Raw genomic sequence first — 70,344 nt, forward strand, 5'->3', positions numbered from 1 at the left:
TTCTGGGAACTGAACCTAGGTCTTCTGCAAAAGTGGTAAGGGCTTTTAATGACCGAATCATCTATTCAGGTCCCTATCCCCCCCCCCTTTTTAACTTTTATTTCATTTAATTAATTCTTGTATTATTTTGAGATTATAATATAATGACATAATTTCCCCTTTCCCTTTCCTTCCTCCAAATTCTCCCATATACCCTTTCCTGCTCTCCTTCAAACTCATGACTTCTTTCTGCCGATTGTTATTGCATGCATATATGTATTTGTACATACATGTATGGACCCCTTGCCCAATTACAGCAGCAGCTTCCCCATGTGGAACCCAACAAGTACCCAGGCCAGGCAGGGAAGGAAGGCAGCTTGGTGACCGTTTGAATGATGGTCCAGAGTTTGTACTTTGAAAACATAATCCCAATACAAGTATTGAGGTCATGAGGAGCTCCGCACTCAAGGATGGATTCATGCCATTATGACAGGAGTCCATTCCTGTAAGAGTTCCCGATAAAGAATAAGTTCCACCAAGTTCCTCTTCCTCCTGCCTGCTGATGCCTCCTGCCATGTTATAATGCAGCAAGAAGGCGCTCACCGGATGCAGTCTTTTGAACTTGCAGAACTATGAGCTTAATACATTTCTGTTGACTCTAATACATCTAGCTTGCAGTATTTTGTTATAGTAGCACAAAACAAACCAAGACATGATGGCTCATAATTTTACAGAGATTTTCAGCAATATTGTAAGAGCTTCCTTCTTCTCAGATTCCCAATATGAAAGGAAAACAGCCTAACCAGACGAAATTATACATTCTCCTGGGCTGAGGGGACGACTCAGTGGGTGACGTGCTGGCTGCCAAGCACGAGGGCCTGAATTCGGATCCCCAGCATCCGCACACAGCCTGGGCATGGCTGCTCATGTTTGAACCCGTGGGTGGGAGTTTGTTGTATGGCGGGTCCTAGCCCAGCCATTCTGTGAACCAATGAGCACCAGGTTCGGTGAAAGAAAAAATGAAGTGCGGATGGTAGAGGAAGACACTGACCGCTTGCCCCCACACGTACACATGTGCACACATAGGCACACACATGTGCACACACACAACCCAACTACAAACGAACAGGGCTGTCAAAATGACTCAAGAGGTAAAGGCGATTGCCTCCTCTCACCTGAAGAACTCTGGGACACACGAGGAAGAAGGAGAAAGCTGACGTCCTCTGTCTTCTACACGTGCAGTATGGTTCTCTCTCCCTCCCCCTTTTCTGTATATGCATACATGTAATGAAACTTAATTTAGAATAAATAAATATTGTCGTGTGCCCTGTGAAGAAGATTTAAAAGATTAAGTCTGGGCTCCATCTTCAGTACCAGAAAAAAAAAGTGGCTTAAATATGTCTCATAAGTAAAACAGAATGAAATAAGAAATAAATCACAGACAACTCAAATACTGGAAGCCAGAAAAAAATGTCTTTTTAAAAAAAGATTATTCATTCATTCATTCATTCATTCATTCATTCATTCATTCGTCTCTGTCTGTCTGTCTATCTATCTATCTCTGTCTGTCTGCCTGTCTATCTATTTTATTTATTCATTTATTTATTTATTACAGCGTTCTGCCTGCATATATACCTGCAGGCCAGAAGAGGGCACCATATCTCATTACAGATGGTTGTGAAACACCATGTGGGTGCTGGAAATTGAACTCAGGACCCCTGGATGAGCAGCCAGTGCTCTTAACCTCTGAGTCATCTTTCCAGCCCCCAGAAAAAAAATTTTCTAAACAATCAAAAGAAGAAATTAGAAGGAAAATGGAAAGTACTTACAATTTTGAAAACACTTACTTTGAAGGAAAGCTAAAATATAAGAAACTTGTGAATTGTAATTCAATGAGCAGTTATAAAGAATTCATAGTATTAAATATTTACATTAGAAACAGGAGAAAGGGGCTGGAGAGATGGCTCAGAGGTTAAGAGTACTGGCTGTTCTTCCAAAGGTTCTGAGTTCAATTCCCAGCATCCACATGGTGGCTCACAACCATCTGTATTGAGATCTGGTGCCCCCTTCTGGCCTTCAGGGATACATGCAGATAGAACACTGTATACATAAAAAATAAATAAATCTTAAAAAAAAAAAAAACAGGAGAAAGGTATAAAGTAAGTTACCTAAGTTTTCACTTTAATAAACTAGAAAGGGATGAGTAAATTAAGCTCAAAGTGGTCAGAAGAAAGGGTATGATGAAGATAAAACAGAAACTGATAAATAGAATACACAAAAACAAGAAAAAATTCAATTAGTTTTTAAGTAGTTAAAATTGTCAGGAAAAAAATTAACTATATAAAGTAATCATAAAAAAGGAAAAGAAAACACATCTCCAAGGACTAGCTTTTATGGTACAAGAAGGTATCCTCTAAAGGAGGGAAGCAATCAGTTGCCCTACCCAGCTATGATGCCTATGGACCACAATGACAACCAGCAGGACATTTATCCCTAAGGGTGCATTAGTGGCATGTGTACCTTGGCAGTAACCAACACTTGTCCACTTGGACTACTTTCCTGCTCTCAGCATTCCTTGGTTGACTCCAGTTCTTTTCTAGGGTTGAGGTCCCATGAGACTCTCCCCTTCCATGTTAGCACGTCTTTTGGTGTTGTCCTTGTTCAGGTCCTTTTTTAGGCAGCCATATTTGTGAGGCTCCACTGGAATAGGTTCTCTGTCATTTCCAGGAGACAAAAATCTCATAGCAGACTTCCTGTTCCCCTGGCTCTTAGAATCCTTATGCCCCTCTTCTGTGATGATCCTTAGGCCTCCGGTACAGGAGTTGTGTTGTAGATAAATCATTTGGGGCTGGGCACCACATAGTCACTTATTCTTTGCATTTTGATGGGGTTTGGGTGTCTGTAATGGTCTACAACTTTTGCAAAGAGAATTTTTTAAAATGAGTGGTGAGATCTATGCTTATCTGTGTGTATAAGGATAAGTATTTAGAATGCAGTTAGAGATTGTGCTGGTTTAGTAAAGGGGTGGTTGTAAATTCTTCTCCAAGATTTCTGACCTCACTAGTTCTGGGTAGTGGGCCAGGTTTCTGGTACCAGGCATGATGTTGCTTTTGCTGCTCAATAAATGCTGAGGGTGGTCTTCTGTCTGGGAGAATACAAAAGAAAAAAATCAGAGAGAGAAATAGATCAGACTGGGCTGGCTTTTATTTAAATGGCTCCAAGAGTTCAACTCTTTCTTTATTGAGGCACCTTCACAATATGTAAGTTATTTTAGAGAAAAGTCAGTGGGCTTTAAAGGAAAATGTGTATTCTGCAGGCACTGGATTGAATATTTTGGCAATGTCTATTAAATCCGTTGATACAGGTTAACTCCATGAATTTGATGCAAATAGAAAAAAGAAGTTGGTCAGGCAGTTTTGGGGGCAGGGACTTTGAAAACCAGCGGTTCTGTACATCTTGTCTTTGATAGCCAGTTATGACTAGGACATTTTCTCCCTGAAATTCTGTCCTGGCTGGAGGCCAGAAATGCCCAAAATGTTTAAAAGCACTGTTTGGTGTCTGATGTCTTGTTTTTAGTCTTTCTTCTCCATTTATATGGCAATGTAATGAGCACAGCTAGCTGCCTAAAAGCTAAGTGTGATGAAATACTTCATTGGCCATGGGAGATGTTTCTGAAACTCAAGCCACAGGGATGAAGAGCAGTGTGGATACCTTGTGCGTGGGGCAACTGTACTGATTGACCACCTTTACCTCAGCTCTGTAACACCTCTTAACTCTCGGAGGCACACAAGGACACTCCATTCTCTGCCTGTTGCAGTTTCTTTTCTGTTTATTCTTTTTTTTTTGGTTTTTCGAGACAGGGTTTCTCTGTGTAGCTTTGCGCCTTTCCTGGATCTCGCTCTGTAGACCAAGCTGGCCTCGAACTCACAGAGATCCACCTGGCTCTGCCTCCCGAGTGCTGGGATTAAAGGCATGCACCACCACCGCCCAGCTCTTTTCTGTTTATTCTTGTTTGGATGATCTACATATTAATTAGACTTTAATTAATTAATTTAATTAATTAGTTGTTAATATTGAAGCCACCCAGTATTTCAGTATCTGGAATTATCAGACCCTTTATGTATTTATTGTCCGTCTTGTGAAATTGAATGCATCAACACTCGGTGCACATATTTACAACTATTGTATCTTTCTAATGGATTATTCCTTTTATTAGTATGTAGTGACCTTCTTTAAGACTTCTGCTGATTTTGGCTTGAATCTACTCCATTGGATACAACTATGAGTACTTCTAATTAGTTTCGACTTTTGTTTGCTTGATTTATAAGCTTTCACCCTCAGTCTCTCTCTCTCTCTCTCTCTCTCTCTCTCTCTCTCTCTCTCTCTCTCTCTCTCTCTCTCCTCTCTCTCCCTCTGTCTGTCTGTCTCTCTCCCTGTGTGTGTGAGTAGTTTTTTTTTCAGACAGAAAATATTTATATTTTATTTTTAAAACCTAGTCAGCAAGCCTGGGATGGATGTGTTGGCTCAATCCTGTAGTCACCGTGCTCAGGAGGCTGATGCAAGAGGAGCATAGCAAGTTTGAGGCCAGCCTGGGCTATGTAATAAGTTGAGGCTAGCCTAGAGCACAGAGTGAAATTCTGTCTCAAAAAACCAAACCAAAGAAACAACAAAAAACAGTATTCAGAAAATCTCTGTTGATTCCTTAATCTTGGTGTTTACTGTCCTGGCTGGTTTGATACATGCTTATTCCTTATTTTTCCCCTCTCTTGAGACTAGTGTTTGGTGGTTTATTGGGTTAGACATGATGGATTCTTTCCTAATTCCATTTTGTTCATCTATTTCCTTTGTTCTGTGCTCTCTCAAGACCGCCTTTCTTTCTCTGTGTGTAGTGAGTGTCTTTGGCTGTAGCACTGGTTGGTGGTCATGTATCGCCTTAATTTGTGCTTGTCTTGAAATTTCTTTTTTCCTTTATTGATGGGAAAAGATAACTTTGATGGCCATAGTAAATTTTGGTTGATGGCTGTTTTCAGGGCTTTAAACCATGTTATGCTTTTGTGCCTTTTGAGATTTCTGCTCAGAAGTATAATGTTATTCTGGTGGATTTGCTTTGTGAGTTGGCATTTTTCTCTTGCAGCTTTTAATTTGTTTCTCTGCTTTGGGCATCCTTAATATAATGTGTCATGATCAAAACTATTTGGGATTATAAATGTATATATAATTTTATATACATTTATATATTATATACTTATAAATGTATCCACCACCCCCATCCCCCAGATTTGGGGAATTTTCTGCTATAATTTTATCTTTTGGGTTTTCTATGAGTTTAATTTTTTTTTTAATCTCAGATCCTTCTGCCACATGGGTTTGGGGGTTTGGTGTGTTGATTATGTCCCCTAGCTCTTGGATGATGTGGTGTTGCTTGCTGATGTTTTAATCGAAATGTAGCTCTTTCTCAGCCTTGTCTTCCATCCCTGACATTACTTCTCCTGATAGTTTTACCTATTGACTTCCACGGTGACTTAATTTAACTCATAGAGTTTTTCATTTCCAGCATTTCTGTCTGATTTTTCCAAGATCTCCACTCCATGTTGACTTTCTCACCTGTGTGCTGAATTGGTCTCTTTTCTTTGTTAACCTACTTGCCTCTTCCCTTTATGGTAGCAGCACTGATCATTTTAAAGCAAACTTTTGGGCTTAGTTTTCTTGAGACACGGCAGTGCTCTTTCTTTCCAGGTACCTGAGATTACTAACTAAGCTCGTGGTTGTTATTTTCAGTTGCAATTTATGTTTAATATCAAATGAATGCAGGTGCCATATTTTCTCTGATTTCATAGCTGGGATTATCTTACTATTTCAATATTGAGTATACTAAATTGGCATACTTGTTAATATTTTACTCTTCATACAATTCTTGCTTTATTAAGAACTTTTAGTTAGTACTATGTGATAGGTTTTGTGGGTGTTCATCATTCCATTATTATTGAAGCTTTTTTGGGGCATCTGACCATTCTATAATAAAAAGGGAAAAAGTTAAATCTACTTTTGTAATTCCAAAGAAGATCTAGGAAAACAATAGAAGTGATGTGAAGAGTTGGTCACGAGAAAGCACAAGGCCGCTGGAGTCACAGGTAGACAGCCACACGCTGCTGTTTCTCTCATGAGCAGCAGAGAAGCTCAGATAGGTGGCAGGCCATATTTAGCTTAGATAGAACAAGCAATGTCCTTCTGTAGGAGACCGGGAAGCTCTTGATCACCTTAGATCTCTTCTGTCTAGTGTGATGGGAACCCGCTGAGAATGGTGGGTATCCCTTTGACAGAGAGAAGAAATAAGATGTTTCCACAGACGACCCAGGATCTGCTGGACCTCACCAAGTGCGTATCATTAGCTGAGTGGTGCTAGGTAGGGATGCAGATTAATTCTGCCAGTCACCGGTCCACTGGCCTCCACAGGCTTCCTCTAATAGTCTTTGCCTTCCTTCTCAACAAGAGCAGTTCCCTCAGAACTAAGAGCACAAGGCAGAAAGGGACCCCTTAATTCACAGAGCCCAGGTCTTTTACTTTTGGGGGGAATGAAGAATTCACACCAAGTTGGCACTTACAAAAGCAGGGGATTTTCTAAAAGAAACCATCTTTATGCCATTGGTCAGACAAATTTCTGTGATAGTGCAAAGTATCTCACATCCAGAGTCAAATTAAGAATATCTGAGCTAGTGGACAATTTCCAGAGTGTCAAGCATGTAATACCTAGCAACACAGGCTCTGGATTCCGATCTTTTCGTTTGTTTGTTTGTTTTGATTTTGGTTTTTCGAGACAGGGTTTCTCTGTGTAGTTTTGGTGCCTTTCCTGGAACTCACTTTGGAGACTAGGCTGGCCTCAAACTCACAGAGATCTTCCTGCCTCTGCCTCCCCGAGTGCTGGGATTAAAAGCGTGCACCACCACCGCCTGGCTGGATTCCGATCTTTAACAGCAACATTCTTTGTGGCTTTGGGATTCAGTGCCTAATGTCTCCATGACCTGTTTTCTTCATTGGTGGATTGGAGATTTTAAGGATATCTCTCATAGAGTTTTCTTAGATGATGAAATAACATATGTAAAATACACGGAGTGGCACATAGTAAGTGTTCAGTAAATTTTGACCTATTATTTAACACTTGCATTGTGTCTTCTTTGATAAGCCCAGTGCCTCTTTTCTTCCAGTAAGCAGCTCAGCTTCCTTATACAAATCACGTGTGATCTCGGGGCTGAGAAGCAGCTCTTTATTCTTGAATTTCTTTAGGTCACCCCCACAAGGGAATTTCTAAGTACTGAGGAGTTCCTGCTTCCACGGACTCATCAAAATATTAAATTGTTACATGAGAGAACTCTGATCTTGATTTTAGGTTCTGTTGGTAGGAGCAGTTGGTTCACACTGTGGAGGAGGCCTTCAAACCTCTCTTGGGCCTTTGCCTTTTCCCTTGTGACTTTGGGTATATTAGTACTTTTCTGTTGCTGTGATAAAACACGGTGAGACCAAGGCAACTTATAGAAGAAAGAGTTTATTTGGGCGTATGGCTCCAGAGGAATAAGAGTAGGCGTGGCAGCAAGAGCAGGATACTGAGAGCTCCCATCCTTTACTGTAAGCACAAAGCAGAGAGAGTGAACCAAGAGAACTTGGAGGCCTTAAGCTCTCAAGGCGACATACTTCCTCCAGCAAGGCCACACCTCCTAATCCTCTCCAAATAGCACTGGCAACCGGGAACCAAATGTTCAAATACATGAGCCTATGAGGGTATGGAGGCTCACTGAGTTCAATAACAGGTAGTCCAGGGAACACTGAAAGATCATAACAGTAATATCTTGGGGGCTAGCGGATGACTCAATGATTAAGAGCACTTGCTGCTCTTATAGATGACCTGGGTTCAGTTCCCAGAACCCACTTGATGGCTCACAACCATCTATAACTCCAGTTCTAGGTGGTCTGATGTACTTGTCTAGTCTCCATGGTCACTGTATGCACATGGTGCACATACATGCATGCAGACAGACAGACATACTGACACAGACACAGGGACAGATTCATAAGACAACCTTCAGGCAGGCACAGATTCAGACTCATTCAGACAGACAGAGGATGGAGACACAGGGACAAAGTAGAGAATTCAAATCTGGACTCACTCTTGGCCAAACAACTCCAAGGGAAGTGTTTTGATTTCCTTCCTTAATGTGACACTGATACATTGGTGATTCAGAGTCAATCATTAATGTGTTTAATCCATGCAGTGGACCAACAGCTACATATGGTGGTAGAGAGGGCTTTACAGAAAGACTAAGGAAGCCAAAGTATCAGAAGACGTATACTTAGGTTCTGGCTAGCACCTGAATAAAAGAAACCAAAAAAAAAAAAAAAAAAAAAAGAAAAAAAGAAAAAAAAGAAAAAGGAAAAGTTGTACCTTTCAGAGAGATGGACAGACCTAGCTGAACCCTGTGGCTTCTCAGGTAGGGAATCTGGAAAGACTACTCTGGTAGGGCAGGGAATCTGGGAAGGAAAAATATAGCACCTCATTAAAGGAATAATTATTCCGCCCATCTCTTCGGCATGGTTCAAGGGGAACATACCTTCTTAGGATGGTCCTGCCTTTCTGAGAGGTAGTCTCTTTGCTAAGTGATTGACCCTGTCTGTCCTGAATGTTAGCTTTCTACCCAGACCAGAGTTTCTAGTCTCTTGACCAGAAACTTTCCGTTAATGGGCCTTTATTGCTACTTTAACAAAAACTCTCCCCTCTCTAGAGGGAAGCTGTATGTGCTCTCTTGTGGCTCATAAATACATTGTGATAACAAGGCCCCAGCCATTTCCAAATCCCTTGGCTGCTAAATGCTTTTGAATTGGAAGTTACTAATCCCTTGGTTATTGGAGACTGTAAGTTTAGCATGGGAAGTTTGCCCCTTTCTCCCAATTGTAGAACAGTAACTTTAGATGAAGTTTAAATGAACCTCATTGAATGAGAGAAAGAAAACTGTCAGATGAGACAGGGCTGAGGGGTTAGAGACAAGGCAGAACCATGTGGCTATGATAGACCAAGTGCAGACCACGCTCCAGGAGCTGAAGGGTGATTCCTCCTTCCTTTTTTTTTGGGGGGGGGGCGGTATCATTGCCTGCCCTGAACTAGCTCACCCTTCATGCTACTAAAATTTCTCTGTTCTCCTTCATCTCTGGTCACACTAACACATGTCCATCTCAGGGCTTAGGCCCCCTCTCTTTAGATGGAGTTTCTTGTTTCTCTTACCCAGAAAGACCCTCCCTCCTTGTAAATCCTTCTCCTCTTGCTGCCGCTTTCTTTTCTCCATAGCAGCACCTGATTTGCATGTTGCTATTTGTTTGTCTTCCTTACCAGAGGGAACATTCCAAGGCAGGGACGTTGACCTATTCGTTTTTTCAAAAAACGTGGGAACGCTTTCTCCCCCCACCAACTTTGCATGGCAGTGCCCACTTTCTTTTGCCATTGCTAATACTGTTTCCAATAACTGCACATTTCTATTGACCTGCTTATGAAAAACAGTGCCTCAGTGGTTTGAACTGTTTGCTGACTACCCCTGAGGGGGAACGCTTTGCCATGTGCTCGCTCACTGGTCGTTTGTGTAGCTTCTTGGATGAGCTACTCATTCATATGCCCTTTTCACGAAGACAAATACTTATTTTCCTGCCTTCCTCCCTTCCCAGTGCTTTCTTCTTTCTCGTTTGTTCCTTCTTTCCTCCCATCTCCCTCTCCTCCTTCTCCTCCCCATTCTCTATTCCTTCTTTTTGTCTCTCTCACCCCTCTCTTCCCTCCCCTCTCTGCCTCCTCTCTTTTCTAAGACCTTGCCATGTTATCCAGCATGGCCTTTATCCATGTCAGGGTTGTACCCAGGCCCCATGAACGCTAGCTGAACTAACTGCCACTGAGTTACAACCTTGGCATTTTCTTCTTATTTTTTTTCTAATGGAAACTTTTTTTTTTCACATGAAACAAACAAAACTGCTATGTAAATGTTTGTTCTTTTGACCCCAACATTTAAATTAAGGTACAGTGGAGTTCTTGGGTCCCCTGGTGAATGCAGGGAGCAAGACCTAACATTGCATTAGTATCTGGAGCAGTTTAATTCCCTTATATCATAAACTGAACCTCCAGCCTATTCAAACCTTTGCTTTGGTTTAACTTTTACATATGAGCTGTCTTTGCTTTTTGCCAGTTTCATTTATTTATTTATTTATTTATTTGGTTTTTCGAGACAGGGTTTCTCTGTGTAGCTTTGTGTCTTTCCTGGAACTCACTTGTTAGCCCAGGCTGACCTCGAACTCACAGAGATCCGCCTGGCTCTGCCTCCCGAGTGCTGGGATTAAAGGCGTGCACCACCACTGTCTGGCTTCATTTATTTTTTAATGTGAGAGATTTGATGTTCATTTCCTCCCATAACTGGATCACATCAGACAATAATCTATGCAGTTTTTTTCCTCATGAGTGAAGACTCTTACATTTCCTGGGCAGATCTTTTGAGAGAAAACCATTTGGGATTGCATGTTTAAGGATACTCTGGGTGGCACACTCCTTTAATCCCAGCACTTGAGAGGCAGGAGATCTCTGTGAAGCCAGCTCATTCACACAGTGAGTTCTAGGACAGCCAGGGCTATGTAGAAAGACCCTGTCTCAAAAACTAAAACAAAGACAAAAATAAAACAAAACAAAAAGACAAAATAAACCAACCAACCAAAAAACACAACCCACCCCCCAAGACAAAAAACAAAAACAAACAAAAGAATGCCCTAGGCAAGATGGCTCATAGGTAAGCGCACTTACCATGCAAACTGACAACTTGAGTTGGATCACTGGAGCACAAGTGAATGCAGAAGGAGAGAACCAACTCCATGGGTGTCCCCTGATCTCCACATGCACAACATAGCATGCACACGTGTGCACACACACATACATACACACACATCATGTACATGCACACATCATGTGCATACACACACACACACACAATAACAAATACAATTAAAAATAATAATGCTCCGACCACTTTGAGCCTCTTGGGTGATTTTTCTTGGAAAATGTTGAAATCTGACCTTCTGAAATCTACAAAATCTATGCCTGATATTTTTTAACACAGTAGTAAGAGGAACAGTCCACAAGTCAAGAATTGACTGGGTGACCTGCTTCTAGCAAGAGACAGTTTGGTGTCCTGGTGCTTTGAGACCTAGGACCTTTGAACGGACAGTCATCTGAATTATGAAAGACGCCCCCATGTTCTCCCGTCAGCTTAGTTCTGTGCTCCAACCTAGTTTTGCTTTCTTTTTAAAAATGTCTTCATGACGCGTATTATTTAGCGGTAACCATGGGTTTCATTATACATTCCCATACATGTCCACAATGCGTTTTCAGCTTGTCCCTCTTCCTGCTGTCCCCTCTTGTCCTTTTCCTCCTTCCATTGGCCCCCTTCCTCATTCTACCTGGTCCCCTTCTACTTCCAAGTTTGGTTTTCTCTTCTGTGTGTGGCCCACTGAGTTTCATTAGGGCTGCTGACAGGAGCACCTGTGTCTTACCAGTGGCCACACCTGAAAAGTATTGCAAAAAAAATTTACTGCAGAGCCATGGGGCGGCTGCCAGCCACAGTCCATTTAAGAAACCACTGAGATTCCATGTCTTTTGTAGTTTTATTTGGAAGAGTTTTCTCTTTCTCTGCAAAGTTTAAGAAGCACATGAGGGACTGGAGAGAAGGCTCAGCGGTTAAGAGCACTGATTGCTCTTCCAAAGGTCCAGAGTTCAATTCCCAGCAACCACATGGTGGCTCACAACCATCTGTAATGAGATCTGGCGCCCTCTTCTGGCCTGCAGGGATACATGCAGGTAGAACACTGTATACATAATAAATAAATTAATCTTTAAGAAAAAAAAGAAGCACATGATACCTAATTAATTTTTGTTTCAAAATCACCAGAGGCTGATAAATCGCCTCATGAGTTGTGAGCCCTGACAAAAAACCCTGTTCCTAAGTTGGGCATGGCGGCCCACACCTGGAGTCCTAGCTACTTGGGAGGTTGCAGAATAAGGCCAGCTTCAGCTCAGAAGCCTAAGGTCACCCTGGGCCACACAGTGGGACCCCTGGACACTTGGATGTTGTCAGCTGTCAGCTGCATATGCTTCTTTTTTCTCTCTCTCTCCAAAGTCAGGCTCTTCAAACTGAGAAAATAAAAACATCAATGCAAGCAACAACCCTGTTCTTCAGTCTTCTCCAGCTGCTGCTGCCTTGTACACTTTGTTCTCATGTGTGCTAGCTAGAGTGTGGGACCGCAGAATTACAATGAGTTAGGTCTTGGGACACTCTAAGGTGAAGGGATACCAATCACTAGCAAGACGAAGTCTGTAGACTTTAATCCTTTAGCAAAGCCACCAAGCAGGGGTATAGCGTTTTCCTGGGTTGGAGAAAAAAAAACTCTGTGTACCCAGAACCATGAATGAAATGTTAGTGTTGTCTAGGAATGGGTTATTCTCACCAAGGTGCCAGGCAAGCAGGCACTGGCTTTTCTCTTCAATCTCAATCAAGAATGACCTTTGGTAGGATAGTGACAGAGACTGTAGTTTTGGAGCCTGTTCTGGACCTTACTCTGTAGACCAGGCTGGCCTCGAACTCACAGAGATCCGCCTGCCTCTGCCTCCCGAGTGCTGGGATTAAAGGCGTGCGCCACCGCCACCACCCGGCCTGTGACAGAGACTTTTATGGCATAATAGTACTGAACTTACACTATGAGAAACAGATGGACATGGTGGAGCACATCTGTATCCCAGCGCTTGGGAGGACAAAACAGGAGGATTTAGACTCTAGTCTAGACTGGACCACACAGCAAGTTCTAGGCCAGCCTGGGCCATACTGTGAGACCCTGACTCAAAAAGCAAAAACGAGACAAACAAAACCTGCCGATAATGAGAAGAGGTGGTTCGCACTGAGACAGTTCTCCGGGCCGGAGTTGCAGCTCACCTTCAAACTCTCAGGCGTCCTGCAAGGGAGGACAGAGAGGGACGAGGAAAGACGAGGGGCCTTTCGACCATATCTGTGATGGTGGGATTTAGAACCACCTAGGAGACAAGCATCTGGGCCAGTCTGGGAGGTCATTTCCCAAGAGTTTTTAACTCAGGTGGGGAGACCCGCCCCGAATGTGAGTGGTTTCATTTCATGAATTGGGGTCCCAGGCTGAATAAAAAAGGAGAAAGCGAGAGGAACAACAGTTTCATCTGCTTCCCCCCGCCTGAGGATGCAATGACGAACAGCTTCAGGCACCACTGCTGTGTCTTCCCATCATGATGGTCTGTTTCCCCCAACCCCATGAGCCAAACAATCCCTGCTCTCCTTCAACTCCAGTGAGAAGAGTAATTAATATCCCATCCGAGGAAGGCTCTGTGTGAACCCAAAGGTCACGTGATGTCTGAAGTGACATCACACCGCCCATTGCACATGATTTGGGACACTATGTTGGCCTCTAGCCGTCGAGGGTCCTTTTTCTCGGCCCGTGAGCCACACCTGCAGTTTCGCTCTTGAAGCGTGGTGCTGTATCAGGGAGCACACACACACACACACACACACACACACACACACACACACACACACACACAGAGGCTGGGGCACACACTGGATGCCTTGGAACTGGCATTACAAGTGTTTGTGAGCTTTCTGAGAACGGAACTTGTTCTCTGCAAGATTAGCAAGTGCTGTTAATTATTAAGCCATTTCTCCATCCCATTATTTTATTTTTATTTGTGTGTGTGTGTGTGTGTGTGTGTGTGCACATACATGTGGGTATATCCATACAAAGGACTTCGGAAGCCAGAGGTGTCACGTCAGGTCCACCGGGGAATGGAGTTTCAGGTGGCTGCTGGACATGGGACGTGGGTGCCGGGAACTCAACTCGGGTCTCTGGAAGAGCAGCAGGGGCCCTTTAGCCACTAAGCAGCTCTCTTCAGTCCCAAGTTTACAATTTCAAAGAGGGCAGCTGAGTCTCAAGGGAGACATACCATAGGAACTGCTGGGTTGCGGAGGTGGGAGGGGCAGGTTTCCGAGCAAGGAACATCTGAGCTGAGACTCAGAGAAGGGATGGAGATTGGGGAGCAGGGTTGTGAAGGCCTAGACCTAGGCTGACAGGTACTGACTGGGCAGAGCACAGCACCCAACACCTCAGAATTCTCCTGTCGACTGAGGTGTAAGCCTCCTGTGCTCTGGACTGACTCCTCTCCCATCCTGAGGAGGCTGAGACAGTCTGCGAGAGGCAGTGGCGCCTAAGTGGTACCTCTTTGGTTCCGTTCTCTTGTTTGGGGATTGCATGGACTGTTGTGAGGCGGTGGTCTTGTTGGCTCAATCTTAAACATCGTCATAACCAACAGTTTTTACTCTTCTTTATTAATATAGAAAAGGAGCCCGAGGCAGCTGGACTGCTAGTACAAAGCACCAGGAGTTAATACTATTCTGGTGAAGGGTTGGCTTTATAAAAGAGGAGGAGCAGGAGGGAACTGCCCGGCTTCTGGGGCCAGGCCCAGCCTAGTACCCCAAGCCTTAGAGCAGGACCTGGAATGAGATCCACGGGAGAGGGCTGATGGGCAATTCTGAAGCGGAGTGAGTTGGAGACCGTGGTGACACAGATGGCAGGCAGAGAGGCTCAGGCTGTGACAAGCATTTTGTGGCTGATGGGGACAGAGGAACTGCTGGCTTTAAGCTCCTCGGGGAGCCCCGGGCGGGCGGGAGCTCTCAGGGGACCTCGGCTCTGGTAGAAGACGCTGCAGATGCTTGTGGACTTTGTGAATGCAGACATGGCTCTAAGGCAGAAGAGACTTTCCCCTTCTCCACCAGGAGGCCATCTCTGCTCGGGACTACACAGGGGGCTTTAGGGCCCAAGGCACAGAAGAGGCTGAGAGCCTCACAGTGGGAGGAAGAAGGGGAAGGGTCTCGAGTGTCCCAACTTAGGCAGCCAGGATTGAGACACAGGGCAAGGGAATAGTGTGCCTGTATAACAGGTTAGAATATGGAGCAAGGTTGGTTTTCAACCAGCCCCACAGCAGTGGTGTCTGTGTGGAAACTTGGTGAGCAAAGCTGGCACCACGTGCTGGAAGGCAGCAGACCTGGGCTGTCGACTCAGTTCTGCTGGAACCCATCATGCAGAGCTGTGTTCCATTCCTGCCCTGATCTCTTTCCTCATCGGCCAATAAGGGCTTGGGCCATGCCCTCCAAAGTCAGGGAAGGGGCTGTGCAGGCGAACAGGGCTGCTCTTGGGGGGTTAAGTGGGAACTGGGTTTGGATGGCGGCGTGGAGAAACGGAGAAGGAATATGTTCCTGTATGGAACCTACTCTCAGACACATTCCCAAACTAGAAAGGCTGCTGGGAGCCCTCCTCTGTCAGAGGAAGGGAAGGCCATGCAGGGAGACGGCATGACTTGTGCAATCTCATAATCAACACCTGGTCACACTCGGCGTGGAGAGAATGGGCGGCATTCTCTTTATGCTCTTCCCCAGAGTGGGGAGTTCAAGGCCTCTTGTGGATTCTGCCTCTTGCCCTCAGCATGGGATCAGAAGTGCTCTTTTTCACTGTGGTCTTAGCTCGGGGAGCCCGACTCTGCCTGGCTGGCAATGTGTTAGTTGGAGAGGAAAGGACAGAGGTTCTGACTAAGACAGGGAGGTGACGGCAACTCTGGCTTCCTCCTCTTCCTCTCAGAGCAGCTCAGTCAACCGAGTTACAGATCTCTTCTACCACAGAATTGAAGATGTGCGGCTGGTCGGCATAGACATGGTGCGACGCACCCTCAATCTCCTGTGGGGAGACGACAGAGGCGGCTCAGCTCTGGAGTGGCAGCACTGGGGAGTGGTCTCACCATTTCTCCTCCCTCCCCCAAGGCTGGCTGGCCTGTTCCCTGGGCTCTTCTCAGAAGCAAGACCCTGCCTTTTCTCCGGGAGCTGCACATTCCTTAGGGAAGCGATGAATGTCAAAAGGCCATTTTGTTTTAAGGGGACACCCATTGTGCCGTTCCTTCTCCTAAGCCTCACCCTTGGTCTGCTTGTTTTGTGCAGGACACAGGACCATAGGTGACTCAGTGGGAGCAGGAGGTGCGGGAGACAGAAGTGTGGTAGGATGTCTTTCACGACAACCTCTGCAGTTCAGCCTACTACTCACAGCCCTGGTTTAGTAGGGATGATGGGGAGGCTGGAGGTCTGGAATAGAAGCATGCGTCTGGCTGCTCTCCGGGAACCTGCCTTTTAGCTGAACTGGACTGCACAGAAAAAGGAAATTCCTAACTATCTAGCAGGGGTTTTGGTGGTGGTGGTGGGGACCTTCCAAAGCCACTGCTCGGTCTCATCTATATATTTTCGTCCTGATTTTGATCATCCTTTGTCGTCACCCAAGACTTTCCCACCCACTGTCCACTGCAACTCCCACTCCTTGGCAGGTCAACCTACCATGTCTCGGACATAGGAATCTGGCCTTTGCATCTTCACTTTTTTCCCCGTGCTGGTATCTATCCAGGTGTTAGCCCCATAGATCATGGTGATGGGCACGTCTTTTCGAATTAAGTGAATTCGCTCCAACATGGGGCGCCGGGCCCAGCCGAAGGACTCCATCATGGCTTTGAATGCCGTTTCCCCACTGACAGAACAAAACAGTGAGGCAATTGACAGCTAGACAAACCCGAAGCAGAAAATGTCAACTTGTTGCATTTCAGAGGCTGGGCTGGACCTTATGTCTTTATATTCTCCTCATAGCCAGCGCTGGCTCATTAAATATTGACGAGATCAGGAGATGAGTGCCATGCCTCAGGGCATGCTTGTGAAAACCCCCACGACTTAGGGAGCTGCCAAGGACACAGTGAGCTTTAATGCAACATACATTTACACCTGGACTGGGTGAGGGGACACAGGACGGGACAGATGAGGCACCTGCCCTGCTTGGAGCTGGCTACATAAATAATCCAATGACTATGCTTTAATGAAAATTGTGCTTTAACTAAAAATTCCTAAGGATTATGAAAAGGGATTAGAGCTATAGAACATGGGTAAGGGGCTTAGCTGAGGGGATGCAGGGAGGATTCACTAGAGCGAGCCCTGAAGGGTGAGTGTTCCACCAAGAGGGCTGTGCTAAGGACACTCTGGGACGAAGAATGACAGCGCATCAGGCTTTTGAGACTGGGGCTCAGCAGCTGCTGCCAGGGGGACACCTCAAAGGTGAATTCAATCTCCCTATCGGGTTTGTGTGAGGCTGGGCCGGGAGCCAGCTTTCCGACCAGCTTGCTGCTTTTGTGGGAGGTAGGGAGGTTGAGGACAGTGTTCCCTCCTGGGCTCTGCGTGTTCGGAGTAGTTACATTTCTAGCACCCTGGGATGAATAATGTCTATGTCAGCAGGAGCGGAGAACACCTCCAGGAGACAGTGTACCACAGACGGTACAGTCTGTCAGACACGAATTTAAATCGTGTCTCCTTGGCAAGTCGGGGTAGCCAGGATACACCTTGATTTTCTCATATACGAACCGGCGGGAACTACGTCCACTCTCTTAGGTCAAGATAGATGAGAAGAATGAAGATATGAACAGAGCTCTCCAGGGTCTAGGTGGAGTGAGGAAGGTACCACTCAAACATTTTCCCTTTGGCCAGAGATCATGTTTTCCAAAGGACTGACGGGAATTACTGAAAAGTTGTCAGCTCCAGTGAAAGAGTGTTATAAAACCGAGTGATGTCTGGAGGGAGGAAATGAGAACTGGCCACCTGATGGGCTGATAATGAGCCCATGGGGGCTGGGAGGAGGCAAAGAGCAGGAAGCTGGGGGCACCCATTCTGACTGCTGAGGTTCCCATGGCACACTGTTGACCCGGGACCTACCAAATGTCAGCTCTAATCCCATGCAGTACTGGCTCGAGGCTAATGCTCACTGTTCCGCCGAAAGGACGAGCCTCGCCTTCCTCCCAGCCTTGGGCTCACAGTGACTTGGACAGGCTTGGAAAGTGGTGGCGAGTGTCTATGGCTCCTGCAGGGTCAGGGTGAGGTCTCCACGGGGTGGTGCTACCAATGTGCCCTGCTGGTATCAGCCTCTCACAGGGCCTGACTGTGGGAGAAGATTACTTTCCTGGCTCCGTCCTGGCTGTCAATGCAGCGGACAAAACTGCCGGTCAGCAAGCTTTCGGCGCTTGCCTATGAACAGCCAGTGGGGAGGACTTCTCACAGTTCTCAGGACACTTCCATTCCTCTAAAGGAGGGGAAGGATTCTTAACACCAAGTCTCAGCTATTTCAAAGTGTATATAATTGAAATAAGTACATATTCTTTCTTTGAATGTATTCCAGACATGTATATAGATACACATGGAATACAGATATAGATATATCACGTGGGTGTATACAGGGGGACACATTCTAGGAGTCTCTCTAAAGCAATATTATATGACAATTTAGAAATTGAAGATTGTGGATGGGCAAAGGCTTCTCTTTCTCTATTTGCTTTAAAACAAACAAGCAAACAAAAATGCCTATAAAATCAAACCAAAAACCAACAATAAAATTTTTTTTTTTTAAATCAGTTTTTCAGTTTAAAAAATGCCTTTGAAGTGTTTTCCACACTGCTGCTCATCAGGCCAGTTGCTGATCCCTAGGGAAGCCAGGAGGTCTTCCTCTAGAGAGCATAGCACAGCTTGTTTAATTAAATCTAGTATCTTCTATACCTGTCCTGACCACCCCCGGGGAACTCTCTGGAAATGATCAAGCCTGCTGGTGCTTGTGTTCCCCTGCGTCGGGGTTTTGTGGAAGAGGAATAAAGCGTCAGATGGTGCCACTCTTTAAGCCATCCCACGGGGCTGGGCCCCGAGCCACACTCACCTGGGATTCTGCGCATTGCAGTGGTAGATGTATTCCGAGATGGTGTCGTCCTCGAAGAAGTCTGCGAACTTACGCTTGAAGTCCGGACGGAACCTCTGCACCAGCCCAGGCCCTGGGAGAGGATTGAAGAAATAACAGCGTGATGCTGGGTGTGCCTGCAATTACAACGCTCGGCAGGCAGAGGCAGGAGGATTGTTTCAAGTTCAAGGTCAGTCAGGGGATACAGTAAGACCCTATTTTAAGCCCCTACCCAAAGAAAAACAATAACCAACCACTCAAACCCAACCCACAAAAAACCACGGAGCTGCCAGTGTGGGTGGTGGTGGTGGTGGGGAGAGAATAAACTCCTGCCTGCTTACGTTCAAATGAACTTAACCAAATTTATCTCTCCAAGGATTTATTTCCTTTATGCAATTAACATGCAATGGCAAAAAGGGCGTAGAAGCCTGCTGGGAAGCAGCAGATGACTTCAAATGTCAGAGTCTGATTGTTGGTCACCAGCGAGTTGAGCGACAGCCTAACATTCCCAAGGAGCCAGGTAATTTTCACTTCAGTAAGTCCTAAGACTTTTCCTCTAGGTTCACACGTTCTGTGAGGGTCTGCAGTTGAGGGAATCTTCATTTATGGTTTGAGTTGTGTCTCCCCATGCCCCCCTGTATGGGAACCTTGATGGCTTTTTACTCTTCTGAAGGCAGCTGATGAAGGCAGAGGAGACTACCATTTTCCAAGCACTCTCTCATTTTCAGGCTGTGACGGAATCCATGGAAAGGGGACCCTGACAGCACTGCTGGCCCAGGCTCGGGCCACTGCGCCTTCCATCACAGTGCACAGGTAAGCGCTAACCACGCAGGCACACTGTGAGGACTGCGCCTACCGGCCACTTCCTCTGTCCTGGCAGGGGTTTTGTCTGTGAGAGGTGTCTGGGGAGGGAGAGTGAACGCAGTCACAGGCCCTCCCCTCTTCTGACACAATCCTCCACGGCTGTCACACAGCCACCCAGCGCAGTGGCTGAAGCCCCGGATGAACCTGGCCAGATCCAAGGCCAGGGAAGGAGAGAATGGTTAGAGGAGGAGGGATGGTAGGGGGTCTGCTGGAGCCACCTGGGCCCTGAGGTCGGCCCTCTGCCCACCTGGCCCCGGTGTCCCTCGCTTGCTCCCCTTCCTCGAGAACTCCTGTGCTACCTTCTACGTCAATGCTCGTTTTCCACTCTTTCTGTTTCAGCCACTGTAACAAGCGGCCACTGAACATTTCTATACAAGCGTAAGCTATCAGTACAAAACAGGGGTTACCCATCTTTCCAATAAAAGGAATCTGCTTTTTACCTCACCGGTGTAAAAGCCCCTCAAAGGGAAGCATGTGGACAGCGTGAGGGGAGGATGCAGAGTCTCTAACACTGTGGACAGCGTGAGGGGAGGATGCAGAGCCTCTAACACTGTGGACAGTGTGAGGGGAGGACGCAGAGCCTCTAACACTGGACAGCGTGAGGGGAGGACGCAGAGCCTCTAACACTGTGGACAGCGTGAGGGGAGGACGCAGAGCCTCTAACACTGTGGACAGCGTGAGGGGAGGATGCAGTAGTAGTGTGACCTGCCACTTTCCGTCTCTGTCTCTTTCCTGACAGCTACCTAGTGCTAAGAAATCCAGAACAGAGGGAGACGTGGGGCTTCTCTAGAGCAGCGCCTGGTTCCCAGGGACTTGTCTGTCGCTGTGCTATTGTGAGAACCTGAAGTTCAGAGCTCTCCTTGCTAGAGGGGCTGGTGAGCCATGGAATGGGACCCAGTGGTGGTTACTGCGCCTGAGTCACTGACAGGTTGCCATACAAGCTCCCAGCAGAGAAGTCACACATCAAAGCCCCTTCCATTCTCTGGGATCTGCCAACACATAAGGCAGTCATTCTGTTCTATCTGCTGATACTGATGGAGGGAAAATATATCAATCATCAGAAACCTCCACTAATGAGATGCTGTCCTGATTATCAGTTTTAATGCCAGGTCAGGCCTCTGTTTTATGAGCAAGTGAGGATGGTAGGAGCCCAGGTGTACCAAGGCAAGCTGTGGTGAATGGGGTGGCCTCAGTTTAAAGACAGAGTTCTCCTCCTGAAGGTGACTCACCCCAAGGCCCAGCCACTCGAAGAACAGCCAGTGGATTGGAACGCCCCAGGACAGATGCCACAGCCTTGACCCAGGTTGGAGGTGCACGGATCTCACTGGGGTCAGTTGGTCGTAGGGGAAAGCCCCATGGGTCCACCAGGATAAGGTGTTTAACTCTACATTAACAGAAAAAATAAACAGAGGATACACTGTATTTGCTTGGAAGTATCAGAGCTCTTAAGTTGCTGGGAAATGAGAGTATTACTGGAAATAAATATTGGAACGTGCCTAGTAAGGCATCGAGTCAGCTCATGAGGGAGAAGGGTGACTTCACATTACCTTTCAGGGTACTTGATAGAGTAAGAAGTGGCCAGGAATCCCCCCAAACTGTGCCCCAGGAGGATCATGGTGGGGATTCCCATGGTCTCCCGCCATGTCTCTATTGAGGTCACAAACTCATCTTCAGCTCCTTCTGGGTCCCTTGGGAAGGTTGGCCTTGAGCTCCGCCCGAAGCCAAGCAGATCAAAGGTATGGAGTGTGCGGCGGGCACTCAGTGAATCCATGTTGAGGATCCAGAGGCCCACACCGCCCCCAAAGCCATGTACCATCACCAGAGGGGTGCGGTCCTTTTGCTCTGGGCTCACAGTCACCGTCCAGATCTTGTTCTGGTTTGGGAGGGAAACATAGCGGGCCAGGAACTTGTTCTGGAGACCTGGGAAGGGAAGAATTCCAGGGTAAACCAACAAGAATGCTTCCCGAGAGCGTATCCATTTTGCCTGGACTATACTCTTCATTTTCTCTCTTCCTGAAGGCATCACCTTAGGAAGCCAGACTGGTCTCCATAGTGAGTTCCAGAACAGCCAGGCCACATAGAAAGACCCTGTCTTAAAAAACAAAAATACAGCTGGGTGGTGGTGGCACACACCTTTAATCCCAGCACTTGGGAGGCAGAGCCAGGTGGATCTCTGTGAGTTATTAGAGGCCAGCCTGGTCTACAGAGCGAGATCTAGGAGAGGCACCAAAACTACACAGAGAAACCCTGTCTTGAAAAACCTAACCAACCAACCAACCAACCAACCAAAAAACTAAAAACCAAAAACCAAAATAAAAAACAAAACAAAACAACAAAACAAAACAAAACAAAAAACCAAAAAAAAAAAATTACACACACACACACACACACACACACACACACAAAACCAAAAATAAAAAACAGAGTAAAAAGAAAAGAAACTGAGGAAGCCCCCAGGAGCAGCCAATGAGCTGCATTTCTCTATGGTCTTTGCTTAAATTTTTGCCTCCACGTGCCTGCCTTGGCTTCTAAACTTCATGATGGGTTGTAACCTGTAAGCCAAATAAACCTTTCCTCCCCACGTTTGATTCGGTCAATGCTTTATCTCAGGAACAAAAAGTGAAGTCCCCATCCATCTCCAGCCTCCTTAGCCTGGCCTTAGCCTGAGTCCTACCTCAGGTTAGGAGGACAAGCCCCTCCCCCAACCCGTCTTTAGCTCTGATCCAGGCCCTTGGCTTCCACCTGTGATTTGATGTGTAAGTCCTTGACCTTCTCCAGCAAGAATCTCGCTGAGTCCTTTCAGAAAGAACACCCTGTCCTTGTTGTCTTTAGTGATTTCCATCCACGGGCCCTGTTCCTTAGCCATAAATCCCCAGTTGTTTTTGTAGTATGGAGAACTGAGGATGGTGCCTTCCCAATGACAACAGCTTCATATGGTCATTCTAAAAGACTTAATAAGTCCCAGGGTCATTTTTCTTTTATATTTAATATGCTAATGAATTCAAATCCAAGGAAAATGTGTAGACCATTTGGTCTATAGGCAAAAAGAGGGATCATACTCTTTCTCAAGATGGTGTGCCCAATTCCCTCCTGATCCCTGATGTCGTTCAAATCTTGGACTCATTGTTCTTGAATGTCCACCTGTTTGGAGATGAACACAGAGAACTGTGGTCTAGCCAGGCGGAGGTGGTGACGGGAGTGGGTTGAGCCACTTACTCCTCTTAGATATTGAGGTGGGACAGTGTTCTGTTTGTTTGTTTGTTTGTTCGTTTTTTTGCTAGTGTGGCAACAGTCATATGAAAGAGCTTCCTGGGTAAATCAGACTGCATCTGGATGGAGGCTTGAAAGCTGTGGTTCCTTTCAGGCCTTGCAGAGCAGCAGGGTGGATCATGTTGGGGTGGGGGATGGGGAGATATGGCCCCAGGGTCTTGTTTGAACCAAAGGCTATTGCTGTTCATGGGTCACCCTTCTTCAGTATTGCTCATGAGATCTGGTCTGTGTGAACTCCAAATGTGGTAACCAGACAGCTGGTAGGCTTCCACCTGCGTGGAAGGCCGGGAACGGAAAACCCAGGATTGCTGACACTCAGGTAGGAAGTGGTGAATTAGAATGTGCTTCGCTATGTGTTAAGAAGAGAGGGAAAAATGGAGAGATAGGGAAACGAGGGAGGGAGGAATGAAATATCTGTGTGCATTAATGCACAGTGGAATGTCTAGCGTTTGAGGTGAAGCTGTAGGATGTGGAAGGGGCTACCAGGGGGCTAGGGAGTTGAGGGACCACTGTCGTGGAATCCTGTGTCCTCTGTCTGTCCCTCCCCTCAAACCACTGATTTTCTTTCCTCTGGCCCATGCACTGCTCATCAGGCATCAGTTGGCACAGTGGACCCAGCGTGGGGAGGACCTTCCATCCTTTCTAGACTTTTTGAAGCGGGGAGCAAACTGTCCCCTCTACTTACACTGGAGGATCCTGGCTTCCACATTCTTCAGATGAGACATGGAAGTAGGGCGCCAAGCCGGGAGCCAGCTGCTCAGCCAGCCCTGAGGCCTACAAGACAGAGAAGCACTTGTTGGCCACACTGAGAAGGAAGCGCATGTTCTCAGCCTTGCCGACAGCTCCACGAGTTATCGGGGGACAAGGTGTTCCCCAGCCTCAGCAGGCCTGGTCTTCATGGCCTTGGGCATCAGCAATGCCTCAGGAGTCTGATATACTGTTACTCTTCTTGGGCAAATAGCTATTAACAACAATGGCCCTTAGCATATATCAGAAGACCATGTACACAAAACTGGATCGCATTTATTATCTTCCTGGAGCTTTACAACTAACTCCCCTTTGTTACTGGTTATCATAATTTATGTTCAAGGAGATTTCAAAGGGAGAGGGAGTGACTTTAATATTTCTATTATTCTTTCCACCCCCAGAACTAGCTGTTCTTTTAGGGTAGGACAGACAAATTCCCACGCCATCTGTTGTCTTCCACCCTTCTGAAAGTAGAGGCTGCTGTTAGTCCCTGATTGTGAAACCCACTAGCTCTGAACTGGGGTAGGCAGGGAGTAGGGGTGTGTTATCCGGGTTCAAGTCCTGTGGTCCACCAAGAGACACAAGTTGCCTCTGGCCTATTTTTTAGGTTGTAAAGCGAGAAGAAAGCTTACCTATGCCCTAGAGTAAAACTGGTAACTCATCCTGCTTTCTCCTTCACACCCAGTGACTAAGCCATCGAGGTTACAAGCCCTAGTTCTGGAGTAAACAGAACTCCTGGATCTGAATCACAGACCTGCCACTGATAAGGAGCCTGGCTTTGAGGTCTAGGAATGAAAAGAACCTTGTTGGGTGCCTGCCACAAGTTTAATGGTTCAATCAATTACCGTTTTTTATTCTATCTTCCCTGTCTTTCACGTTATTCCTCCTTCTGTGAACTCTGCCTAGGTGAAGGCTATAGGATGTTTGCCAGGAGCTGCAGCAAGGGCTTGTGGGTATGAGCATGAGAAGACAAGGACACCTTGTGGAGGAACCATCCCAGCTACTCATAGCATACACAGTGGGCACCCCGAGCATCATGGGAAGCACAGATCTTAGATTAGGATGTTTTCTTGGAAATCACATAGTCTAGCCTCTACTTCACAGGTGAGCAGTCCGATACCCCAAGAGGTCACCAGCAAGTTAGGAAAAGGATGACTCCTCCGTGGATCTTCCAGCCTCAGCTTTTTGAGACCATTATCTGAACATTCCTGCATATAACCACATTTCATTTGTTTCTGTTTTCTGAAGGGAATGTGATCTAAAGCCAGACACTCGAGTTCTAATTCCAGCAAGGCCACTTACCAGCAATGATGCTGTGGCACATTAGTTTTCTGAGTCAGTTTCTTCAACCTCAAATAGGAGGTAATTGTATGTACCTCACAAGTTTCTAAAAACTGGAGAGTTAACATCTAAAGCATATAGAACAATGCTTAGCACCAATAACCCCCAAATCAACATAACTTTCCCTCAGCTGAATCATTACCTGTATATATTATTACTATTTTTAAGTAGCTACTCTCAACGAAAGTTTGAGGTTCGGAAGAAAACCAGTGTTGCTGTGGGAGTGGTACGCCAATGGCTTTGGTCAGATGAAAGCTGTCAGTCTCAACCAATGGAATCCTAGGGGCATCCAGGACCCTCTTAACAGTCTTCCAGAGTTCCTTGTTGGATGAAGCACTAGAACCAGGACCACAGATCTTGGCCAGTCTCAAAAGACAAATTGCCTCTTTGCATTGTAGAGACTATAACAAGTCAGATCATGACACCTGACCCCCACATATCTCTGTAACTGTTCACAGCAGAGCTCAAGAGAAATGCCGTCCTATAGATAGCAGCGTGGTCCACACAGTCCTGGAAGGCGTTGGGGGTGAGGGTGGGGGTGGGTGTGGGTCCAGGGAGCTATGCGTACAACTTTGCCTTTCTTCTCTAAAAACCGATCCGGAAAGAACGGTGCCTGCCCCACTGTGTGGCCATGTTACTGAACAGGCAATGGTGCCTGCCCCACTGTGTGCCCATGTTACTGAACAGGCAATGGTGCCTGTCCCACTGTGTGCCCATGCTATTAGGGAGGGAAGAGCTGCGATGGGAAAGTGAGGCAAACTGCACAAAGTCCCTTAACCACGAACTTGGCCTGGCCTTGGTGGTGCCCCATCCTCGTGGGCTAACAGGGCAAGCAGTTCTATGGTGGGAGAGAACCTGTTCTAGACTCCTGTAATCTTGAGCAAGTCTCTGGATTTTTATGGGCACCAGAAACGGAGCTGTTTTATCTGTAAAACGGAGCTGGATGGCCTGCATCTTTTCTGGCTCTAATGCTGTTTGCCCAGTCTCCGTAGGCATCGTAAATTTCATCTTAGAAAGCAATACTCTCTTGAGCACTTCCTTCAAGTCCCCCAAGCTATTATTTACTATTGTTACAAAGTTAATTCCTTCTGCCAAAAGGACAACTATTAGGTCAAGGGAAGGCCCTGTTCCGTGAAACCCTCGGAGCTGAGTCATTCTCCTACAAGCAACTTTTTCCTGATCTGTTAGAATGTCATCACACCACCCACAGGTGGCATCCCAAACTTGATGCCCTTGGGTAAGCGTAGCGCCCCCCCCCCCAATCTAACAAACTTAATTCTGAAACCACGGCAGTAAGCATGTGTTTATAGTGATTAAAAATATAATAAATTAGATTTGCAAGCAGAACGTGTCAAGGCGGCCAAGGGTTAAAAGAACTTGTAAGCCAGTTCCACACTAATCTGAGCGCAGTGGAGACTTCTCTCTCCTTCCCACGCCTTCTTCTTCAGGGCCTTTCAGACCCACGGCTCTAGTCCCGGGGCAAGTCTCGACAAACACCCGGCTGCTGCCCCCCACGTCCGAGTCTGCTTTGGAGGCGGGAAGAGCAAGCTTATCCCTCGCACATTACCACCAATCAAACCGCGCTACCAAGGGGGCGATCGCGAAGACTAAATGGAAAGTCAGAATCCCCAGGCTGCACACAAGCACATCCCTCAGCGCTCCCCCAGCTCCGCAGCCTCCTCACAGCACCCCATCCCTCCCTAGAAGCCAACCTGAAAAGGAAAGGCGGGGAAGTCTGAAGCTGTCCGCAACCACAGACAGTCCCCGGATCCTGGCCCGGACAGACAGACAGAAAGAGAAAGAGAAACGGACAGGAGTAACTCACTGCTGCTCCAGATCATCAGCCATAGTAAACAAGCCCTGCCGGGTCGAGCTGAGCCAGCCCATCCCTCCGCCTGACGCCAGAACCAGCTGACCCAGAGAAGTATCGGATAACAAAGGGGGCGGAGCCTAGGCCGCTGGTGGGATTCGAGAACCGGCGCCCCTGGCCTGCACCTCGCCTGGGCTGGGACCAGTGGGGTGCTTCCTTCTGTCCGCTCCCGCTGGCCTGCGTCCAGGCTGAACGCGAGGGTCTCGCAAAAGTAGTGATCCTCTCATCATCCACCTTTGGGGGACATCGAGGGAGACAGGTAGTTTAAAACTCCTAGACCCTCACTGGAATGCCACCAGCCGCGCCTCTACTTCTCCACAATTAAAGAGTGAAGGAACTGCCTTGTCTCTCTCACTCTCAGGAGCTTCCCTCTATGGCTCAGATCCCTGACGCTTCACCTGCCTTTCCTAGTCCTTCTGTTAAGTGGTTTAGATGTCCGTGGAGACGTTATAGGTTGTTCCCTACAAAAGGGCCCTGGATATTGTTAACTCAAGATTTCCAGATTCCAAAAACACAAAAAACAAAATACCTAGTTAAAAAATTTGAGTTTGAGACAGAAAACATTTTGTAAAGACTAAGTATGCTCCACACAGTATTTGGGACACCCCTTATTTACTGCTCTAAGCAGAGGTATGACATCTGTCAAGATAAGAAAGCATTCCTCTGCTCTGGGGATGTCTGACTTACAACCTAGTTCCCAAGGAAAAAGTAGCTCGATCCTGCTTCCATTTGGAGGATCTCCCCTCCCACAGGAGGGCCAGGTAAAGGACTAACATGTAAGGCTGGGCATGCTTTATGTATGTGGATGTGGGATGTGACGTGACTTATCTCAGAAGCTCTTAGCACATTTCAGGTGGGTTCTGTGGAGGAGCCAAATCTTGAAGCTGGCTGCAGAATTCACTTGAACTGGCAATGGGGTGTGACATTCCTGGAGCTGCTCCATTTCAGATTATCCACTCCATTTGGTTAAAACCATACTTCAGGAAAAAGAAATTTACAAAAGTACCTTTTTTTCCTTTTCCTTCCTACTTCTTTCCGTTTTTTTTTTTTGTTTGTTTTGTTTTGTTTGTGTTTTTTGAGACAGGGTTTCTCTATGTAGTTTTTGGTTCCTGTCTGGCCTTGAACTCACAAAGATCTGCCTGGCTTTGCCTCCTGAGTGCTGGGATTAAAGGTGTTTGCCACCACCACCTGGCTCTTTCTGAGATTTTATTTATACACACACACACACACACACACACACACACACACACACACACACATTGTGTGTGTGTGTGTGTGTGTTATATGTCCCAGGTTGGCCTCCTGGTTGATGTGTGTCTGAGGATGACCTTGAACTTCTGATTCTCCTGTTCCTAACTCTGGAGTGCTTGGACTATGGTATGTGCTGTCAGGCATAGTGTTCAGGATGGGGATTGAATCCCAGGGCTTCCTGCTCGCCAGGGAGGCACTTTGTCAGCTGAGCTATGTTCCAAGTCCTAAAGTATTTTTTCTTTGGTCTTCTAGAAGATTCTGAGATTTCTTCTTCCCTAAAACAGTATTAAATTGATCATTATAAGAGTTGAAAGTTTAAGAGAAGTGGAATTTTCAGAATTTTTCATTCATTCTTTTAGTGAAGCATAGTGGTCCTAAAATTCAGTACTTTGGGAAGCCTGTTAACAACTCAGTCTCCCAGTTCCTCAGGTTCTAAGCTAGTTTGTTTGGAGGCTAGAAAGCTGCAAGTTATCACTTCTCGGCCTTTTGGCTAAGATCAAGTGTAGAAAGCTGCAAGTTTTCAGAAGCATTGATGATGCTGGTAGACCCACTAGCTAATTAAAAGCCTGGAGCCCATGGTCAGAAATCTGGACCAAGGTCAAGTTCTCAGTTTTGCCAATTATCCATTTCCTGATCTTGGGCAAGTCTTTTTTTTATCAGGTTGCTTCTTCTATTGTATTGTGTCTTGTGCGAATTAGCTAAGTTAACTTAAAGAAACATTTAGCAAACTTACTCTAAAAATGCTACATCTAATGTTCAAAGCCAAACATTATGTTGGCACAAAGAATCCATTGATCAGGAGAAAGGAAATGAACTCCTCTGCTGGCCCCAGACTTCCCTAGGAGGGCTCTGGAGAGCTGGCAACTATGTAGTCAGAATTTATAGCAAACGTCCCCTCTTCTACAGGAGGCCTCCATCACTCTGCCACATGACTTTATTTTCTTCAGAACACCGCTGAAAAGATCGTGCACATTTCTTACTCACGTTTCCCTCCACTAGAGACTAAGTTTCCTGGGGAATTTTACTCTGCTTTACTCTCAGCACCGAGAACAGGTGCCCCAGGGTAGGTGCTTGGCACTTGGTAAATGGATGGGCGAACCGTTAAGTAGGCAGAAGCATGAATGGTTGCCTACAGGACTAAGTGCTGACTAGGGCTTGGGGGCTATAATAGAAATGACATGAGACAGAAATCCTGAGCTGTTTTCACATCCCACTTTTCCTGATGAACTAGAAAATGTAGGTCTTTTTGAGGCAAGGATGATCCGGTGGAATGGGGGAGGGGGGGCCGCGCGGCGCATTCTAGATTCTAGAATGTATCTCACCACAGTGCAGAGAACATTTGCATTCTGTCTCCACATGTGCCAAGTCAGCTTTAGCATAATTTCCCACTATAATAATTGTCTAGAAGGAAGAAATTTGAATATGTGGAAAATGCCATTTATAGCTAAAGTTACCCTTAAGGTATCCCCAGAACTGAGACAACTCAGGATTGGGTGGATCTGCTGGAACTAGATACAATGAAATGGACCTTTGGTACCTATTTAGACAAGTTTCTGGAGAGAAAAATGTGTTTTTCCCCTTCTTATGTTGAAGTCAAGACACATGATGTCTACATATGGAAGAATGCACCCTCCTGTCTACATGATTCTGGTTTTTTAAAAGATGGATGATTTGATGTGCTTTTAAAGTGTTGGGTTCTTTAATTTTTAAAGATTACTTTATGTGTATGAGTGTTTTGCTTGAATGCACACCACAGGCATACTTGCTGTCCAAGGAAGGCGGAAGAAGGCGTCTGATTCTCCTGGAACTGGAGGTATGGATGACTGTTAGCCTCCTTGTTGGTGCTGGGAACCAAACCCGGGTCATCCACAAGAGCAACAAGTGGTCTTAATCACTGACATCTCAGCAGCCATATTAATATATTCTTTAGGAGTAGAATCTAATTGGTCAACCCCCTCCAAAAGCAGTGGAGTGGATAAGCTGATACAGCCCAGCCCTGGAAGGAATGAATCATTTCTTCAAGTGGGCGCTGCTGACTTTTGAACGAACAAGGTGAGTCTTAGAGTAAACATAGGGACTGAATAAAACAGCGTCAAAGTCCTCTGTCCAGTGATACCTGTATGTGGCTTAATTTTTTTTTTTTTAAAAAAGATTCAGTTATGTGTGTGTAGAATGGGTGGTGAGAAAGGTACACGTGAGAGTGAATGCCCACATGGGCCAAAACAGCGTGTCAGATTCCCCTAGAGCTGGAGTTACAGGCATTTATGAGCTACCTGACCTGGGTATTGGGAACTGAACTCAGGTCCTCTGTAAGAGCAGCAAGCACTCTTAACTGCTGAGCCACCTACCCTGCCTTTGGCTTTGTTTTAAATGAACAAAAACCAAATAAACTTTGCTTGGTTACTCCTAGCTATATTTTCATTGCTCGGGTAGCCACACATGTCTAGTTGTTCTCATATTGATTGGCACCGGCATTTTCATTAAAGAAAATTCTACTGAACAGGGCAGTGCTGCTTAAGTGTGGTGTTTTCAGATCTCTGTTGTAGGGAGAGCAACAATTCTTAGCAATCCTCTTCCATTGGTAAATGCTGTTCTCATAAAGAAAATAGGACAAATTCTTTTTTTGTTGCCAGAGAAGACAAAATTGAAGTGCTTATGTGTGTGTGTGTGTGTGTGTGTGTGTGTGTGTGTGTGTGTGTGTGTTTTAGAGACAAGGTTTCTTTGTGTAGCCCTGGCTGTCCTAGACTCAGTTTGTAGACCAGGTTGGCCTTGAACTCACTGAGCTCCGCCTGCCTCTGCCTCCCAAGTGCTGGGATTAAAGGTGTGTGCCACCACACCTAGCAAGACTTAAGCTTTTCTGGGACTCCCCAAAGAGCTGGGTGAGAAGGAAATCAGACAGAAGATCGGAATGCTACACAGCAGGGATGTCTGGATGAAGGGAGGCAGGCTCACTGGAGACATTCGCTGCTCAACTAGAACTTGGAGCAGAAAGCACCATGGTTGAGAAGACACACTTTGTGCTGATTGAAATTTGATTGTTATAATTTTCTTTTTGAAAAGAATCTCATGCTGGAGGTATAGCTCAGAGGTCCAGTATTGGCTTAGCATACTAGATCCCTAGCATCACGAAACAAATAGGTAGATTGCTTTATTTGCTGATTGGAGAACAAGGAAAGAAGGGTCTTGGTCTAAAGTGGACCATAGTTTTAAAAGTGGATGGTTGCATGCTAGAGTAGAGAGAAGCAAAGGGAGTCAAGGGCAAAGTAAATACGAAGGGAAAGAATTGAGAGAGCCTCGTCTCCACAGAGAGACTGTCTTTACAAGAGTCTTCTACTCAAACTTAGGATTTGTGTTTGTCTTCGTAGAGAATATACTTTCTTATTCTAAGAGAAAGGATGTGAAATCATGGACTTTGCCCAGTAAGGGCACCCTCTCATCCTGCCACTCTCCCATATCTTATGTTGTTGATCATCTTCGTTATGAAGCCTCTAAGGTCTTCTCTGAGTTCTGATTTAACTTTAAATCCTATTTCTTTTGCCAGCCATTTGATTTGCAATCCTGGCACCATCTTTTGCATGCCCAAATTACTGGAGCTCTGCAGTATGGGCAACTTTTAATTATTTGGAGAAACAGAGGAAAGATAGTTTGTATCAGAAAGAATAATATTTAATAAGAGCAAACATTTTCTGAACATTTACCATGTGTTATGCACTTTGCTAAATGTTTAATATTTTACATTTTCTCGTTTAATCCTAATAAAACATTGCAGTGATCCAGATATTGTTATTTCTATGTCATAGAAGCGGAAAATGATTCCTACGTGTCATAGTGGTGCATACCTGTAATTTCAGTACTTGGTAAGCAGAGGCAGAAGGATTGCAAATTTGGATCCACTCTGGAATACACAGTAAGTTCCAGGCTAGGCTACCTAGAGAAATCTTGTCAAAAAGAAGAAGAAGAACTGCCAATTAAACACTAAGTCATCAGATGGAGATTAGATAATTAGTAGTAGGTGGAATCAAAGTTCAAAACCATCTTTATCTGATTTTGGAACTTGCACTTTTATCTACTACTCAGCACATGAACTTTTACACATACTAATGTTCTGACTCACGCTACTCAAATCCAACAATAGTATGATTTCCTATTGATAGATAAGTTCATACACTGAATACAAAAAAAATTTTTCTTATTGTTAAGTCAGGTAGCTGAGAAACTTTTTAGTTTACTGTATCAGAAAGGCTTTGTCTCTGAATGGTGGTGCTTGTCTCAATAAGTGATGTTTTGCATTGAGTCTGTCTTCCTAGGGAGTTTCTACGGAGATGTTAATGATGGTAGTTGACACAGACCAAAGGCTAAGACACTGCTGGAAGGAGCTGGAGTGATGGTATAGGAACTTGAGGAATTCATAACTGATGATTAAAGCAGCCCCTTGGCCCATTTGGTGTTAGGTTGAATATCAGAGGAATCTGCTCTTTCACTTGTGATGAGACAGGGAGAAAAGTTCAATTGCAGATGCATGTCATAGTACAGGGAATAGGAACCAGTCTGGCTATTCTTCCCCACCAGCTCTACCAGTTACACAAGAGCACTGAGGCTAATTTCTTAAGCAGTGCAGTCTCCTTGGTTGTGAATATGGATTTACCTCTCCTAACAGACTAAGGCTTTCCAAGGACACAGATGATTCGCTGAACCTAGCAAAGTTCTTTATTCATCATAGGATTGTGGTGCTAAATGTTTCCAGGCTAAATACGAATAACACGAGACAACAAGGGGATGTTGTTCAGTTGCTGTTTTAGAAATTTTGCTCATTTAGCTAGCTAGGGCAGTTGAAAGGGAGATTTAAGCGCTGAGATGAAGTATCTGATTATATGTGGGTAGTCTTTGCAACTGAAAGCTGAGAAATACTGTTTCGAAGGTCTGGTTATTGTGAACTTATAAAGGCAATGCAAACCAGAAGGCGGAGCTTAAGTTTTCTTAAGTTAAAACCTCAAACTTTCGTTTCGTTTTCTATAAAATGATTCGGAGGTCAGGTGGAACCAGATGTGCCCTTGCGAGTCTTTCATCGTTGACATCTCGAGATACTATAACAGATTTAAGACGTTCAGTTTGGGCGGATTGCTGCTGATTCTGACTCTGCACTCTACGCACAAGTGACTACCTCCCTTTTTAGACAATGACTGTGTTTGATTAACCCCAATGTTCCTACAACTTAACCACAAGTTATTGGTCCTTGTTGGTACCCAGCAAACATTTGTCGAATGAATGAATACCTGCTGGCTTAGGTTCTTCGTAGGGCTAGATCCGGCCTTCCAGTTCAGGATCCTGTGGAGGTCAACCCTTACCCGCCAGTGTGAACTGGCGCTTGCCCCGGATAAGCATAGTTCTCTCTGCGGAGGAGCTTGACCTCCTCTAACGATCTGTCATAGGCATCTGCAGACAGAGCTTTTAAGAGAATTAGGGTCCGGCAGGTTGAATCCCTAGACCGCCAGCTTGGTCTCTAAGCAGATTCTCACGTTTGACCACTGAGGAACACGGGGGACCAAAGAGAGCCGGAACTCTCTGTTAAGCTACGCTGTCCGCGGTAAAACCTTTCCCCTCGTTCCTGTCACAAATCTCGTCGCCTGAGCAACAGTGGGCGTCAACAAACGCAGGGCGGAAATAAGGATATAGTACACGTCTCCAGCTCAGCGCTAGCCCACACGCAGGCGCATTAACCTATTTCCGACTGTAGTTCTCAGTCTAGGGATGCAATCTGCGTCTGCGCATTCCTCGTGACGCGCCTAGGCCGACCAATAACGCCCGCGTGGGCGTGGCCAGGGCCCGCCAGCGCGCACGCGCGAACCGCATCCCGGTGGCCGCCTGGTACCCGAAGTGTCCCGCGTTCGTCATGTCGGCGTCGGTGGTGTCCGTCATTTCGCGGTTCCTGGAGGAGTACTTGAGCTCCACTCCTCAGCGGCTGAAGTTGCTGGACGCCTATCTCCTTTATATACTGCTGACCGGGGCGCTGCAGTTCGGCTACTGTCTCCTCGTGGGCACCTTCCCCTTCAACTCGTTCCTCTCCGGCTTCATCTCTTGCGTGGGCAGCTTCATCCTCGCGGGTAATGATTCTGTGTCCTGGTAATAACGTTCCACTTTGGCGCGCAGCTCCGTCCTCACAGTACCCTCTGGTAGTTTGTAGATGGCCGTCGCCTGTGAAGTCATGCCTACTTCTTGTCTTGGGATCCAGGAAGCAGGCTTAGAAACGTCACGTTTCCAATGCCAAACAACTGCCTAGGAGCTAGAACTGAAGATGTAAAGAAACTCTCTTCTGGTGACCCACCGCAATTAATACTGCTCTAAGGGAAAAAAAAATCCCACTCCAACTTTGATGTTGCTCTAATACAAGTTTAAAGTTTTTAGACCCTTAAATGAAAAAGTCAGCCCTGAGCCATTTCTGTCACCTTGGCCCAATCCCTTCTCCATCCAGGGGGGAGGCAGGAATAGGGATATAAATATTGGTGATTGCTTGTGACGCTATCCAGTGGATGCTGGCTCATTAGTTGCCCCCGCTTATTTTTGTGGACGATGTTCCCCTGTTTTTCTTATTATTTATTCACACAGTTGTGCCTCAGCTTTTCTTTCTGGCTTTCTGCATTTGATAATCTTGTAGACTTCCAGATTTAATGAGGATTGCCTCCACGAATTTCATCTGAAGTCTGACCTTTCTTGCCCCATGGAATTGAGTGAATACTGGGAACAGGTTTGGCTCAGGAATGTTAGCTACCAGGTGTATTATGGTCAACAGTGTTTTGGGAGTTTATTAGCTATTGCTTTTTTTCTCTCAGTGAATTAGACAAACCAGAATTGTCTGGTTTGGACACAGACAAAATAGAGCACTGGACTTGTCTGGACACTTGATGTACAGTGATACTTCCTTAACACAGATCTCACATCCCATGTACACATTTGCATTGCGAGCTCAGGCACCCTGGGGATAATTTTACTTTTCAAAACTTAAATAGGTCTCAGGACATCCTGACTTGTGCCCCAGCCAGAGCTAGAGCTGCGAAGTTAGCTTGCTCAGTAGTCACTGTCTTTGCATTTTGGTCCAGCTTCTTGAGGCTGCAACCTACCTATCAGGATATATTAGCACCATCAGCCAGACCTGATAAACCTCTTTACTTCACGACGATTTTATTAACCAACCAGGAGAAAGAACTTTGCCGAGAACCTTTGATTTATTTTTATTTTTGCCTCTGGTTATGGAAGTAGGAATGGGGCAGGCAGGTGGTGGTGGTGGTGGTGGTGGCTAAAAGCTGATTTTAAAAACGCCTCTGCTGAATCCACCCCATCTTCATGAGCCTCTGGGTAACATTGGTTTCCCAGGACTACGTAGAAAAGAATGATCTGCTGAAAAGTTAGGTTGGTGTGAAAAAGCCAGAGAGTTTGACTTTTTAATTTTCTTTTCTTTCTCTTTTCTTTTTTCTTTTTCTTTTCTTTCTTTTTTTGCAGGTAGCTTTTTCTTATGCCAAGTATTGTCTTTTAAAAATATTTTTCTTCAAAAATATTTTTGTGGGTGTCTGTGTGTGTATATATAGTGTGTTGTGAAGTGTCAGTACATGTCTGTGGGCATGTGTGCATATGTGGAGGTCACAGAGCAGCAGCATTTAGTGGCTAGACTGGACTGTGTGCATGTGTGCATATATGGTTGGCCAAAGAGCTTGAGGGGGTATCTTCCTGTGGTGAATTGTCTGTCTCCGTCCTGTTCTCTCCAGACCCACAGTTACAGATGTGAGTGCCACCCTACCAGGTTTTACATGGGTACTGGGCATCTGAACCATCAGGTCCTTATGCTTTGAGGCAGGCACAGATACCAACCAGATATCTGTCCAGCTCCCAGTCTTGTTTTGTGCCTGTTAAGGCTAAAATTGTCAGGTTCCAGTGTGAGCAATATGGTTTGTTATTGAATAGATTGCTTAGCAAAAGAACACTGTTAGTAGTGAGACTAGTGTCAGTAGTGAGGTCATTATTAGTAGTGAGGACATTAGTAATGACATTATTAGTAGTGAGGACATTATTAATAGTGAGATCGTTATTAGTAGTGAGAACATTATTAGTGAGATTGGTGTCAGTAGTGAGATCATTATTAGTAGTGAGAACATTATTAGTGAGATTGGTGTCAGTAGTGAGGTCATTATTAGTAGTGAGAACATTATTAATAGTGAGATTGGTGTCAGTAGTGAGGTCATTATTAGTGAGGACATTAGTAATGAGGACATTATTAGTAGTGGGGATATTATTAATAATGGACATTATTAATAGTGAAGACTTTATTAGTAGTAAGATTGGTGTCAGTAGTGAGGAGATTTCCAAATCTTTTAGGTAGCAGGCAATAGAATGAGAGAAAGAAAAGTGGGTTCAAGAAAAAAATAAAAAGGATTTTTGATAATTCATTGTTGCTGCAGCAAGTTATCATTTGCACCCCCCCCCCCAACTAAGGGGCATTTTGCCACTGAGCTAAATCCTCAAATCCATCCATCCATCCATCCATCATCCATCCATCATCCATCCATCATCCATCCATCATCCATCCATCCATCCATCCATCCATCATCCATCCATCATCCATCCATCATCCATCCATCATCCATCCATCCATCCATCCATCCATCCATCCATCCATCCATCCATTCATCAGCCATCCATCAGCCATCCACCATCCGTCTATCCACCCACCCAGCCATCTTTTTTTGGGAAAGGGTTTCAGTGTGTAGCCCTGGCTGGCTGGAACTGTTGATCAGGCTGACCTTGAACTCACAGAGATCCCCATACCTCCACTTTCTGAGTGCTGGGATTAAAGATGTGTGCCAGCAGCCTGGCTGCCATGTTTCTTTTGGCAGCATTAAGTTTACTAAATCCAACCTCTTTTGCTAGCCCAGATCATTGCTTGGTAACTTGTTTTAATGAAAAATTTGAAATTTGGATGTTTGGCTTTTGTTCATATTGTTGAGACAGGAAATCTTACACCTGCTGAAGTTTTTGTTTTTGTTTGTTTGTGTTTTGATTTTTTTTTAAACTTTTCTCTTTTTTTTTTTTTTTAATTGGAAGAGAATAGAGGGGGCATTTTGATTGGTGAAGGGAGGTTCTAGGAAATTACATTGGAGGTTTTTGAAGGACCAAGTGGTGCTGAATGCTGGAGCTTTGGGTGTCAGATCTATTACTGTAGGCGATCATCTGAGAACTAAAAAACGATATCATGGGCTGGTGAGATGTCTCCATGGGTGAAGGTACTTGTCACCAAACCTGAGAACCACTGAGTTTGATCCATGGGACCTGCATGATGGAAGGAGAGAACTGACCTCTGCCAGTTTTCCTCTCATGTCCACATGTGTACACTCACTAAGTACATCACAAGAACAGACCAGCCATCCAGCAGCAGTGCGTGTGTACACTCACACTAGTACATCACAAGTGAACAGACCAGCATCCAGCAGCAGTGTGTGCACACTCACTAAGTACATCACAAGTGAACAGACCAGCATCCAGCAGCAGTGTGTGTGTACACTCACACTAGTACATCACAAGTGAACAGACCAGCATCCAGCAGCAGTGTGTGTGTACACTCACACTGCACATCACAAGTGAACAGACCAGCATCCAGCAGCAGTGTGTGTGTGTACACTCACACTGCACATCACAAGTGAACAGACCAGCATCCAGCAGTAGTTCCTTTTTGGAAGTTAAGGATAGACTTGAAGTTGATGTAAGCTGTATGACTCGGAGGAAGATGCTCTTTAGCTTGATTCTCTGTACTCTTTTGACTGTTATTCCTTTTTTATCTGCGCATTTGCTCTTTGGAAATTGGTTCGTATGTTTTAAATCAGTTTAGAATGCTGCCGTCAAATTTTTAAAAGCCTGATAAGACACAGTGGTGTTTTCTGTCTCCTCCTGGCTGGGCGTGGCTTGCTCAGGGTCTCAGGAAGGGGGTTGAGGTGACGGCACTGGGATGAGCTAGTTCAGCAGTGTAGTATAGTGTAGTATAGTAGGTTTTTAAAGGACTCCGAGGCAGTAATTTTCCTTTCCCGTTTCCTTCTCTGCAGCTGACTGTTTACCTTACGGTTAGCTCTCACTCGAGGAGGGACATCTGTCGCTTCTAAGTTAACATTCCAGTGTTGGCAGCCTTCTTCGTTTCCTTTTCTACCTCACTGAAGTCTGCTCATTTCAGTACTATGTAGGGAGGGAAGTGGGAAATAGTTAAGTCTGTCCTTAAAATAAGTGTGCCTAAAAATAAGGCTTACTAGGCCAGCGCTCCACCGCCTCACCTCATCTGTAGTCTGTGAAGTCACTGTTTTAAGTCACTTCACAACTTTGGTCCTTCTGTTCTCGAACTTAGGAAAAAGTGTTTGCCTTTTGAAAAACGTAAGAGTTTGGGAGCTGGAGAGATGGCTTAGTAGGTTAGCGTGCTCCAGGCATGAAGAGCAGCTCTCCCGCACCATGTCAAAAGCCAGACATGACGACATGTGCCTGTAACACCCAGTGGCCTCTGGCCCCTGAAAGTATACACATACAGGCATGTGCATCTGCACACATGCACCACACGAACATACCACATTCATACACTTAACAGCGCACACACACACACACATACACACACACACACACACACACACACACACACACACACACAGAGAGAGAGAGAGAGAGAGAGAGAGAGAGAGAGAGAGAGAGAGAGAGAATAAATTGAAGACATTTACAAAATAAAGTTTTAGTGCTCCCAGTTAAGAAATCTGAAAGGAGCTTGAACTTGAGAGACAACACCTAGAGTGTTTTTTGTCCTAAGGGAGCCATTGGCTTATGTGGACTGGGGTCTGGCTACTTTAGGGAACATCTGTGGATTCCTCTTAGCTGCTGTCCAGGAGATTGGAGTTTGCCAATTCACGGCTCACTGTCCTGTTTCTAAGTGCTCTGTCTGTCTGTCCATCACTACTTTTTTATTCTTGGTCCCTCAGGCTGCTTCCTGGCTGCGCAGTCTCCGGTCTCTCGTTTAGCTTGATTTGACTTGTGAGCCTCATTGTGTTGCTTACCCACATTTGTCTGTGGCTCCCAAAGCAGAGTTTTTGTTTTGTTTGTTTTTTCATGACACATAGGCTCTTTTGGGAGCCGGCCTCATGGGTCCCCTCTCTTCATCTCTGTCTGTTCCATATGCTCCAGTGTTAGTGAGTCACATGCCGCCCCATGAGCACTGATGTCAGGCTCTGGCACCTTTATTTGACCGTCTTCAGAACTTCCTTCACATCTTACATCTCTCAGTTCACATGCTTCCTCCCTGTGGAGAGCCTTTCCTGACTCTCCCTCCCAGCAGACCCAGGCCTCTCGTGTCCTTGCTTCGCTCTGTGTTGTGGGGAGTGGGCCCAGGAAGGAGAGAGATGGGACTTTTCCCTTGGGCTGCATTTCTTGTGCTTGTCTGCCCTCTGGAAGGCAAGGGCAGATGCTTTCACATCTGCATCCTGTGAAACTGTGACATGTGTCTTAACTTACGGAACACCGAGTACTGTTTGCCAGGCTCTCTGCTGAGGGCTGCAGATTCAGCTGTGAGGAACACAGAGGATGCGGTCCCTACTGTTACTGTGGAAACGGTACTGGTGAGGATGGGAGCCTGGTGGGCTCCCCGGCCCTTCCAGTGGTCCTGCAGTGCGTGCCTAGTATGTTCGCTTTCCTAAAGTGTGCTTTGTAACTTCTCACACTTCTCTCCATTTCTTCACCTGTCTTCACAGTTCATCTTGTATTTCAGTTTTTCACTCACAGTGAAAGTAGCCAGGAGCCCTCATCTTCCACCAAATCGCAGCACCTGCCTGCTCCTCTGCCTGTGCTGTCCACGGCTTCCCACTGTGGACATGGCCTCTCTCATGCAGCCACCAGCCCTCCCCCGAGTCAGGAGCTCATCGCTCGCTGGCTGAGCGACTTCTGCAGTTACCTTCACCCAGCGTCATGGATTTTCTCTCCGTGCTCTAATGGTGTCTAATTTGAAGAAGTTGAACCAGGCAGGGTGGTACATATTTTAATCTTAGTGCTCGGGAGGCTGAGGCAGGAGGATCTCTGAATTTGAGGTCAGCCTGGTTTACATAGTGAGCTTTAGGCCAACCGAGGCCCTGTCTTAAACAACAAACAAAAGTTCCATTTGACCCAGGCACTCCTAGCAGCCCTGTGTTTCTTCTCCGTTGTTGTAGCACTTCTTGACAGAATAGTCACCGTTTCTGCCTTTCCCCCACTCACTCCTCAGTGCCCCCCTGGTGGTCTGTCTCCACCCGAGCGGTCATCTGCCTCAGCTTACCTCGCTGCTCAGTGTTCAGCTTTTAGCTCACTTGGTTCGTCTTTCTGGGTGAAACACTTGCTTCTCCACACTCGTGTGGCTGTCTCCTCCTTGCTCCTTGTCACCTCCTGTCTTTTCCTCCCTGCTCTGCTGGGTGTTTCACTTTCCATTTCTTTCCATAGGCGAATTTAAGTTCCATCTGTATGCGTACAGCTACCACATTATTTATGTTTTCAGTTTCGGCCTGTCCTCTGAGTTTCACGTTAGTAAATCCAGTTCCTGACTTCATTTTTCTTCTTGATGTCTGAAGACATATCTAAACTTGTCTCAAGTTTATATATCTCAAAGAGAACCTTCCCTGCCCAGCCATCAACTTCTTCACCAGCAGGGTACAGTGTCAACCTTGGGGTAGACTGTGCAACCAGATATTAGGAGGTCTCTCTGAGCCCAGAATTTCTCTTGACTCCCACATCCATTTCACCAGCAAGCTTTTGTTGTCTCCAGAATATGGAAGTCTCTGTGTCTTTCATTTCTGCCGATTTTCACCCCGATAACCCTGAACTCTTCAGTACCGATCATCTCCAGTCCTACAAACCATTCTTCACATTGCAGTTCTAACTTTAAAGAATGTGAGTCATTTATGTCACGCAGCTGCGTGGACCCTGCAGCACCGTTACGTCGACCTTTAAGTTCAGACTCTCCTGGCCGCTGACATCTGCTGTCTCTGACTTGTTAGTCTAGACATGTCAAAACTGCTTTTACTGTCTTGATTGCTCTGTCCTGGATCTTTACGTGGATGGCTTCAGACATGGACAGTAGTAGCATTTTAAAAGATGGTGTTCTAGTCTCCCTATCCTGCTCCATTTTCTTCACAGTGTGTACCCTGCCCAGAATTTTCGTGTTTGTTTGCTGACTTGTCCCTGGAAACACTTGGTTTGTCTCCACAGACTGTAAGTTCCTTGGGAGCCAGACTCCTGTCTCTCTGGCTCTGTGCCACATTCCCAGCATCCAGAATGATGCTTGGTAAATATTTTGCTGAACGAACGAGTATTTAAGGATGATGAACTAGAGCTGCTGAAAGGGAACAGGCTGCCTCAGGAGGAGTCATTTCCATCTTTGGAGGTGCTCAGGGAGACAGACGCTGAAGGCACATTTCTAGAGCAAGCATGTTTTAAGCAAGCATGTTTCTTTCCCTTTCTCGTGTCCAGAGCAGCTGGGGAATGTGACATGTTTATGAATAACAGGTTCTGGAGGGGTTGTAGTTCTCATGGGGCAGCTTATCTAACCCTGGACATGCTAAGTATCCTTTAGAAAACTTCCCAGGTTCTTCTTGGAGGCTCCTTCCAGCACACCCGCCTCCCTCCACTTCTCAGACAGTGTCCTGCTTACTTTCTATTGCTGTGGTCAACACTGTGACAAACAGGGATGTGGGGAGGAAAGGGCTTATTTGGTTTACATGTTACAGCTCATCATCAAGAGAAGGCAAAGCAGGAACATGGAGTAGAGACTGAAGCAAAGACCACGGAGGAGTGCTGCTTACTGGCTTGCTCTCCATGGCTTGCTCAGTCTGTTTCCTTATACAACCCAGGACCACCTGCCTGGGAGTAGCATTGCCTACAGTGGGCTGGCCCTCCCATGTCAGTCATCAATTAAGAAAATACTGGAGAGACGGCTCAGCAGTTAAGAGCACTGATTGCTTTCCAGAGGATGCAGGTTCAATTCCTAGCATCCACATGGCTATTCACAGCTGTCTGTAACTCCACTTCTAGAGGGTCTGACTGCTCTTCTAGCCGACTAGGGTACCAGGCACACAAATGGTGCACAGACATGCATGCAGACAAAATACCTGATAAATAAAATAAAATGAAAAGGAAAGAAAGTGCCCCCAAGCTGGGCGGTGGTGGCGCACGCCTTTAATCCCAGCACTCGGGAGGCAGAGGCAGGCGGATCTCTGTGAGTTCGAGGCCAGCCTGGTCTACCAAGTGAGTTCCAGGAAAGGCGCAAAGCTACACAAAGAAACCCTGTTTCGAAAAACCAAAAAAAAAAAAAAAAAAAAAAAAAAAAAAAAAAAAGAAAGTGCCCCCAAAACATGCCCATAGGCTCTTCTGGTAGAGGCAGTTCCCCAGCTGAGGTTCTCTTCTCACAGCCAGCTCTAGTTTATGTCATGTTGGCAGAAACCCCTCTACTGAAATAGGTATTTTATGCATCAAATGGGGTTTTGGGAGGGGTAGAGAGATGGTTCAGCAGTTAAGGGCACTGGCTGCTCTTCTAGAGGACCCAGGTTCAATTCCCAGCACCCATATGTGGCTTACAACCATTCAGACTCCAGTTCTGGGGGATCTAATGCTGTCTACTAACCTCCTTGGGCACCAAGCAGACACGTGATGCATGTATATATGTGTAGGCAAAACACCCATACACACAGAGTAAACGTTTTTTTTCAAAAATGGGGTTTTGGTCTTGACCTCTACTGGATTTGAGTTATTCTGGTCATTTCAGGGTTGGCATCAGCCCGTGGCTGTGTCCACCTTCACAGAGCTTTTCTCTTGTTCCCTTGCAGCTCACAAACCCTGCCTCATTTTCTATCCCTTTGCTGTTCATAGTTCTGTATCTTTTTCTCTAGAGTTGTTGTTAGAGTGCAAGCAAGTAATCGAATATTTATATATAAAATAGAGATATGAGCATAATAATTATATATGAAAGTTAAAGTTTTAGAGGAGCAGATGGGGCCCGAGGCCGAGCAGTTGCTGCAGAAGCGTGAGGGCTTGAGTTCGGGTCCCAGCACTCCTGGGAAAAGACGGGCATGTCTGCAGCCCAAGCTGGGGGAGAGGAAAGATAGGCAGACCTTTGAAGCTCATTGGCCAGCAAACTCAGCTGAATCCATGAGTTTCAGCTTTAGTGAGAAATCCGGCCTCAGAAGATAAAGTGGGTGGACTGGAGGGATGGCTCAGTGGTTAAGCTCACTTCCTGCTCTTCCAGGGGATCTCAGTTTGGTTCTCAGGACCTACATCCAGGACTCACAGCTGTCTGTAACTTCAGCTCCAGGGAATCCAATGCCCTCTTCTGGCTTCCAGGAGCACCCGTATACACAGGTCGTACAGAGACAGCATACATACACACACACACACACACACACACACACACACACACACACACACACACACACACGATAAAAATAAATATTAAAAAAATTAGGTGGGGTGTGAATGAGGAAGGCTCCTGAATTTAATCGCTGGTCTCCACACATGTATGTGTGCACCTACCCTTACACACATGCATACACGAACGTACAACACCACAGACACATGCAAAAAGAGACCTGGACTGAGTCATTGCTTTTGGCTTCTTTTCATTCAGTGAAAGTGGATAGCTTTATTGTCAGTGTGTAAAGAATTTACCTCATTCTCAATAATTGCATAGGATTTCATTGCAGGTCTGTAGTATAAGTATTCCCTTTGATGATATTGGGACCATTTCCTTTTTTTCTTTTTTCTTTCAAATTTACAAGCATACTATGTTTTGTAAGAAACATTTATTAGTCAAAAGATAAAAGCATTTTAAATATTAAGTAGTATTGCTAGTTGTTTTCCCCAAAAGGTGGTTTAACTGACCTTTCATGGCAAGGTTTTAAGTGGTTCCCTTATTCCACTCAGCGTCCTTCAAGATCAGTGTACTTCCGTGGTGTTTCTGTGCCTAGAGTGATAGAAACTGTTGCTATGGTGATGAACTCTGGAGCACTAGTCTGATCATTCTCTCCTTTGAGTGGATTCTTCTTTGTTAATGCTGGAGTGGCTGCTAGCCTGAAGCAGGTGTGATTATTTATCGCAGCAATGAAGGTATTTGAGCAGATAAGACCCCTGGAGCTTCTTTTCATGTCTGGGTGATTGGCTGCGGCCTGGTTGGAGACTTCAGGGATACACAAGTGTGGCAGGAAAGATCACTGTCAGGAGTCCTGTGGGTTAGATCTGCTGCTGCTTTTGAGATGGATAGCAGCCGCTAGAACTCTATCAAAGATAGTTATCTGCAGTACGAGGTCTGTATTCTAATCTCTGCTGTGTATTATGCATGCATCTTGTAGAAAATGCTTAGTATTTCATAGGGTTGTTATTCAGCTCAACTTTTGTTACTACTGTATCTATAGCCCTGGGTAGACTTAATTAGACATCTTTAAATCACTAGATTAAGAGAGTTCTTAGGGTTGGGGAGATATATTAGTGAATAAGCTTAGTTTTAGCGTAACTCTGAGGTATCATTTTTCCCCTTTATTTTTCCTTTAATAAATAATAGTTAAAATTGCAAAAGTGAGCCAGGCAGTGGTGGTACACGCCTTCAGTCCCAGCACTCGAGAGGCTGAGAGTTCAAGGCCAGCCTGGTCTACAGAGCGAGCTCCAGGACAGCCAAGGTACACAAAAAAACTCTGTCTCAAGAAAACAAAAACAAACAAAAAACAAACAAAAAAATATAAAAATATATAATTTGATATACTTTCTCTTTAGTTTTTATTTATTGTATGCATGCATGCATGCATGCTTACTAGGCTTGTTGGCGAATGCCTTCAACAGTAAGCTATCTCACAGCCCTGTTTTTAGTTTTAGTTTCTTGAGACAGTTGTCTTCCATAGCTCAGGTTTACCTTGAACTTGCTGTGGAGTGGAGGGTGATGTTGAGTGGATCCCATCCTCCATCTGCCTCGGAAGTGCTGGAGTTATGGATATGCCGAACCATTACCTAGCTTGGAATGAGTTTTTAAATTCTCAGATTTAACTACCTCCTAGATCAAGAGAGAGAACATTGTCATACCATACAGGATTCCTCTCTGTCCATGAAAGATGAAAACCACTGTCTTGACTTATTTTGCCTAGTTTGTTTATTTGTTGTTACTTTGCTTTTTTGAGACAGGGTTTTAACTATGTAGCCCAGACTGGTCTCAGACTTGTGGCAGTTCTCCCTTCCCTTCCCTCACCCCTCCAGGTTCTGGGGTTACAGATGTGTGCCACTACACCTGGCTGTTCTGTATGTATGGAATCATCTAGCATGTACTCTTTATGTCTGGATTGTGGTGCCCAACTTATCACGAAATTCATTCAGCTTGTATTCAGCAGACAGACGTTCCTTTTCACTGCCATATAGTATTTCTTTGTTTGCATCTTACTATAATTTATCCTCTGTGCTGTGAATAGACACTAAATGTTTCTAGCTTGGTGCACACTGTAGGCATCATTCCTGTGCGTGCCTCTTGGGTGTACGTGTGCATTCATTTTGTTAGAGGAGAATTTTCATCATGGGATGTAGTTGTATATTCATTAGAAATCGTTTGTTTTATACTTCTAGATAGTGACTTTTGTGTTTTGTTTCTTACCCAGTGTGCCTGAGAATACAGATCAACCCCCAGAACAAGGCGGATTTCCAAGGCATCTCTCCAGAGCGAGCCTTTGCTGATTTCCTCTTTGCCAGCACCATCCTGCACCTTGTCGTCATGAACTTTGTTGGCTGACCTGCTCCCGTTCCCTTCGATGTGGAGTTGGAGACGGGCAGAATGTAAGTGACGGTCACAGCTCGTGTCCTGTTGTGTTGATCTTAGCAGTAGAATTAGGTGGGGCTGGTTCTGCTGCTAGTGCATGAGTTCCCATAGTGCTGTGAGGTGTTTGCAGAATTTCCTGGAGGCCCAAAGTTGTTTTTATCAGCATGACCATCAGCCTGTTGTTCTCAATAGTCATATTCTTCATGTCTGCAGATCATTAAGGTACAGAACATAAGTGTTTGCCTGAACTGGATACAATGAATTTTACTAGTAACTTATGAAAGAAATTAACTCAAAATTTAAAACTTTTATTTTTGTTGTTTTAGATAGGGTTTCTGTATGTAGCCCAGGCCAATCTCAAACTTACAAGCCTCCTGCCTCAGCGTCCTGCTACTGGGATTACAGGTGGGCACCCAAAGATTTTTGAAGAACGATAAATTGCAGGGTTTGCTTTTAGATTTGTTCTTGAAGTTTTTTTTTTTTTTTTTTTCCAATTTTGATTGTTATTGATGTTAAATGTAGCCATTGTTACCTGATAGGCATTCAGAGTAGTGTGAATGAGTGACAGTTGGTACTCACTAACATGTGTCCCAAACTTAAATGATAAAGTTGATTAACTTGGGAGAAGATTTGGAGCCAGACCATTAGCATTTGGTTCTTTTGCTACATCCCTTGTTGGGCACTGAAGCCATTCCTGCCCCCCAAACAAACTTTACAGGATTCTGATAGAGAAACAGAGGTGGGCCTAGATCCCTCTTGTAGAACTGAAAGCCTTCTCTGCCCTCCCTCCCTTCTTAGGTTGTATGACCTCCTCTCCACCCGCTCCACTTGTCTTAGTTACTTTCCTGTTGCTGGGATAAGACAGCATGGCAAAGGCAACTTGTAGAAGAAAGTGGTATTCATGTTGCAAAGGGTTAGAGTCCATGCCTGTAATGGTTGGGAGCATGGCAGCAGGCAGGCAGACAGGCACTGGAGCAGCAGCTGAGAGCTTGCATCTTGAGCCACAAGCATGAAGCAGAGAGCTAACTGGGAATGGGGTGAGCTTTTGAACCTCAAAGCCCACTCTCAGTGACACCCCTCCTCTAACAAGGCCACACCCCCAATCCTTCTCAAACAGCTCCACCTACTGGATGGAAGCATTCAAACATACGGGCCTGTGACCGTTCTCATTCAAACCAGCACAGCTCTGAAGCAGAGTGTAATAAGTACATGGATTTTTTTTTTCCATACACATATCAGTGTTGTTCCTTTGATGTGAGAAAACGAGCCGGAAGCGTCCAGTAACTTCCCCGGTCGCAGTTGTGTGGTTATAGAGTAGTCTCCGTCTGCTGATGCTTTGGCCTAGTGCTTGTGCAACTCACTGATGAATGTCTGTGCTCTTTTCTTTGTCTTGGTGCCATAGCGTTAACCCTGTTGTTTCTAGGTGGTAGGAGAAGAGAACCTTAGAAAATAACCTTTTTGGGGAAAAGATTTTAGGACCAACCTCTTTACATCACTACATGGAAACCTGTGTTTTTGTACTGAAAGCATCAGAACTCACACAAGAAGCAGCAGAGTGACACATGGCTGAGTACACGCAGTGATGTGACAGTCACTGCATTTCGTTCTAGCAGGAACTAGTCATTCCCCTGTAATGGCAGTAAATTCACCTTCAGAACAATTGTTTGTTCAGGTAAAACTTTGACTTTCGGGAGTGGTAACATCTTGGGATGCTTTAGTCCCTGAAAACATTTGAGAACCACTTTATCCTAACTATCCTAATACAGTTTCAATCCTCGGAGACCTGACCTGCTCTCCATCCTTCCTTCATCCCTAGTCAATCAGTGCCTGTTACTGGAATACAAAGGAAAGGAAAATGCCTTTGAAAGTGAACAGTCGAGACCTAAATCTCAAAAACTGTGAACAAAAACAAAAGAAACGAGCTGGGTGGTGGCGGAGCACGTCTTTAATCCCAGTACTCTGGAGGCAGAGCCAGGTGGATCTCTTGAGTTCGAGGCCAGCCTGAGCTACACAGCAGGATCCAGGAAAGGTACCAAAACTATACTGAGAAACCCTGTCTCAAAAAAACCAAAAAACAAAAAACAAAAGAAATAAAGCTGGTGTCCTAGTTGGGGTTTCTGTTGCTATGAAGAGACACCATGACTACAGTAGCTCTTACAAAGGAAAACATTTAATTAGGACTGGCTTATAGTTTCAGAGGTTTAGTCATTATTGTCATGGCAGTGTGCAGGCAGACATGGTGCTGGAGAAGAAGCTGAGTGTGAGCATCAAGACCTGGTTTGAGCTTCTGAGACCTCAAAGCCCACCCCCCAGTGACACACTTCCTACAAGGCCACACCTAATAGTGCCACTCCCTGTGAGCCTGTGGGGGCCATTTTCTTTCAAAGCACCACACTGGGATTGTATTTCATTTGGTAGCGTGCCCTGGGTTCAGTACCAGCATTGCACAAACTAGACATAGTGGTCCACGCCTGTCATCCCAGCACTCAGGAGGCTAAGGCAGGAGGATTAGAAATTCAGGTTCATCCTCAGCTGCATTCCAGTTGGAGTCAGCCTGAGCTACACGGGGCCCTGTCTTAGGTAAGGTAAAGACCTATAAACATATAGTTAGAACATAACGTGATTAGAGTGTTACCAGAGATCAGACAAAATGCCTTGAGACTGAGGACGGGGTGAGTGTGTGTGCCTGGGAGAAGGAGCTGCTGAGAGGATCACAGCTCTTACCAGTTAACGTTGCCATTGGATGCCTTGAGTGTAGCTAGAAAATGGAGCCTCCGATGTGGACCGCCTCCAATGTGGACCAATACTAGGTGTGAGTCTTCGGCCTTCTGGAGAGATGTTGGAACAGCTGTGTCTTCTGATTGCCTCACTAGATTTGTGAAGGTGTTTTCTAGATGAGTTACGGTATGTTTTTAGGAAGGGACAGAACACATTTCAAGGGTGTTCTCAAGGCTCAGAAAGGTAGCAGATCATGGAAAATTATTTCTGGCGCTGTCATGATTGGGGGAGGACTTGGCTCCCAAGGACTCAGTATTTCAGAATTATGACAAGACAGGCAGAAAGCAGGCTCAGCAGAACCCGTGCAGTGCACATCATGTTCACAGCCCAGGGCCGCCTGCTCTGCTGGGAATCGTGGACTCAGAGTCTGCGCAATCTTCCAACCCCAGATTGCAGCGTTCAGTCACTGGAGAGCATAGCCTCGTAGGAGAGGTGGGAGATGCTCTTCTGGGGGACGGCCCAGCACGTTTTCCGGAGATCTTCCATTGACATACACACCCTGCTCCACACATCCATTTGTCCCAGCTTAACTTAGCTTACGATGCCAAACATGTTAAACATAGTTTCCAAGTGAGGTCTCAGTAGTTACAGTAACTGGGAAGGTAGGATAACAAAGTAAAAGGAAAACAACCTCTCCATGCTCTGAGAAAACACTTAGGAGCGCTGTGGGAGTGACTTCCGTCTTCCTAGGAGATGAAGCGTGGGGTTACAGGGCAGCACGTTTTTGAGCTAGATCCTCATGTTGCTGCCTAGCGTTCTTCTTTTCCAGTTGAGAGCTGCACATTTAAATCTACAATGTAACTGATTTTTAATTAATTTGAAGGTGACATTCAGCCAGCAAGAAAGGGCAGATGGAAGAAAATGGCACTGAGCTGTAAAAATCAGTGTGGTTCAGGGGAGCTGGGGGGGAGCAGATGGGGTCCCCCTGGATGTTGTTGTGAGTGTTTGTGCATTGCCATTTTATTTTCCAATAGCCCCAGAAAGATGACCTTGCCATTCCCGTTTGTAGGTCAGGTACTGAGAGATCCAGAGAGCCTTGTGAGAAATCTTTTGTTGGTTTTGGCTTTAGACTATAGTCCAAGGTCACTTCAAACACGCATGTACTGAAGGATGACCTTGTACTCCTGATCCTCTGTCCTCTGCCTCCCACATGCTGGGATTACAAGTATAAACATTTCTCAGACCCAATTCAGATTCCCTTTTTAATTTTTAAAATATTTTTATTTTTAATTATGTATATGTGTCTATGTATGTGTGGGTTTGTGCCCGTTAGTATCAAGCCCTGCCCAGTTACCCACCCCAGTCCATTTAGTGCTACCTACACCCCCCCCCCCCCCCATGGGAGTGGAACCATCTGCTGCAGCCTGGGTTACCCACCAGCCTAGGTGTTACCCTCTAAGCTCTGCTGCCACCTAGTGGATGCACGCTTCCTTTGCTGAGGGTATTACAACGCATGTGAGTTATGTTCTGGTGGAACAACAAAAGCTAGTTCCTTTCCAGTCATAGGAGGGCAGCAGAGGCTCAGGGGAGCTGAATTGCTCACCAGGGGTTGCTTTACATCCTGGCCAGCAGTGGGCAGTGTTGAGCTAGGAATCTTCTGCACCACCCCAGGGGTGTGTTCACAGGATTTCCCTCTTGTCAGCTGCCTTTTTTCTGAACCCTTTATTGCCTCCAGCAGTGAGCTCCTGCTGGCAACAACCTTTAATTTTGTAGTTGATGAGTGGGTCCTGTAACCTTTTCTTAGTACCTTAGCCTCTCCGGGCTGGAAAGGGAGGTTAATTCTTTATGATTGATCTTAATAGCTAAAAACATTGATTGACTTTTAATTGGTGGCTGAATTCTTCTGGTTGGTTTTTTTAGATGGAGAGAGTCAGATGTAGTTAGATTTATGCGTGTGCATGGGTGTGTCTGTGTCTGTGGATGAGTGCGTGTGGGGGTGTGTGTGTCTGTGTCTGGATGTGGATGTGTGCATGTGTGTGTGTGGATGTGTCTGTGGATGTGTGCATGTGTGGGGGGTGTGTGTGTCTGTGGATGTGGATGTGTGTGGATGTGTCTGTGGATGTGTGCATGTGTGTGTGTGTGTCTCCGTGTGTGCATGTTTGGGGGTGTGTGTCTGTGGATGTGTATGTGTGCATGTGGGTGTGTCTGTGGATGCGTGCCTGTGTGTGTGTGGGGTGTCTGTGGATGTGTGCCTGTGTGGGGGGGTGTGTGTGTCTGTGGATGTGTGCCTGTGTGGTTGTGTGTGGGTGTGTGTGGGTGTGTCTGTGGATGTGTGCCTGTGTGGTTGTGTGTGGGTGTGTCTGTGGATGTGTGCCTGTGTGGGTGTGTGTGTCTGTGTCTGTGGATGTGTGCAGCCGTGGCACGTGGTTAGAGGACAGCCTATGGGAACCGTTCCTCTCTTTCCACCACATGGCCCTGGGGCTGGAACTCAGGTTTGGGCTTAGCAGGTGTCTTTACCCACTGATCCATCTCATCGGCCCTATTTTTAAATTATTTTAAATTTATTTTTGGTTTTGTTTGAGACAGTCTTGCTCTGTGGCCAAGGCTGCCCTTGAACTCATGATCTGCTCCTTGCCTCCTGAGTGTGGGACTACAGGAGGTCACCGCTGTACCTGGCTCATGCGGATCCATGCTAAGACTTCTGTTCCTGTCTTCATCCCCTGGCAACTCCAGTCCTAAGTCACTGTCCCCACTGGGCTGCGCAGAACCTTGCTCCCTGACTCTCGGGTTCACAGTGCACACCTTGCACATCCCACATTTGTCACGTTGCTTTAAAATTGTCCACTCTTGCTCCTGCCCTGATCTTGATCTGCTCCCGGGTTCCTGAGAAGGGGACCTTAAGGCTGATGACAGGCCTCAGTTTCCCTGCCTGTACAGTGAGGGGCTTGCTTGGCCTTCATCACAGTTTCTTTCAGCTGTTACTGTTCATTAATATTGTTTATGATGGCCACTGTGTTTTGTGGACTCCATTGGGCTTTGCGCTCTCTGTCTCTCTTTGTCTCTCTGTCTCTCTTTGTCTCTCTCTGTCTCTCTCTCTCCACTTGTTGCTTTTTATTCATATTCCCACTGTCTGGTCACTGAAGGTGGAACATTAAAGTAGGATTGTTCAAAATAAAACGTCCAGTGTTACAGAAGCGACCATCTATAAGATGTTCTCTTGCTACCACAGTCCCACATTTTTAGGCTTCATGTATCTTCCTTATGCACCTTTACATCAGTGCATACAGTTTTCTTGCCTGCCCTGTGGCAGGGAGACAGAGAGCCGTGCTTCTGCGTTATACCCAAGGAAACAGCCTTGGCGAATTTCAGTTGGCTTTAGTCCTTGGTACTGAGTGACTGGGTGGGCACGCCGTAGTGGACGCTCGGGGCCACTATGTTTTCATGAACACTATGTTTCTCTGTTTTCAAGAACGTTTAAATAATATCATAACATATGATATATATTGTTATAATATATTACATATATGATGCGTATGTTTACTTATATATAACAATATTAGACATGTATACCATATATTTCATATATGGTATATATACATATATAGTATATATATTTCCTGTTAGATTGTGTTTGTTAAAATATTACACTTGCTTTCTTTTTTAAATGGGAAAATTGAAGAGAAGTTCATAAGAAGAGATAAACACAGAACTTTAGGTGTTTCTGCAAAGTCAGGCATTGTTACTGTGGTATAGGAGAGCTGTACAGAAATGCAGACTGGGAGACTTGATTGACTTCATCCAGTCAGGGCTGACCCTACACTGGCATCTTGTTCTGGGTCTGCACTACCCACAACAGTAGCCACTAGTCAGTGATTGATGTTGGTGGATGGATATCTGAAAAGGGACTTACCAAGGAACTAAATTTTAATATCCTTACGTTTTATTTTTTTAGACTGGCTTTTCTGAATCCTTGGCTATCCTTGAACTCAATATATAGCCAAGGAAGACCTTGAACTTCTGATCCTGTCTCCACTTCCCAACTGGGATTATAGACAGGTACCACTGTGCCTGGTTTCATGAATGAAACCCAGGGTTTCGTGCATGCCACATAAGTACTCAGCCGACTGACCTGTATCCCCAGCACAACCCATAATTTCACCTCCTTTCAACTGAATTTCAGTAAATCTATGTAGGTCTAGACTACTCGGTTGGAGAGCAGAGCTCTGGATAAACTTTCCAAGCTATCCAGTTCTAGTTTGCCATTTCTAAAACGAGAGGATCAGCCTGTTTATTGATTTCTGGAGTGTCCTTCATTTTTAGAAGTTACGGTCTGGGCCTTGTAACATTAGAGTGATTCAGACTGAACCCTGCTCTTGGGAGTTTTGTGCAGTGGTCTTTGATTTATATCGCCCCCAGTTTCTGTTTTAATTGGGTGATCAGAATCCAAGGAAAGAGGATTGATGGCAGCTGTCCAGATAGTGTCTGAGTAGAGAGCGTACTGGGAGGACGCCCATCCCCGGGACGGGGCTCTGCTCGGTGTCACCATATCCCCTCTGTAGACGGTGTTCTTCATCATCCTGCGTCTCACCTTGCGGGTCAGGCCGGGCAGATGGTACAGTTTGCTGCCCAAGTGAAAGGTGGAGTCTCCCGCTCCCTTTCTCAGTTGGTGTCTTCCATTTTGTGTGTCTGACTATGGGGAGGAGGCTCTGTGGCAGGTTTCGATGGCCTTTGCTCTGCTAACAATTGGAAGCGCTCTTCTGAGCTGTCCACTGGCCCAGCTGTACTGAGCTAACATTTAGGAATCCTGAGGCCTCTGCTGTTTGAATGCTCGCTAAGTACATCTCCTCTGGAAAAGGAGGAATCGGGGTTTCTGGAACCTACTGCAAAGACACTTTATTTCCCGAGCCCTCTGCCCTCCCCGTGGACTGGCCGAGCGTCGTAGGTTCAAGTGTTAGTATCAGAAGTCCACCCAACCCACGCATCAGCCCAGCCACCTCCGCAGGCATCCCCATTTACCCAAAGTAACTTTCTTTAAGGAAACACGCTTCTGAAGACCCTGACCCTTGGTGAGTTTTCGAGAGGTTGTACCTTCTGTCTTGAGGCTGTGGTCCAGCTGGACGTGAGCTCTTATGAGGAATCTGAGGGCAGGACGGTGAGGGCTGATGCAGACGAGGATTGCTAAGTTGCAGAGCTGCAGGCCGGTTTCTTCCGCTCCTTGCCCGCTGCCGTTTTTTGGTGAGCTTGGATTTTAGGTCTGAGCATTGTCTTTGTAGATGCTACTCTACACAGTGCTCGTGAGAGGAGTCGGCCTTACTCCGGGGGTTGTAGTCTGGCTGCAGTATTGTCTTATGCTTGGGGGTGAGGGCCGCAGCTGGGAGTTCCGGTGGAAGCATTTGGGACGGGACGTTTTACCTCTCTGCTTCTGTCTTTCAGGTCCACTCTGACGTCCCCTGGATAAGAGTTCTTGAACATTGATTCTTCAGATTGTGCTTATCTGTGACTGACCGGGTATGAGACGGGCGCCCAGAGAACTCCCTTTGCCCCGCCAGACCCGCTTCCCAGTGCGGTCTGTTAACACGACATCTGCCTTCCCCAAGTGTAACCCTTACTTTCCAAATTAAACAAAGTTTCTCTGCCGCTCCTCGCTGTGCCTCTGACTGCCATTTTTCCTTTTCACACTCGTGTGAAGATGGGTTCCCTGCAGCCCCGTGTGCTCACACGCTCCCCTGTGTTGATAACTCGCAACTGTGACCCTTCACCTTTGTCTTCATTAAGTGGCTGTCATCGAGGTTAGTGACAAAAGACAGTGCTGACAACCTGGGGAATGGCAGGCCTCTGTCCTTTGCCGGGTCAGGCAGTCCTCTACCAATCCGTCGTCGTCTGGAACTGTACCGCCAAGCACTTTGTCAGAAACCGAACTGGGTGTGTGTGTGTGTGTGTGTGTGTGTGTGTGTGCTTTCACGGTCCATCTGTTTCCATTTGTTTTTGGGGAAGAGTGAAATGTGTCTCTCAGGCGGTATAAGCCGGGTACCAAGTATGTGTGTGTGTGTTCAAGAGTGTGGGTGTGTGTCTTTGATGGCAGGTAAGTATCTGTGTGTTGTGTGTCTGTGTGACTGTGTGTGTGAGAGAGAATGTGTGTCTGTGGTGTGTGGCTGTGTCTGTCTGTCTGACTGTGGTGTGTGGCTGTGGCACGCGCACGTGTGTGTTGATTCGCATCTCGTGTTTTCCAAAGCTCCCCGCAAGTCTCATTCCCCATGCAGTTGTCTTCAGAGGTCCCAGTCCTCATTAAGGAGGTGAAGAAATGAAGCTCAGATTTGTGCTTGAGATCACGGGTCTTAGTAAAATCTGAGACAACCAAAGAGCTCATTAAGGACAAAGCTTGCTTAGACTATAAGTCTGGTGGCTGAAGTCTAGGCATTGGGTATCAAGTGAGCTCTGCGTCCATCTCAGGAGCCTCAAGTTGGCCAAATGTGGGAGCAGCTCTGCGGGGCTCCACGCTAGCTGCTTAGCAGATGAGCCGTGCTGCTGAGGTCCTCCCGTGGGCTGCACGCCAGCACAGCCTGGGGAACTCAGCGCCACTGGCTGGGTCCCACTGGATCCAGGCAGTCTGGGGGTCTAACTGCAGTTACTGAGGTGACTTGAAGGTGCGGCCAGCTTCATGGTACTTCCATGGGTACTCACTTGTTAGTGCTGACGTCACTCAGGAGCTATTGAAAAAGGAAACTCCCAGGCCTTACCCCCCACCCCCCAGCACAGAAGCAAAACTTTGTGTTTTAACAAGGTCCCAGGTGATTGGTGTGCACATAGAAGCTTGAGATGCGTCGGTCTGAGCAGTGATTTCCAGCTTTGGTTGTATCTTGAAATTACTTGGGGGCTTGGCGAAGTTGGCCTCCATTCTTTATTAGCCCTCTGCTTAACTAGACATACGAGATTGAGAGAGGTTCTACACAGGGTGGGCAAGCTTTTTAGGGATGACTGGGTTCAATCTAATGACCAAAACCGGCAGTGGTTCTGTAGGCCAGGGCTTACCACCACGGGGAGAAATTCTCGGTGACTTAAGAGGTCCAGTGTACCTGACACTCATGCACAGACATCATGTAGTTTTACCAGGAGAGCCGGATAATTTTTAGTTTAGTTTAGTTTGATAAATAGGTATTTCAAATAAGAAAAGTCTTCAGATTTCAAGAAAACGAGTCAGCTGGGAATGAGTAATAACTTTGCCTTTAATACGCATGCAGGCTTACATTTCTCACAATGATTTAGAGCCACGTGGGACAGGTACTGAGCTCCCAAGTACCAGATTTGCTTTTGTCTCAGGGGTTGTGGTGTTCCCAAATTAGCCTTGACGGCGACACATCCCTGGTGTGTGTGTCTCCCGTTTACGACAGTACAAAGCTCTGCAGCTTGCTTTTGGAGTTCAAATTTGAAAATGCACTATCGGTTACTAGGTTGCCGTCAGCTTATTAGATTGCTCTGCGGGTCTCAATCCCATGTGCACAGGAAGGTGGGCAGTGGGTTTCTCCTTTGTTAGGGAAATGCCCTGTTCCTCCTTCCCCACAGCCCGGCATTCTGAGGGTTTTGTTTTGCTGACTCAGGCCAGAGCAGGTGCATTGAGTCCCGTTGTATGGACGGAGGGATGTCCTGCTGTTTCTAGCTCACAGCACCTCTGTGGGGTGGTTTATTTTTCATTTCCTGTGTTCTTTCTGTGGGGCTGCAGGCCATTCACCACAACCACTGTACATTGTCCTTTGCTCTCTGCGGTGAGAGGAAGCACAGCCCTTTGCACCTCCTGCCTACACACTTCCTGTCCCCACCGCATGGAAATGGCTCTCCTGTTTCTCTCCTGGTTCCCCTCACAGCAGCCTATACCCTTTGCTCTTTGATCGCATCCTGTAATCTGGGGCTGCAAAACACTTTCGTTATGATGGTTGGAAAATACTTGGGGGGAGTTAGAGAGATGTGTTCCCTGGTTTGGGAGTCTCGGCAAGCTAGCCTCAGCTCGTTTCCAGCACCCGGGAGCTTTCCATGCTCACTGTGATCCTGGTGGGTTGTGGCCCTGGGCTCTGCAAGTCTAGACTATTTGAGTGCCCCATGACTTTAAGGGTTCTGTTGGTGTGATAAAACACCATGACCAAAACAAACAAACAAACAAACAAACAAACAAGCAAACAACAACTTGGCAAGGAAAGGGTTTATGTCAGTTTACAGCTTGTAGTCCATCAGTCGGGGCAGGAGCTGATGCCGAGGCCAGGGAGGCAAGCTGCCTACTGGCTTGTTCCTATGCCTTTCTTATAGAGCAGGACCAACCCGCCCCAGGGTGGCGCCACCTACAATGGATTGGACTTCCCCCTCATCAATTTTAATTAAAATGTCCCACAGGCTGGCCCGCTGGCCAAGCTGAAGGGGGCATTTTCTCAGTTGAGGTCCTCTCTACCCAGATGGCTCTAGACTGGATCAAATTGACATAAAAACTAGGCAGTACAAGACTATGGGTAATTTTTAAAAGTTCAACATAAAAACGAGTTTTCCTTGGATGTGTGTGATCTTTTTCCTTGAACAGGGACTTGAGTGAAAAAGAAAAACAAACAAACAAACACAACAGAAGAAATCTTATGTCAGACCAGACAAAAATATTTTACTTGCTCAATTTTGAATCTACAGATCCGAGTGCACACAGAACTCTTTGGCGTAACGTGGGCAGTCCAGGGTTGTAGATGTGCTGGCACGATCTGAAGTGCTGAACTGAGCCTGTGTGCTGCCGCATACTGTTTTTTGAATCTTAGTGAGCCCTCCCTCTGCCTCTAAAATGCTGTCAATAATTAACGAGGCACCTGGGCTCTGCTCAGTAGGCCCGGGGCAATAAAGATAAGAACCAGCCTTGCTGTCTGGGCGTGAGGGAGCCAACACGGAGCCTGTGTGTGTCTGGCATGGTATTAAGTGCCCGTGCCCATCTGCTGTGTAAGTTCCATGACCCCACGAGGTCCTAGAATCCCATGAGGATGGTAGCCTCATTTTTCTGAATGGGGAAATGGAGTCTTGGTTTGCCAGTGTTAGGATGTGAATCTTATTTCTTTCTGACGCAAAGCATTTCCGTTAGGCTTTTGGATGAGCAGGGGGGTGAGCACTTCGTGTCCCTGCGCTACAAGGACATCGGTTCTCATGGGAATGAGCAGAGCTGCTGAGAACTGACGTCGTGCTTTTCTCCCCCAGGAGCATGTCCAGCCTACCGGCTCTTGCCAAGCACCTTGCTTGCCGGTGGGAGCAGAGAAGTCTCATCAGGAGACCTGTTCTGGCGTGTGCGTGTGCGTGCGTGCGTGCGTGCGTGCGTGTGTGTGTGTGTGTGTGTGTGTGTGTGTGTGTGTGTGTGAACAGCTTGCAGAACTGGTTTTCTTCTATGATGCAGGGTGGAAATCGGTCATCAGGCTTGGAGACGAGCAACTTTACGCCCTGTGCCATCCCGACAGCCGTAGTTTTTGTTTGTTTTTAATTTTTAAAAACAATTTTAAAGATCTTGTTATAAATTAAAAAATTAAAATATTGTATCATTTTTCCCCTGTCCCTTTTCTCCCTCCAACCTCTCCCATGTGCCCCATCCCTCTGGCCTCTTTTTCTTTAATTGTTGTGTGTATACACACACACACACACATACACACACACACACACACACGTACACACACACACACACACGTATATGTATACGTATGTGATTCCAGGACTGACCACTGGTATTGGACAGCCAATGGGGGGGGGGTCTTTCCTGGGGAAGCCTGGTTCCCCTCTCAGTGTTCCTTAGTTACCCGCCATTCTTTGTCAAGGGGTGGGGCCTGTGTGGTTGCAAGTTTATTTGTTAGCATGTTAATTTTTAAATAATTTATTTTTACATGCACATTTGTATTTTGTTCGTGTGAAAGTGTTAGATCCCCTGAAACTGGAGGTACAGGCAGTTAGGGGCTGCCATGTGGGTGCTGGGAATTGAACCCGGGTCCAATTGAACCCGGGTCCTCTGGAAGAGCAGCCAGTGCTCTTAACCACTGAGCCATCTCTCCAGCCCCTCTTTGTATCAGTCTTGTTCAGCTCTTGTTTGGGCAGCCGTTGATGACACTTCCCGGTGTTTTACATTTCTAGGAAAGCCGACTGTTCCTCTGGTCCTGGACGCCCCCCCCCCCCCCATGTCCTCAGGCTCAGGTGTAGGATTGTGTTGTAGACGGATCGGCTTGCTGGCCGCCCCGTGACCGCTGTTCTCTGCGCTCTCACAGTGTGGTTTTCTTTCTGTCTGTCTGTATGTGTGCATGCATACGTGCATGTCTGCGGGTGTGTGAGGGGACATCTTTCCTTCCACCATGTAGGTGCTGGGGTCAAACTCAGGTCACCAGGGTTGACAATAGGTGCCTTTGTACAGAGCCATCTTGCCAGCTTGTCTTTTGTTTTGTCCTTATCACCGAACTTTTGACCCACAGGGCTGGCAAGGTGGCTCAGTGAGTAAAGAGACCTTCTGTGCAATCCTGGTGACCTGAGATTGACCTCCAGAGTCCACGGAGAAGTAGAGAATGGGCTCCACCGAAATTGCCCTCTGACCTTTGCATGTGTACCATGACCACCCTCTCTCCCCACCATGACCACCCTCTCCACCATGACCACCCTCTCCACCATGACCACCCTCTCCACCATGACCACCCTCTCCACCATGACCACCCTCTCCACCATGACCACCCTCTCCACCATGACCACCCTCCCACCATGACCACCCTCTCCACCATGACCACCCTCCCACCATGACCACCCTCTCCACCATGACCACCCTCTCTCTCCACCATGACCACCCTCCCACCATGACCACCCTCCCACCATGACCACCCTCTCCACCATGACCACCCTCCTACCATGGCCACCCTCTCTCTCCACCATGACCACCCTCCTACCATGACCACCCTCTCCACCATGACCACCCTCTCTCTCCACCATGACCACCCTCCCACCATGACCACACTCCCACCATGACCACCCTCTCTCTCCACCATGACCACCCTCCCACCATGACCACCCTCTGTCATGAGACTAGTACCCTTTGTACGTGAGAAGAATATTGCCTCAGCAGGTGAACCATGTCCACCCGTGCTCACTGGAGTGAACAGGGCTCTGCTTTGGCATTTTTTTTTAAAAAAAGATTTATTTATTTATTATGTATACAGAAAAGGGCACCAGATCTCATTACAGATGGTTATGAGCTACCATGTGGTTGCTGGGAATTGAACTCAGGACCTCTGGAAGAGCAGTCGGTGCTCTTAACCTCTGAGCCATCTCTCCAACCCCCTTGGCATTCTAATCTAATCCTAAAGAGGAACCAAGTAGGGCCCACAGTCGCCGAGGAGTCACTGGAGCCGAGTACCGAGCTGGTCTGGTGGAGGTCCTGCCTGGGAGGTGGCTGCACCGGCACTGGGACTTCATGTCCGCTGTGTTTGGCGGGAGGCCCAGGCGTCAGGGCGGGCCCACCGTGGCCTTATGCAAGCTGGTTTGTATGCTTCCTAATCTGTAAAAGGGGCAGTGCCCGTGGTGAAGGTCAAGGAGGTGACGCGCGCTCTGGTGTTGAGCAGGCACACGCTGTTGTAAATAGGGATTCTAGACAAGGATGCCACCGCCGTCGGCGGCTCGGGTCACCTGGTGCATCATTACAATAACTTAACTTGGGTCAGCAAGGGGAGAGAAGGAGCCTCCTCCAGTGGATGAAAATAGTGTCTTGCAGTCTTCACGGACAGCATCTCTCTCAGGCTTACCTTAGTTCCTGCCCAGGCTGACCATGAGACCGGCCAGTTGCTCCTGCTCCCTACCCACACTCTCCACTCTCTGAAGTGCTCCCAGCTCCATCTTGGACTTGCATGTGTGCGCTTCCTCTATCTAACGTTTCTCTGTCTCTTGGTTGATAATTTTCACGGGGGTGTTTAAGAGGAAAGGTAGAACCGGACAGTTCCACAGTGGATTTCAGGAGGGCTTTGAAACTGTGATGCCGAGGCCTCTGGATGGGGCGTATGTTCACACCCCCAAAGCAAACACACCCTGGCCTCCCCTCTCAAAGGCGGGAAGCCCTTCGGGGTGACGTGGGGCATCCTGGCCTGAGGAGGAAGGCACTTGTGGGAGGCGCTTTGACACACCATGTCCTGCTGGTTCAAGAAGTCCTCCAGTCAGGGAAGTCCCCGGGGTGCCAGAAAGGAGGAAAGAAACACGTCTCTTCCAGGGCAATACAGTCAGTGAGAGGCGTCAGGGAGGCCATGGAGTACCGTGGGGCCCCATGGTCCTGAAATTTCTCCATCCTGACATCCTGGAACCTGGAACCTAGAAGCCACGGAAGGAGTAGCAAATGTTCATGACGGCGAGATGCTGCTGGGGTCACGGTAATGGGAGAAGTGGCCATCTGCTAAGTGGGGGCCTGGTGAGCCCCAAGTATACCTGGGCGTTGGCGTTTTAAAGCAGCAGCCTGCTTTTATCTCAGCAGGGGGGAGCATGGATGCATCTGACCAAACACAGGCAATCTTGCGTGCAGGATTGTGGTCCATCCTTCTGCTCATCTGACATCCTGCTGCTTTGCATCTGCCTGGGGATTCCAGTTCACTAAGCATCAGCGTTCCCATTAGCTCCTCCAGTCCCTTCAACAACACTGAGAAGTAGGTGGGCATGCGCTTTTGTCTCCAAGTGAATGAAAAATTGAGACAGAAAAGTTAAAAGCCCTAAGGGAAGAAGGTTGGGGAGAGACAGTGACGCTCACAGATCAACCCCTGCCTGCGGAAGGTATTAACAGAAGCCATGCAATTCCAGCCACTGGCATCTCTCACACTCACATACTGCCTGGACTGTTGAGGTTAGTTTATACACACAAATGCAGTAAACTGAGGTTTTTCCAGCTTGGTGCGTTTTGACAGGCGTCTATCCCGATGTGCCCACCCTCCAGATTCCAGGTCAGCAGCCCCAAATTCCAAACCTGTGTGCTCCGTTCCCACCAATCCTTCCCCTCTAGATACCAGCACGTGAGTGCCTGTCAGGGGCTATCCCTTTGACCTGTCCTTCAACTTCATCCGTATGGAGTCACAGAGTCCCTGAAACCCGGCACAGTGTCTGCTCCCTGACAGGTATCCCTGTGAAGAAAGCCTGGGTTCCCAAACTACCTAAGAGAGAAAGTGGGAAACTGAGGCTGTGGCGTTATGGATTACGAGGAGTGGAGCCATGGCTCCTGGGCCAGCCAGGTTCCCATATTCCACCTGCTGTGCCCTCCTGGCTTCCAGCAGGGTGGCATCTCTCTGGGTTCCTCTTGTAGGTGGGTCTCATAAACCTGGGCAGGCAGTGCCCCCTGGTGCCTGAGGACCTGACCCTCTGCGTGGAGTAACAGGATCACACAAGTCTGGAGTCCGGTGCAGTCAGTGACTGGCACAGCGCAGGAGCTTGTGAAATGGAAGTCACCTGCCCTTTTTATTTTCCCTTGGAAAGAGTTTTTTTCCTAGGCTGTGGGGATTTTCCTTATCCAGAAAAAATAGACCAAGGGAGAAGCAGCCTTTTTTGGTGGAGTACTGCTGCCCCCGTGTGGCTATCACGGGACACTACAACAGACTGGGACACCCAAGACGGAAGGTTTTCAGGTCTCAGGTTCTGTGGCTTCCTTGGACCCTGAAAAGCAGATGTCCACCAGGGCTGTGACGCTTGAGTCTCGGTCTGGAGTGGGAACGAGGAAGTATGGGGCTTCTCGTGGAAGGTGTCGTTTGGGGAAGCAGCCTTAGGAGTGGGTGTGGGCAGATGCAGCTTCGTATCCTGTCCAGCGCAAGGTGGGCTGGACATAGGCTTCCTCCCTTGCACTGAGTATACAGAATGTCTAATTTGGGGGCACTAGAGGTCAGGGGAGGGGGATTTCTGGGGAGTGGAGCAGCAGCGCCTCCCCAGCCCGTTGTTGGGCATGGGTGTTAGCATCAGGGCCTGTGAGCCCCGGGCCTGCGGGCCCCGGGCCTGCGGGCCCCTCCCCTGCGGGCCCCTCCCCTGCGGGTCCCTCCCCGTGTGCCCGGTGACCTTCTTTTCTGCACCTGTGGTTGGGCTGCGGTCTAACGGCCCAGCCTACCTCTTCTGGGCACGTGGCCTGGAGAGATGCTATCTCTGACTCTGTATTTTTAACTCTTCTTTCCAGAGGATGTGGCTTCTGCGGGCGAGCTTCAAAGGGTGGTGCCCCATTTGCCCCTGTCAGCAACCATGACGTCACGGAAACGGGAGGAGGCGATGCAGCCCCAAACACCTGGAGGGAAGTGGGCAACTCTTTCCATTTCCTGTGCTACTTTTGGCTATTGATTCGGTGTCTGACCAGCTCACCACTTCAGGGTGCAGCTGTGGGTGTGATTCTTGGAGAAGATCCGGTGCCTTACATGTCTGGGCGAAGAGAGGCCCGAAGCTGGCTGCGTTTTGCTCCTGTGGCCTTTACACAGAGCAGGGTCTGGTGGCCCTTCAGATTGCCCCACTGGCCCCCGTAGCCAGCAGAGGCGTTGGCAAGGGTCGGGGTCGTTGACAGGTCTCTCACACTCACTCTGGAAGTATCCCTTGGAGAGCCAGCCCTAGCTGTGTGTAGGCAGAGGCAGCCTTCTCTTCCTGTCCAGCGCAGGGTGGGCTGGACAGAGCCTTCCCCCCTTGGACTAAGGAAGCCCAAAGCCCTCCTTCCGACATGCTGCATGGGGGAAGTAGGTTCCAGGGGATTCGTGTGGCTCACAGGAGAAACGGAAGTGGACATGAAGGGACCTTGGGCCCTGGGTGTCAGTGGTCACGTATGACCGGAGCTGAGACTTTTAGAAGCCTGGGTTTCCTAGCAAGTGTCCTCCGGGATTCAGTGGGTTGACCACTGCTTGCCCTCCTGGCGGCCCTCATCAACAGGCCGCCACTCCAGTTTTTGTTATTGGTAGTTTTGGCCAGGTTACTTACTCTATTCCCTGAGGAGCTGAAATGGTGGCTCCCCTGGCCACTTCCTCCGTTGATGTCATCTTTCTTCCCTCTCGAGCCCATTTCCCTCCCCAGTGACTAATGGTGTGGGGCCTCACTGTCTCATCCGTTGGTGTCTGTGGGGTGCCGGTACCCAGCAGGAGGACATACTGATGAGCCAGGTCCTCCTCCCATCCCAAGGAGCACACACAGTCCAGTACACTTCCCTGCCAAGATGTCACTTGATAAGCTGTGAGGGTTTCATGTGAGATTTGGGAGTTGAACTTTATGGCGTACCCGGAACCAAAATGAGACCAGACACACCTTTAAGCTTCAGATGGCTGCCTGAGTGGGCAGAGCGGAAGCTCCTACCTGGATGCTCCGGAGCCCATCCCTGTCCAGCCTGCCTGTCTCCTGCCTGCCTGGACTGGGACCCCAGCGGCACTCAGGAGGCAAATGTCTGGGGGAAGTTTCAAAACACCTCCCACAGCTCTGGCCTTGGGACATGAGGGGTCCATTTTTCTGCCACCAGAGCTGGTCTACATAAAGCCCTTGAGGGAACAGGGCGTTTGTCTTGACTCTGGACTCGAGAGGCATCCATTTTTTACAACTGGCCCTGGCAAGATGTTTGCTGGGGATGGGTGCCCTCCCTCTGTGAGTTGGCCCAGGCTGGTTAAGATGCAGCGGCAGCTTGGTGACCGTTGCATGACCATGTCCCTTCGTCATGACTTCCGGTTTCAGCAGTAACCCCTTCCTTCTAGACTAAGCAGTGGTCAGCCTAGAACCCGCCACGAAGGAGTCTCTGCCTGTTCGTTACACTTGTTCAGCCCCTGTGGAGACGTATCCCCAGCTGTGAGGGGATGTTGCTGTTCTGATTGGATGGACATTTCTCTGGGGGTGAAGGTGACCTTGATCTCTTGGTGACCTCCTGCCTGCCTGGGCCTTGTCACAGCTTAGGGTGGGTTGGGGCTGGAAGGAGGAAGCCTCGCTCCCAGGGGTGTGGCTGGACCTTCAGGCCCCTGCCACAGCACCCCACTATGGTCCTCGGGTAACCTTAGGGTTCTAGTGACTTTAGTGTGGTTCAGCAGAGGCCTGGGCCTCTTACAGGTCTAGTGGAGGGGTCTGTCTTGGGCCTCTATACTGTCTTCCAGGCTTCTTACTCTGCCCCATGCCCACAAGGTCCCCTTCATAACCTGCATAACCATTGCCAGTTTTCAGGAGCATGCCTACTTCCCCAACCACCCACACTTCCTCTGCCTGGGTCTTTTTTTTTTTTTTTTTTTTTTTTTGTAGAACAAAGTGAATTCCCACTTTAGGAGGGAAAAAAAAAAAAAAAAAGACAAACTAATTTGCCCTAAGTTTTTAATGGTTGATAAAGGCTTGCTCCGCTAACCTTCCCAGGGGCATTTTCATTTAATACGGGGGAAGAGAATGGTTTAATTAAAAGAAATTCCCAGCAGTAGTTCTCTGGCATCGTGCCAGACAGATGAGGAGGGGCTTGGGGAAGAGGCTTGGGAGCCTCTCCTCCGTGTGTGAGGGTGGCCCTGTCGTGGTGGTGTCTCCCAAGGCCTTTCCCTCCAGTAATCTTAAAAGGCTTCTGTGTAGGCTAGAGACGAGACCGCTTGGAAATAATGGGGTTCGGTGGTCACTCGAATCAGGGGCAGCCAGGAGACGGGACATGGGTTTTTGCTGTGGGTAGCTTCCGGTCCCACCGGACACTTCATATAGATGGTGACCCAGAAGCTCACAGAAGGGAGGGCATGCCTAGTTCACCCGCTAAAGCTGGTAGCTCCATCTCTATGAGAAGCAGCAGCCCGGGTTACAGCTTGGAGGATTTGTGTATTTCTGGCTGGCATGGTCGTGGACTCCAGGGGGAACCATGCAAGGATTGGGTGGTGGTGGGGGAAGTCCTGGGGGTTAGTAAGCACTCCTTTTGGGTCTGGAACAGGCAGTTGTTACTGGTCTCTGAAGTATATTCCCACCAGAATCCCCACCCTTGGGGAAAGGAGATCCATGACAGAGGCTGGCCGGAGAGATGTGTCCTGGGAGGCCCCAGGGACTCCGCTGCTGCTGGAGGTGAGAGTGTAGGACACCTACTGTCCTTGGCCGAGTCGCAGCCATAGGTTTATAGGGTAAAACACAGTCTCAGCGACAAGTCAGTCTGAGTGTGAAAGCAAAAAAATGTGTCCCTGGAGGGCAGGAGTCAGTGGGTGACAGCGTTGGGGATACTTGTCATTCTTGTCCGGTAAGTTTCAGCTACAAGGTAGGACACCCCTCCCCCCGCAGCGCGGGCCTGTTATGAGTGGCCCTGAGGTGTGGTGTGAGCTGGGACACACACTCGTAAAAGGAGCTCCCTGGCCCTTGGCACAGCTTGCTTAGAGGAATTTTTAAGAGTTCATTCCGAGAAGAGGCTGGGCTGCGTGATATCCTCGTACTTGGGTTTCTCTCTGCCTAGCTGGTGATAAGCAGCGTGAAAATGCCCCCCACCAAACCCAGGCAAATAGGATCACAGTTTCTGCTTTTCTGAGTCATCTTTAATGAAGTCACGGGCAGCAGAACGATATACAATGTGGCTCAGATACACACACACGGTAGCAGGGAAGGTCTAGACAATGAGGTCATCTTTTCTACACCTTGAGGAAAGGGTAATGTGGAGGTCTTTATGGATGCTTTAAAACAAAAAACAAAAACATGTTCTTTACAACATTCTCCAGGAGCTTCTACTGGGGATCTGTCATGGGATGGGGAGGGGTGGTGGAGGGTGGGGAAGTGGGGGGGTCTTCATATCCAGAAGAAATCGCAGCCCCCGCCTTTCCTGTGAATGGCCAGCAGCAGTAGGTACAGTAGCAATTAGCAGCTGTTCAGCAAGCTCCATCACAAAGTCAGGAGATCCTGTCGGTGGCGGTGGCGGGGTTGTGAGCCAGTCAGACCGAGAGCCTTCTTTATGGGGTGGGAGGGCTCCTTTTTGCTTGAAGAGGGCGAGGAGGGGTGATGAAGAGGAAGGGGCTTGGGAGTTCAGCCTCTTTCCGTCTTGCCGACCTGGAGTGAGGAAGAGCAGAGGTCAGGCTTGGTATGGACCGCGAGGACTCAGGGATGCAATGGGGATGACTTTATTTGGGGCTGTGTCAGGTGACGGGGGCCTTGTCAGGGTGTAAGCAGGATGACTGGAGCCAGGCTCAGGGGTAAGCAATGTAGTGTCTTCCAGCCTCGAGCTGAGAGACCTTGATGGGAGCAAGAACCCAGAAAGGGGTTCCGCTCTGAGAGGCGGGGCCAGAGGCGCGTGGTCCGTGTGCATCAGAGTTGGACTTTCTCTCCTCCTCTCCTCACTGGCTACGTGGCTCGTGATGTGACCTGGCCCCACTGCCTTCATTTCTAAATAAGGGTAATCAGAGCTGTTCCACATATATCTGAGGAGAGGCGTGGCTAAGCTGAGGATTCCGAAAGGAGTGTGTTCTGTTAACCACGCTTCAGGCTACTATCACAACAGCAACTTGTAACAGGAAGTAATAGAAAAGGCCCGAGGGTCCAGGCTTTATTTAAACATTTTGCTTTATTTAAAAGCAAATTCCCATGGGAGGTGGTTTGCTCTCAGACCTGGGTCTCAGCCTGAACCCCCATCCCCTCCAAGCTTTGACGACTTCTCACCTCAACTGGACCACAGGCGCAGCGTCATGAGCAGGTTGAATCCGGCCACTTTCAGGAGTAGGATTCGGAGTCCCATCACTGACAGGTTTTGAAAGTTTAGGTTCATATCTGTAAAACCAAGAGGTTATAGCCGTTAGGGGTGTGTGCACGAGAGGTCTGTACAGCAAGGCACCAAGGACTTTCCCAAGAGCTGGTTAGGTTGGGTGTGGGCGACTTCAACTCCCCGATCCGTTTCTTTTAGCTTTTGTGCACCCCCCCCCCCCCCCCCCCCCCCCCCCCACAAAGGTATTTGTGTACTCCTCCAGGGCAAGAGCGTTGTGTTTTAAGACAAAAACCACCCAAAGGACTTAGGCCATACACTACTCTGAGGCCCTGCAGGCTTTGGCATGGGGTTGGGGTAGGTGCTCAGGACATGCCTTCTCAACTCAGTGCAAGCACAGTAGTGATGGCTCAGTTAGGAGGTTGCACTGGGACAAGACCCGTGCCTGAGGCCACGTGAGTTCTAGGCCTTTCTAGAAAGGAGCTTCTAGAGGGACAGTGTCCTCAGAGTGACATGGTTCGTTCAGGGCTGCTCTGGAAGGACTCACAAACTGCTTTCTTTAGCTGTCCTCACAGAGGCTCTATGACAGAGGCCTGGGAGTGCCTCACTGGCTGAGTGAGGCCGGAGGCACATCTTGCTTAGTACGGAGAATGGGAAATGGAGTTAACCATGCTGGAAGGATACAGCGTGGGCAGCTGGGACCAGGTTTGGAAATGCTGCTCCCGCCCCCCAGACCCACCCCTTCTCCTCCCCTGTGCACTAAGGGTGATTAGGAGCTCCTTGCTTCCTCCTGCATCATGCGAAATTGGGCAGCTCCTTCTCTTACCTGTTTCAAAGCTTTTCTCTATCAACTTGGCATCACAGGGAATGTCTAAAAAGAAAAACAAAGGCATTTTCTTAGCGTCTAAACCATGTGACTTTTCTGGGATTCTTTGGGAGAGAAAGAATCCCGGTGTGGGGGGACATAGTGCCCAGGGGCAGCCAATGGCGCAAAGGTCCCGACAGGACCAACACCCCAACTTCTGGGCACCCTTTCATTCTTTCAGCGAATGCTGGCTGTGCAAAGTGTATGCTGCATGACACGGACCACAAAGTCAAAATAGTCCCTGGACTCGGACAGGTTCCAGTCCAGAGACCAGTGAAGGCAGTGCGACATATTCACTGTGACTAGGGCCGTATGTTTTCATGTATTCCAAGACGTTCTGAATCCCATTTTTTTCCCTTTGTTATCTCCTACTGAGTATCTAGTCCCACTGACTCGGACGCTCTGCCTCCTTAAGCTCTGGCGCCTCATTGCTTTTTCTTCTGTGTGTGGTTCTGTCCTTGAAGCCCCAGTGGCGTTGGCCCCTGGAGTCCCTACCAGGTGCCTCTCCTGCATTCTCTTTCTTCTGCTGGACCTACAGCCCACCCTCCATGCAGCAATCAGCCTTATATTTTATTTTATTCAATTGTTTTTGGAGACAGAGTCTCAGGTAGTCCAGGCTGGCCTTGAACTTGCTGGGTAGGTGAAGGTGACTTGGAACTTATGATCCTCTTGCCTCTACCTATGATCTGGCCCCTATTTACATCTTCTAACTCATTTCCTGCAGCCTTTCCTTGTTATCAGCAATCTCCTTTCTCGGGCTTTGACAGGGTCCTCTCTGGCCTAGGCACGGCTGGTTCCTTCTTAACCTTTAAGTTGTAGCATGGTAGCATTTCCTCAGAGCCCTTCTCTGAGGTGGTTCTTCCCTCACTTCTAAGTTAATGCATATATTTAATTACGGCCTGACGTAATTTACATGTCCCTCTGCTGAGAGACGGGCTTCCTTAATTAGAATGGTGCTCCCTAAGGGCAGCCTCCTCCTCTGACTTCTTACGTCACTTCAGCATCTGAGACTCTGTACCTTCACCCTCTTGGCAGACTGAGAAATCAGGGCAGGCAGCTGGGGAGGGGAGGAAGGGCATGGAAACTGTGCCTGAGAGCTCAGAGAGGGCAAGTGGCTCAGACAAAGACAGGAAGGTGTGAGAAGTCAGAATATCCAGATCAATGCTGGGCCGATGGATGGATGCCCTGTATCATGTTCTCTCGTCTGCTTGAGGGCCAGGGCATTTGTGGCCTGCTGGGACAGGGCTCAGTACTCCTTAGTCAAACAGGATGTGGATTCTGACGACAACTGATGAGTACATGACCCAAAGCAGCTTTTAGACACCACAGACATGAGCTGGGCCTCTCCCGAAGCAAGGAGATGGCGTTGGGCAGCACTCACCTGAGCTGGTGTAGGAGGCGTTCTCCTTGAAGACATCTTGACAGTTGAAACCATTTTGGTCGCTCCAGGCAATGGCTCCGTTGCTCTTGGAATCCATAGACCTCATGTCCAGCACAGTCTTGTCAGAGATGAACACTTCAGATGCCATGTCCTTTGACACATTGACTTCAGAATCGAAGTCGGTGAACAGGCAGATGCTGCTGTTCTTGGACTTAGGATCTCTCAGCTCGTACACTGCTGGTTTTGGGTCCTGGATGTCTGTGGGCCAAGAGGACCGATGTTAGAGATGTTAGAATGATTTTTTTTTTTTTTTTAACTTTTTGTGTCCTAACCTAGGCCAGAACTCAGAACCCAGTGACAGGCAAGGGCCGAGCTCTCTGGGTTAGCTGGTATTGTTCTGAGGCTTTATACCAGAAGTGACATCTTAGAAACCAGCTGTTCATGATGGACTGGGGCTTAGGGACAGGCACAAGTCATGTGTCCTGGCCAAGATCTCAAGCGCTCGGTATGTAGTCACTCTCCATGAGGTCCTGTTTGGCATTCTGGAAAACCAGAAAGGTGGGGGCCACTAAACCAGCTTGTCATTCTTCGACTTAACAGCATCTTCAAAACCTCAGGAAGTCTGGTCAACAAGTTTGCTCTGGCAGGACGCAAACAAGCTTAGAAAAAAGGGCCCAGGGCACCAAGCTGTCCCTCTAGAGTGCTGTCCCCCAAGTAGGCTGGGCCCTGGAGGGAAATGCAGGCCTGTGCTATT

The 70,344-nt window shown here is 47.3% G+C and overlaps 2 protein-coding genes and 1 gene segment (V, D, J or C); 1 reads left to right on the forward strand and 2 right to left on the reverse strand.

The window, feature by feature from the left end:
• Window positions 1-14,361: 14,361 nt before the first annotated feature.
• Abhd4 (abhydrolase domain containing 4, N-acyl phospholipase B) lies at window positions 14,362-33,812 on the reverse strand. 4 transcript variants are annotated; one of them, XM_028892172.1, is made up of 7 exons: window positions 26,900-26,986; window positions 23,672-23,760; window positions 21,264-21,636; window positions 20,946-21,100; window positions 18,835-18,946; window positions 16,434-16,620; window positions 14,362-15,789 (listed from the first exon to the last, which is right to left on the reverse strand). In XM_028892172.1, exons 1-7 carry the CDS (start codon window positions 26,959-26,961, stop codon window positions 15,700-15,702), a joined length of 1,068 nt encoding a protein of 355 aa, XP_028748005.1. In that variant the 5' UTR covers window positions 26,962-26,986; the 3' UTR covers window positions 14,362-15,699. The 4 variants fall into 4 exon arrangements, with proteins under 4 accessions (XP_028748005.1, XP_037064437.1, XP_037064436.1 ...); XM_037208542.1 differs by lacking the exon at window positions 26,900-26,986 and adding an exon at window positions 33,469-33,812 and having other exon boundaries at window positions 15,030-15,789; XM_037208541.1 differs by lacking the exon at window positions 26,900-26,986 and adding an exon at window positions 26,787-26,878 and having other exon boundaries at window positions 15,700-15,789.
• Window positions 33,813-33,995: 183 nt separating this feature from the next.
• Window positions 33,996-54,369, forward strand: Dad1 (defender against cell death 1). Its single transcript, XM_028892192.2, has 3 exons — window positions 33,996-34,296; window positions 45,850-46,024; window positions 54,159-54,369. Exons 1-2 carry the CDS (start codon window positions 34,086-34,088, stop codon window positions 45,978-45,980), a joined length of 342 nt encoding a protein of 113 aa, XP_028748025.1. The 5' UTR covers window positions 33,996-34,085; the 3' UTR covers window positions 45,981-46,024; window positions 54,159-54,369.
• Window positions 54,370-66,165: 11,796 nt separating this feature from the next.
• The window catches only part of LOC114708736, a 6,872-nt gene continuing 2,693 nt past the window's right edge, over window positions 66,166-70,344 (reverse strand). The window contains 4 exon segments of the C gene segment in view: window positions 66,166-66,698; window positions 67,305-67,412; window positions 68,171-68,215; window positions 69,591-69,848. Of these exon segments, the coding sequence occupies window positions 67,306-67,412; window positions 68,171-68,215; window positions 69,591-69,848 (410 nt within the window).

The sequence above is a fragment of the Peromyscus leucopus genome, chromosome 9 (genome assembly GCF_004664715.2).
Source record: "Peromyscus leucopus breed LL Stock chromosome 9, UCI_PerLeu_2.1, whole genome shotgun sequence".
Taxonomy (NCBI): domain Eukaryota; kingdom Metazoa; phylum Chordata; class Mammalia; order Rodentia; family Cricetidae; genus Peromyscus; species Peromyscus leucopus.

Bases quoted from the DNA above. Each gene is read 5' to 3' on its own strand.
- Dad1 (XM_028892192.2), top strand. From the start codon at position 34,086: ATGTCGGCGTCGGTGGTGTCCGTCATTTCGCGGTTCCTGGAGGAGTAC. The intron at 34,297-45,849 runs GTAATGATTCTG...TTTCTTACCCAG, and splicing joins GGGCAGCTTCATCCTCGCGG to TGTGCCTGAGAATACAGATC.
- Abhd4 (XM_028892172.1), bottom strand. From the start codon at position 26,961: ATGGGCTGGCTCAGCTCGACCCGGCAGGGCTTGTTTACTATGGCTGAT. The intron at 21,637-23,671 runs GTAAGTAGAGGG...TTCCCTTCCCAG, and splicing joins GGAAGCCAGGATCCTCCAGT to GTCTCCAGAACAAGTTCCTG. The intron at 18,947-20,945 runs GTGAGTCACCTT...ATCCTCTCCCAG, and splicing joins TCGAGTGGCTGGGCCTTGGG to GGCCTGGGCTGGTGCAGAGG.